The 69,607-nt window shown below is 35.0% G+C and overlaps 6 protein-coding genes across 10 annotated transcripts; 5 read left to right on the top strand and 1 right to left on the bottom strand.

The window, feature by feature from the left end:
• Window positions 1-3,808: 3,808 nt before the first annotated feature.
• Window positions 3,809-8,517, bottom strand: LOC137027888 (zinc finger protein 721-like). Its single transcript, XM_067396485.1, has 3 exons — window positions 8,426-8,517; window positions 5,739-5,847; window positions 3,809-5,681 (listed from the first exon to the last, which is right to left on the bottom strand). Exons 1-3 carry the CDS (start codon window positions 8,478-8,480, stop codon window positions 3,809-3,811), a joined length of 2,037 nt encoding a protein of 678 aa, XP_067252586.1. The 5' UTR covers window positions 8,481-8,517.
• Window positions 8,518-15,760: 7,243 nt separating this feature from the next.
• Window positions 15,761-16,828, top strand: LOC137028166 (SLAM family member 5-like). The gene is made up of 3 exons (XM_067396936.1): window positions 15,761-16,085; window positions 16,250-16,546; window positions 16,671-16,828. Exons 1-3 carry the CDS (start codon window positions 15,800-15,802, stop codon window positions 16,826-16,828), a joined length of 741 nt encoding a protein of 246 aa, XP_067253037.1. The 5' UTR covers window positions 15,761-15,799.
• Window positions 16,829-30,605: 13,777 nt separating this feature from the next.
• Window positions 30,606-35,792, top strand: LOC137027897 (natural killer cell receptor 2B4-like). The gene is made up of 6 exons (XM_067396504.1): window positions 30,606-30,788; window positions 32,512-32,850; window positions 33,009-33,302; window positions 33,786-33,905; window positions 34,028-34,095; window positions 34,313-35,792. Exons 1-6 carry the CDS (start codon window positions 30,743-30,745, stop codon window positions 34,361-34,363), a joined length of 918 nt encoding a protein of 305 aa, XP_067252605.1. The 5' UTR covers window positions 30,606-30,742; the 3' UTR covers window positions 34,364-35,792.
• Window positions 35,793-38,000: 2,208 nt separating this feature from the next.
• Window positions 38,001-41,186, top strand: LOC137027899 (CD48 antigen-like). Of its 2 annotated transcripts, none has more exons than XM_067396507.1 (6): window positions 38,001-38,078; window positions 38,749-38,885; window positions 39,050-39,379; window positions 39,807-40,085; window positions 40,192-40,314; window positions 40,491-41,186. In XM_067396507.1, the coding sequence occupies exons 2-6, from the start codon at window positions 38,843-38,845 to the stop codon at window positions 40,541-40,543; spliced, it is 828 nt and encodes a 275-aa protein (XP_067252608.1). In that variant the 5' UTR covers window positions 38,001-38,078; window positions 38,749-38,842; the 3' UTR covers window positions 40,544-41,186. The 2 variants fall into 2 exon arrangements, with proteins under 2 accessions (XP_067252608.1, XP_067252610.1); XM_067396509.1 differs by having other exon boundaries at window positions 38,060-38,078; window positions 38,811-38,885.
• A 4,451-nt stretch (window positions 41,187-45,637) lies between these two features.
• Window positions 45,638-49,206, top strand: LOC137027898 (CD48 antigen-like). Of its 2 annotated transcripts, none has more exons than XM_067396506.1 (5): window positions 45,638-45,857; window positions 46,018-46,347; window positions 47,598-47,906; window positions 48,101-48,126; window positions 48,367-49,206. In XM_067396506.1, exons 1-5 carry the CDS (start codon window positions 45,815-45,817, stop codon window positions 48,460-48,462), a joined length of 804 nt encoding a protein of 267 aa, XP_067252607.1. In that variant the 5' UTR covers window positions 45,638-45,814; the 3' UTR covers window positions 48,463-49,206. The 2 variants fall into 2 exon arrangements, with proteins under 2 accessions (XP_067252607.1, XP_067252606.1); XM_067396505.1 differs by having other exon boundaries at window positions 48,007-48,126.
• A 5,468-nt stretch (window positions 49,207-54,674) lies between these two features.
• On the top strand, window positions 54,675-67,845 carry LOC137027894 (CD48 antigen). 3 transcript variants are annotated; one of them, XM_067396500.1, is made up of 7 exons: window positions 54,675-54,956; window positions 55,062-55,112; window positions 63,145-63,483; window positions 63,686-63,982; window positions 64,361-64,474; window positions 64,565-64,632; window positions 65,955-67,845. In XM_067396500.1, exons 1-7 carry the CDS (start codon window positions 54,920-54,922, stop codon window positions 66,003-66,005), a joined length of 957 nt encoding a protein of 318 aa, XP_067252601.1. In that variant the 5' UTR covers window positions 54,675-54,919; the 3' UTR covers window positions 66,006-67,845. The 3 variants fall into 3 exon arrangements, 2 of the variants coding, with proteins under 2 accessions (XP_067252601.1, XP_067252602.1); XR_010896097.1 differs by lacking the exon at window positions 65,955-67,845 and having other exon boundaries at window positions 64,251-64,474; window positions 64,565-64,591; XM_067396501.1 differs by lacking the exon at window positions 55,062-55,112.
• The last annotated feature ends 1,762 nt before the right edge of the window (window positions 67,846-69,607 follow it).

The following is a 69,607-nucleotide window of genomic DNA, read 5'->3' as shown; positions in this document are numbered from 1 at the left end:
ACTGTGATTCTATTGCAGAAGATCAGCCTTTACAACATAATCTGAGGGAAAGTTGTTCTGAAAAAGAACAAAAAAAAATTTTCTTTTAGTGTGACATCAAGAATCAGCCTGTGAATCTCAACTACGGTGAAAAGCAACATATTCTGTTCAACAGATCAACTCTGAACAAAAAAGTCACAGAAAAACAGCAAAAAATAAAATAGTGAGAATAAAGGAAAATACTGAGACAATTAAGAAATGTATTATTCATGCAGCAATGCATGATGGGAGCCATCGATGAATTTTAATTGGTGGCACCCAAAATGCACTGCAACATACTTCTTGATGGCCACCACTGTTGAGATTCACAGGATGATTCTTGATGTCTGTGTCTAAATAAGATTCTTTTTTTTTTACCAGAACACCTTTTGAAAAATCCCTCAGATTATCTTGATAAAGCTGGTCTTCAGATGTAGAATCACAGTGATGCTGTAATTAATAATGTAAATCTAAAACAGAGATTGGGCTCTAAATTAATTCAGGTCAAATTATAATTATGTAAAAACATAACCAACAACTGATCATCACTTCGCTTTGCTTGTCTGGCTGTTATAACTCAGCTAACAGCTGAAACAAATGTAATATTAAGAGTCAAGGGTCAAGAGCTCAACTAAAGCAAACACTCATCTCCACGATGGTGTCTTAAAAATTGTGATTTTCTCCTTTGGTGATTCTGCTTGTTATCATCAGATGTCTTCAATAATGCTCAATCATCACTCAATTTTAAGTCCATTGCATTCCAAACAACATAAATGATGCTTTCGTAGAGCATGGAAAATACAGACAGGCGAGACCGCGCACAGCAACATCAAACAAAGTGCACGTCTCTCAGATCATCCTGTGCAGTGAAGCCCGCGAATGTCTCTAATTCGCTCCAACCTTTCCGAACTGAATGAAAGATTATTTTACAGAAGGCTCGAGTGGTGTATGTGTGTGGAAGCAAACAGAATACGGGTGTTTCTTAAGCACACTCGGCGTCATCTCACATGTGAATAAAAACTAGGCACAGAATCGATTCTGAAAAATCGTGATGCATCAATTTTTTTCTCCCACCCCTACTGTCTATGGCAGTGGTTCTTAACTCCAGTCCTCGGGACCCACTGCTCTGCACATTTTGTATGTCTCTCTTATCTGACACACTCAATTCAGATTTACATTATTGTTTACAACAGCACAAGATCAGCTTTTACAATACAAAAGATTTTTTTTGAAAGTTGCCCTTTAAAACAAGGTCTTTTAGCCACACACAGACATCAAGTATCAGCCTGTGAATCTCAACGACGGTGACAAGCAACATATTCTGATCAACAGATCAACTCTGAACATTAGAAAACAAGCTACTAAAAAGTCACAGAAAAACAGCAAAATTTTAATAGTGAGAAGAAAGGAAATTACTAAGACAATTAAGCTCATAATTTATTCATGCAGCAATGCATGATGGGAGTCATGGATGAATTTTGATTGGTGGCACCCAGAATGCACTGCAACATGCTTTATTATTCTCACCACTGTTGAGATTCACAGGATGATTCTTGATGTCTGTGTCTCTAAATTAAGTTTTTTTTTTAAATCAGAACTAAAAAAAAAAAAAAAAAATGTATTGTAAAAGCTGATCTTCTGCTGTAGAATCACTGTGCTGCTGTAATCAATAATTAGGGATCGGCGATACCTCTTATTTTGTTTTCGATACGATACCAATACTTTCAAGGCCAAAATCACCAATACGATACCTCTAATCTGAATTTAAGTTATTAAATTATTGAATTACTTTGAGTAAAATGGGTAATGGTACCCACTTAACATTATATTTGAAAGGCCTTAATTGTAGTTTATTAGATTATATTTTTATTTACACATGGTTAAAATGTTTATTTGTAGTGGTAACCATGGAAATCTACAAATACTATAGGCTTAGCTGAACTATGGTCACTGTAGTAATGGTTCGGTTTCATAAGGGACTGCCAGTGACAGGCTGTAGCACCCATAAAATGCAAACTTTGTATTCTGACAGTGTAGTTACAGAACATCAATACGAACTTTTAATGTTCAATTTAAATAAATGTAATTGCAAAAACTATGTAAGCTACTATTTCATTTTGTTTTTTGTGAAATTAAAACATATTATGTTGTTCTGTTAAGCATTGTTCAGGGCTGCGTTTCCCAAAAGCATCAATGGTTTCTTACAATATTAAACGCATTCAGCTGTTTGAATGTGTCGGCGCTCTCTGTGATTGATTGGTTCTGACTTGCAGCGTTTGCATGTTCAGATGAGCAGGAAAATACTTCAACTACACAATTATTCGCTAACATAGGTTATTTGTCCAATTAAATGCATATTGTATGCGTTAAATTTATTGTTAATTAAACAAAATCACTGGTAAAAAAAACAACAAAAAAACACACACCTTAGTATCAATATTTTTATTTGAGTATCGATACTTTCAATACTCAACGTCAGTATCGATATATCGATATGCCCATCCAGGTGTCTTCATTAATGCTCAATCATCACTCAATTAATCACTTATTTATCTCATTAATGCTTCAGTGGGTGGAATAAAAATATGGCAGGACTTTTACTTTCTGACCCCTGGACTTTCCACCTCTGGTAAAGTGAATAACTGAATGTCAGAACTCTTCTTTGTGTGATTATCATTGGCATTTCTATTGCTTTTAAACAGTTACAAAATCTTGTATTGGCCTGGAGTGCGTTTCCCAAAGCTTACTATGGTCGCAAGTTCCGTCGTTACCAATAGAGTTCAATGGGACTTACGACCATGGTTCACCAACGATGCTTTCGGGAAATGCACCCCTGTTTGGATATGTGAAATTGACATATGACATGCAGTAGCCACTCACAGAAAAAGTATTATGATGTAAATCAAAAATTACAATATCAAGGGAATTAAGCGACAATTATAATTTGTCCTAAATGTGTAGCCCTAGCATAGATGTCAGAAACGTGTTACGTTATCAGTGCTCATCAAACCACAATACAAGATTAGCCTACTTCTCAAAATCAACTCGATACATTAATTTGAGTTGCATTTCTATGGTCTAGACCACCACTGCTTTTCAGTGTGTATAACTATAAGGTTTTCTCATGCAATTTTAGTTAAAAGACTCTAGGAAACTCAGAAGCAAAGATTCTTTATTGAGAATGTGCTGTTTGACACTGCAGTCATAAAATCCAGCTAAGGCACTGACACACTGTATGTTATAGGCATTCAGATGTTAACCTTACACACAGCCTCAGAAATGACCACTCAATAAAAGCATCTATAGGCAATACTGGAAATTACCCCAACTGCAAGCTCCAACAAACTTAGTAGATAATCTTAAAAATAATAGATAATACTAAAGATAGCAGTATCCCAAATGGTTTATTTGGGATAGCACCTATGAGAACTAAAGACATGTAAACATTCACACGGTTTCACACAGGAAGATCAGAGAGAAAAAAAACAAGGCTTCACCTTTGTACAAACGTTTTCACATGGTTCTTCAGGGATAATACCCAAAAAACTTTTCTGTTTTGATCACAGTTAAATGGATTTTGTCCACAATGAGAATGCAGATGTAACTTAAGAGTGCTTACATGAGTACATCATGTGGTCTGTCTCTACTGTGGATTTTCCAGTGAATCTTAAGGTATCCTTTTTATGTGAAACTCTTCCCACATTGATCAAGTGTGTGGCTTCCCTCCAGTGTAGATCCTCTCATGTGTTTTCAGAGATCTTGACTGATCAAATCTCTTGTCGTAGTGTGATTACTTGGAAGCTTTTTCTCCAGTGTGAATTTTCTGGTGTACTTTCAGTGCAGCATCTGTAACAAAGGTCTTCCCACAATCAAAGCACATGTGATTCTTCACACCACTGTGTCTTTGCTGATGTACTTTTAAACCTCCCAGCTGACTAAAACTCTTTCCACACAAAGAACACGTGTAAGGCTTCTCCTTTGTGTGAACTTTCATGTGGACCTTTAGGTTTGATGTTGTAAAACAAGCTTTCCCGCACTGGTCACAGTTATATGGTCTTTCTCCAGAATGAAAACGCAGATGTAATTTAAGAGTGTTTGCATGTGTAAAACTCTTCCCACATTGATCACATGTGTGCGGCTTCACTCCAGAGTGGATTTTCATGTGTTCATTGAGGGCTGATTTTTGTGTGAAACTCTTCCCACATTGATCACATGTGTGCGGCTTCACTCCAGAGTGGATTTTCATGTGTTCATTGAGGGCTGATTTTTGTGTGAAACTCTTCCCACATTGATCACATGTGTATGGCCTCTCTCCAGTGTGGATTTTCATGTGTTCCGTAAGGCCTGCTTTTTGTGCAAAACTCTTCCCACAGTGATCACATGTGTACGGCTTCTCTCCAGTGTGGATTTTCATGTGAACTTTGAGGGTACTTTTTTGTGTGAAACTCTTCCCACACTGATCACATGTGTGCGGTTTCTCTCCAGTGTGGATCCTCTCATGAGTTTTAAGAGATCCTGGCCGATAAAATCTCTTGTCACAGTGTGAACACTTGTAAGGATTTTCTCCAGTGTGAGTTCTCCGGTGCCATTTCAATTCAGCATAAATAACAAAGGTCTTCCCACAATCAAAGCACATATGATTCTTTACTCGACTGTGTCTTTTCTGGTGTATTTTTAAGCCACTCAGTAGACTAAAACACTTTCCACACAAAGAACACATGTGAGGCTTTTCTTTTGAATGAACTTTCAGGTGGACCCTTAGGGATGATGCAGAACAATAAGTTTTCCCACACTGATCACAGTAAAACTGTGTTTTTTCTCCCGAGTGAGAACGCAGATGTAATTTAAGACTCTTTGCATGTGTGAAACTCTTCCCGCACTGATCACATGTGTACGGCTTCTCTCCAGTGTGGATTTTCATGTGTGACTTAACTTGTCCTTTTTGTGCAAAACTCTTCCCACATTGATCACATGTGTACGGCTTCTCTCCAGTGTGGATCCTCATGTGTCCCTTAAGGTGTCCTTTTTGTGCAAAACTCTTCCAGCACTGATCACATGTGTACGGCTTCTCTCCAGTGTGGGTTTTCATGTGTATCTTAAGGTGTTCTTTATGTCCATAACTCCTCCCACACTGATCACATGGGTATGGTTTCTCTCCGGTGTGGATCCTCATGTGTTCTTTGAGGGTTTGTTTTTGAGTGAAACTCTTCCCGCACTGATCACATGTGTGCGGTTTCTCTCCTGTGTGGATTACCATGTGTTTCTTAAGGTTATATTTTTGTGCAAATCTTTTACCACACTTATCACATGTGTGCGGCTTTTCTCCAGTGTGCATTTTCATATGTCCATTGAGGACTGATTTGTGTGCAAAACTCATCCCACATTGATCACATGTGTACGGCCTCTCTCCAGTGTGGATTATCATGTGTCTCTTCAGGGTTCCTTTTTGTGCGAAACTCTTCCCACATTGATCACATGTAAAAGGCTTCTCTCCTGTGTGGATTTTTAAGTGATTCTTAAGGTTTCCTTCTTGTATGTAACTCTTTCCACACTGATCACATTTGTATGGCCTCTCTCCAGTGTGGATTTTCATGTGTGTCCTAAGATTGCTTTTTAGTCTGCAACTCTTCCCACACTGATCACACGTGTGTGGCTTCTCTCTACTATGAACGGTCAGGTGAAGTTTAGGACTTTTTTTGTGTCTGAATTTGTTTCCAAACTGTGGGAAAGAATTTTTGTCCCTCCTCAAAGATTTTTCTCCAGTTTTAACATGATGATTCTCATCTCCTTTGCTCGGTTTTTCACTCTCCTCATTCTGTTCCATTAAGTCTGAAATAAAAATAAAATAAAAAAGTTATATTTTTATTCATCTATTCTGCAAACCACTTGTCCTATGTAGTGTCATGAAGGAGTCTTCTGTATATCATTATAAAAATTAAAGGAAAATGACATAGTGAACACTAATGTAACACCAGAAGAACACAGACAACTGTAATACAATTTTACTGTAATACAAAGTGAGACTCTTATCGGGCGATAAAAAAAAAAAAATAGCGCCGTTAATCTATTCTCAAAGTTGGGTTGGGAGCTGGGTCTAAACTACGCAAGCTATGATGACTTTCACCTTGATATTTTAGCGTGGATGTATAGCCAACCCGTCGCAAAGACCCGCCCCCCTTAGTTACTGTTGCTTTGTCCAACAAGCTATGGTGCTGTCAAGCCACAGTGATAAATGCATCACGGAGCAAAGAGGACACTGACAACACATCGACAGACAAGACAGAGCAGGTTACTTATGATATTAAACAAAGTCCCAGCTTTAAAACTGTAGTTTTTTTAAGAAATTCAAACAATAAAAACCGTTTTGTGGCTCTTTAATGTGTCGGGACCATGGTCGTGACAGATTGCTGTAGCGCCTCAGCTGAAGAGGCTCATAAACTGATCATCTCTTACTACGAGTCCATTTATAGCATCAAATAAACATGAATGAACATGAGAATCAATGTTGTTTCAAACGCGGAAAAATTGTCAATATACAACATTTTTCAAGTTTAACTCCACCAAGGTTAATCTTCTAACTCCTGACTGCTTTGGTCGGACAAAATGGCGGATTACTTTTAGTCATTATTTGGGTAGCACACATATTCTGAATGTCTTCGGCAGAATTCAAATGAGCAATTTCAATCTAGATTAATCTAGATTAATTCCAAGATTACAGTGAGATTAATCTAGATTAAAAAAATTAATCTATGCCCACCACTAATATATATATATATATATAAATTAATTATATGTCCCTGGAACTTTTCCTGAATTGGTCACATCCAGTTGTTGATTTTTTTTTTTTTTTTTCAATATAGGCACAAATTCAGTGTTTCTGGTACAATCTCTCAGGTGCTGATGGAGTATTTTATCCATCCAATAGAAAATAATTGTAGAATTTGTTTGCTTACTATAAAAGCTAGAAGTGTTTTGAGGCCTCTTGGCCTTTGTAACTGTAAGGGTCAAACAAGTTTACTTGAGCATATTTTGTTGGTAATTTTCCACCAGACAACAGGTGGCTGTGAAATGAACAAGACCATCAGTAAAGGGTGTCACGTGAAGGCCTCTTGCCTCCGGGGAGTGTTGACTGTTTTGATACAATGTTTCATTTGGCCAATGGGAAAAGAGTTGACCATCAATTGGCAGAAGGCCATGAGAAATGAAGTCAAAAGATGTACAGTAGCTGGAAGCTGGTCACCCTTACTAAGAAAATTCTCTTACATAAGCAACACCTGCAATTATATTAGTGAAGTGTCTATGGCAGAAAGGTCAGGGAGTACATGGGAAGGAGGTGTGGGAGAAGAGCCCCCGTAGATGATATCATGGAAAATAACTGTTAGGGAGAATATTACCAGCCAATGATATTACTTTGGTGTATTTTAAGAGATAAGAAAAAGCCAATGATATTAATTTGGTGTGTTTTTAAGAGATAATAAAAACTGTGCCCTGGCTAAGGGAGCCTCAGATGCGGAGCTGGCATCTCACTTTGTTGCTTGACAATAAAGTTAAATACTTCTGAGACCTGGAACTTCGACCCTGCAAGTTTTTCTTCGAGACCAGATCTGTTATATGTTATATGTTATATGGTAGGGGGCGCTATAACATCTTCTGTTCTGAGTACTGAATCTCCAGGTCAAAACACAGGCAAAGATGACACCGAAATAATTAATCTCATATGTAATCATATGCATATGTAAAATAATGTGATCATCAATATTAAACAGCATATAAATCAATTGAAGGACTCAATCCACTCCATTTATGTTTTGCTTGTTGTTATGATTATGATCCAGATGTGTTTTTTGACAAAAACTAGATTTTCTCAGCTTATATAAATGCTCATATAAGCTAATATAAAACATTTTGTTTTGTTTAAAAGCAGAGGTTCTGTTCTTTATTTTGACATATTGCATGTTCAGATAATTCATACAACAAAAATATTCTGGGGGCCATGAAAATTTTGTGAAAATGATCAAAAATGCTGGTGGTGGCAAGCACATTTAAAAAAAAAAAATGCTGTCGGGGATAGAGTTAACGATAAAACTATTGAAGTTAACTATAAATCAGGTTTTCCTTAATTTATGACCTTCAAAATTTAAGTAACAGTTGAAAACAATTGTAAACCAGGTGTAAAAAAAAGTAAATAAAACTGCTCAGATAATATCTGAAATTCTTTCATTTACCAGTTGATGAGAAAAGATTTCAGTTTCAGGCTCCAGTTTGTATCCAGTTCATAGAAAGTGTGCTGTATTTTATTAGATACTTAAACTATGTTATTCCACAGATCTTGTGGCCTATTTAACTACAAGAATTATGAATTTAATATTCATTAATCATTAATGAGGAATCAAGAATAAACACCAACCTCTTTGTTCTTCAGTATCTTCATGCTCCATTGTGCAGGACTCTGGATCACTCATGTTCTCACTGTTCAGCTCTGTCTTCTTCACTTGTAGACTGATGGGAATCTTCCAGCATTTATTGGTGAGCTGCTGTGGGAGGAGCTTCAAGTTCTGTGGTAGGAACAGCAGATCTGCTAAAATAAAAAATAATCAGTTACTCAACTGTTTTCATTATTGCACAGTGTTTTGTGTTTACATTTTCATAGAGGAATAGATAGTTACAAATTCACATTCTGTGTATTTCTGTTTTGTGTGTGGGTTTATCTAATATAAACTACTCTTGCCATATGAACAAATGGACAAAAAATAAGTAAAGTATAAATAAATAGCACAATTAAAAAAATTCATTTTTAAATATAAACATGTATAAAAAATAAAACAGAAGATTTATAGCCTATATTGTGTAGATTTCAAAAGTGGTAATGGTGTAGTTTGTTTTAGCCTGTTGACACCAATAAAGTGAGTGGCAGTTTACAGGTGATTGAAGACATCAGCATAATGAATGAGGTGAAAACTAGAACTATTGATAGAAGCATTTCAGCAGCTCTGTTAATAGCGACACTTCTACAGCAACAATCTACAGGATCATCAGCACAGATCTGACTTTATTCGAAATGTTTGTGTTAGAAACACATACGTTTGAGTCTGAAATATAAAACTCTTCTAGAATAGTATTATTTCTTACAATTTGAGATTAATAATGTATTCTGAAAATACTTATACTGCTTATTACATTCATTTACTTGTTGCGATTTTGAATTAGCAATGATAAAACCCATTTAAAATGTTTGGCATGGTGGATTTTACCCAAGTAGTCAGTCTTTGATTTTCCGTTCCTCACATGCTCGATTCCTTGGCTTGATTGTCTTCTATACAGCCTGTTCAGCCAGCAAACACCAGAAACGAAAACGAAATAGCACTGTGTCCGATGGACAACACAGAAATGACCCTCTGAAAATGTTTTTTTAAAACTATAAAGTGTATTTTATAGTAAACACGAAACTCACTGCTCTGCTGTTCAAATCACCTCAGAAAACTCGCGAGCGGGCTGGCGTCGATGGCGTCATCACGTCGAGGCAAAATCAACTTTTTTTTTTCTTTTATTGAATCAGTAGGGGAATACAAAGACATTTGAATATATAAAACGATTAAATCAAAATGCTGTATCTTATATCACAAATCAATCATATTTCCATTATATTAAGTATCCTTTTCAACAGTTTAGATGTCTTAACAGCTTTTCAATTGTTCTGCATTGATGTTAGAGAGTCATAAAAAATCTTCAAATCAGTGGAAAATAGTCTACCATTTGGTACAGTCGATATACATTTTGCTTTATGTATATGATATTTCCCTAATAGAATAATACGTTTATTTATATTATCCATTTCCAATAAAACAGTATCACAATCCATAAAAAAGACCATTACAAAACTTGTAAAACAAGTCAAAAAGAAACAGAGAAACTTGGGACCAAAATAATTTTACAACTGAAGAATTAGTGTACAATTGTTTCTGTTTCTTCTTTACAAAAACTACATAATGGTGAAAACCCTTCTTTACATTTACTAATAAAATTGTTTCATGGATAGTATCTGTTTATTATTTTAAAGTGAGCTTCTTTTACTTTATTAGGAATTACAAATTTATTTATATCTGAACACAAATTCTGAAAAACAAGGAAGTGATAATCCTGTTTCCACTTCACTATTGCCTTAGGTGAGACACTTTTTTCAAGGCAAAATCAACTGCAACCCAACCGACAAAAACAACAACAACAACAAAAACAACTTTTATGTAATCACACCGAGACGATTTTTTGGCAGTTGATGAAGACAGTGTAAAAACTGCATGCTTTTCTGACTAGATATTTACTGAGAACCAATTAAATTACATGTAAATTGGGTTTTTAGACAAAAAGTAATCTCATTCAATCTCAGTCATGTGTATCACATCCACAACCTAACTGAGCCTCACATTAGTCTCTCTACAACTTCTATTTGTTTGTTTGTTAGTTTGTTTGTTTATTGATTTTTCACATTCCCTGATATTTGACTGCTCAAATCTCATTAAATAATTATTGTTATGTTGTTTTATTATTCATTCTTACATTTTTCTTTTTACCAATTTATCTGCTATTTATATATTTAATGATTACCTGGTTTCAATTTCACTGCAAGTTGTATTCTGTAGGTGACTAATACATCTTAGATCTTAAATCTAACTTTCACTAGCATAGGTCAGTGTCCTTTTAATAGGGGCCATTAGTCTTCAATTGTCTTATAGGCCTACATTCAGAATTGTTCAGAGCTGAATGCAAGTTTGTTTTTTCCCCTACTATGTAGAGTTTTTATCCAGAATATCGTGATCTTGTAGATTACGAAGTTTCTATCAGAATGATTTCCTTTCATCCTCTGTTTCTTTTCATGCTCTGTGCTGAGTTTGGGTACAGCTCCCTAGTTCAGCAGTCTGGGCACTGATCAGGGAATCTGCCATTTTAAGGGCTGTTTAAATCATAAAAAACCCTAACAGTGCATTGAAACATTAGCTTTCTAAAAAGTACCACAATGCACTCGTTGCTCGCTATGGGTGATTCTCAAAAGGAAGTCTGCAGATCTCAGCTGCCAAGACATTAAGCGCTGCTGAAGGCTGTATTATTTTGAAGGATCATTGGAAGGCCTTCACTTTGTGTCCTTCATTCAGCTCATTCCGAAGGATATCAGGTGTATCCTTAAATCAACCACAATCCTTAACACACATTCCAATTGGTGAAAAAGAACAGATAGAAAACGAGTGAGCACTCAGCTTATCTGAATTCATTATGAAATATAAGACAAAAATAATGTTTGGCATACATGTTACCTTTTGTTTTGATGTAAATGAATCACTTATCATGTAATCCACTGGTACACCACATACAGTGGTGGGTTCAAATGTACTATAAGTGGTATCTAAATACATTTTTTAAATACAGAGATAGTATATTAAAGGCAAATTTAAGTTCATATTTCATACTGTCTCAAAATAGCACAGTTGAGTACACTTAGATGTTCTTGAGATTATCTTAAGAAGTACTAAAGTAGAATTTTAGTATTATATTAGGTACAAAATTAGTGCGCAAAAATAGAGTGTGTTGGGGAATAACAGTTTTAGGACCCTTGACCAGATATGTCAAATGAAAGACTGGGAGTCAGAGATGCAATCAATTGAAGAAATTTTACTGAAGAATAGTTTGCAGTTTCATCAGCAGAAGCCAGCTTCAGGTCTCACAAGGAGTTCGTTGGCCGCTCTCGTACATTCACATTTCCACAACAATTATACTCTAACAGAGTCAACTAACTACGTCATTACTAAGGTAAAAATGATTCTGATTGGCTAAGAGAAGATAGACAAGATTAGAAATCTTCCACACATGGACAGATAGTCAGAAGCGTATCTCCATGCATCAGGATGCTGATGAGGGGACCCTGGATTTAGGGACTGGATGTCCCTTTGGGGTCATGAGGTGGCGTCTCTCAGTCTCCAGCCGAACTGCCAATTGTCAGGACCTGCACAGAATATTAGCACACATACACAGCTTCTTCAAGGTTGAAGTCAGCCCAGGCTCCATCTATAATCAGGAAATTTTCTCAAAACATAAGATAACATATTCTAGTTCTGTGGAGAATTATGTATAATATTCATCTTTATTCTTTAAAGAAGTACATAGAGACAGGATAACACTGTGAAATCAGAAAGAGTCACGTATTCCAGCTACTTGGGTGACCTTTGTGACCTAGCTGTCCAGGGTGTTAGAGAAACATGGATCTATGGCTGGACACATGGTGAGAGTGTCTCCAAATGGACAGACAAAGTCACAGATTTCAGCAGATCTTCTGAAAAGGACATTCTATGGTTGTATATGAAATAAATCACTCAAATCGTTTAATAAAAAGAGGTTACATATTGATTATTGATTATCACTCTTATTATAATCACTCATGTTAATCATTCAAAAAGAATATATATATATATAGTTGGGCCAACTGTGGCACATATGGCTCAGTTCTGGCAGTGAGAAAGGTCATAGGGGCCGTATCTGACCCACGCACATCAAGCTGGTTTTAGTGTGAGTTGTGGCTTGCTGTGTGTGGCCCAGATGTGGCTCATGTGACCTTTGCCACTGCCAGAACTGAGCCATATGTGCTATAGTTGGATCAGATGAGACCAGGCACACTCAGGTTGAGTTATCGCCATCATTCAATGCGGTATGTGGGCCAGAAGAATGCGGGAGATGTGGGCCACAACTGTTATTTGCTATATGGGTTGCAATAGTAATAGTGCACAAATAGTAATATAACTGAGACATAAAACCTTTCATTGTTATTTTTGAAAGTTGCTCAGAACAAGAAGTGGTTATAGAAGTTTCAGTTGCAGTGTGTGTGTGATGATAACCTGAGATTAAACCTTTAGTCTGATACTCTGCAAGTCAGCGACTGTTGAGGACCCAATGGTTCTGATCTTGTGGTCATTTTCAGTGGAAACATTCTCATAACAGTAAGAAGCTTATCAGATATATATTTTTGTCTTTCAAAAATGTTCCTGTGGAGCTTGTTGACTTATTTCATATGTGTTCATGGTAAGTGTACATTTTTATTATTATTATTAGTTGTTCTGCTTCTAATAAATGTGTTTTCCACTTCCTTTTTAAAACATTTTTAAAACACTCTCAAACCACAATTGTATTTACACTGTTTATATAAATATATATTTCAGATGTTGAAGCAGATGGAATAAAGATAATATCGGTGATGGAGGGAGATTTTGTCACTCTACACAGTGATGTTACTTACATTCAGAGAAATGATCACATAACGTGGAAGTATGAACCTGATAATTACCATACTGCTGAAGTGTCTAAACCCAGCATTTATATGTATGGTGGAGCTTCTGATGGGAGATTCAGAGACCGTCTGAAGCTGCATCCGACTGGATCTCTGACCATCACAAACATCAGATTCAGTGACTCTGGATATTATACAGTGACAATCGGCAGCTCCAGAAGAACCTCGCAGGAGATGTTCATGGTTATTGTCTATGGTGAGTTAAATATCACTGTCACATTGTCTTTTTAACCTTTATTTCTCTAAATTTCATACATGAATTTTGTAAGGTTTCTTTAATTTGTTTTAAAGCACACAGTAAAATCCACAGAGTTAAATCAACTCTGCTCAGATAACATTTGGTCCCTCTCTGAATAGTGTTAAAATAACACTGAAGCAGAGTTAAAGTTAATGGGATAATTAAGCTATTAATTAACGGATGATTGAACATTAATGATGAACACCTGCTGTTAACAAGCAGAATAACTGAAGAAAAGAGTAACACAAGAACTATGAGTGACTTCAGCCAAAACCATTTAATTGAAATCAACTGAAGGTAAAAGACATTAAATCTCTCAAGATCTGATTAAAAGATCTGATTTACTTATTACTAACCATATTGACTTTATTTCTGTCACATGTCTAAATAATTTCTTATTGAGAATTAACATAGGTTTAAATGTTGGTGTTTTATTGGTCAATAAATTTTGCCACCATCGTGGTGGTCAGGGTTTGTTTTAGTTGGGGTCCTGACCTTTTTTATGTTTTTAAAATAATTTGTGTTTGAGCAATTGCAATAGTGTTTCACAGCAAACACTTGTGCTTTGCCGAATCAAAAGACTAAAGGAGCAGATCCACATAAGTTTGCAGCTTGAAAGCCATTTCAAATAAGCATCCCCAAGAAGTCTCGTTCTCTTTGATTTCTTGACAGATTCAGTTATCAAAAAATTACAACAGAAACAAAAAAATTCTATTAAACAAACGCCACCGTAATACTTAAGTGCTAAAAATGAGCAGCTATTACAGCTCAAGCTTATACAAGAAAATATAGCATACAGTCCTCAACAGTGGTGACAATAATTATTCATACTGCAGTGCATGATGGGAGTTTTGTCATATGGTGATACCCAGCATGCATTGTAGCATGAAGCATCTTATTTTTATCACCATTGTTGAGATTCATATGCTGATTCTTGATGTCTGTGTGTGTCTAAGTGAGGCAGTAGTTCAATTTTTTTTTATGCACTGCATGGTTTTAAAATTAAATATTATATCTGTTTGCTGCAGCACTTTCTTCTCATGCTGTAGTTTTACAGGGTTGCTAATGCAAAACCAAAATGTACAAATAACTAAACATATGATCAGTTGCTTTGGATACAATCAGGCCATCTCACAATGATTATATCAGCATATAAGCACTGACTTTACAACAACATATACGTTGTTGCAGAGAAAAACCTGACATAGAAAGGATCTGCTCGTTTAGTCTTTTGATTCGGCAATGCACAAGTGTTTGATGTGAAACACTATTGCAATTGCTCAAACACAAATTATTTTAAAAACATAAAAAGGTCAAGAGCCCAACTAAAACAAACCCTGACCACCATGATGGTGGCATAATTTATTGACCAATAAAACACCAACATTTAAACCTATGTTAATTCTCAATAAGAAATTATTTAGACATGTGACAGAAATAAAGTCAATATGGTTAGTAATAAGTAAATCAGATCTTTTAATCAGATCTTGAGAGATTTAATGTCTTTTACCTTCAGTTGATTTCAATTAAATGGTTTTGGCTGAAGTCACTCATAGTTCTTGTGTTACTCTTTTCTTCAGTTATTCTGCTTGTTAACAGCAGGTGTTCATCATTAATGTTCAATCATCCGTTAATTAATAGCTTAATTATCCCATTAACTTTAACTCTGCTTCAGTGTTATTTTAACACTATTCAGAGAGGGACCAAATGTTATCTGAGCAGAGTTGATTTAACTCTGTGGATTTTACTGTGCACCTGTTCCAACACCAATCATCACTACAATCGCAGAAATGGAAGTGAGTCAAACTCCAAGTGATCAAGGTGAGTCCCATTAAAGTCTTAATTTAATTTGTGTGTGTGCTGTATATAGAGATATGTGTGTGGTAGTAATTCTTGTGCTGCAAATTTCTGGATATGCTTTATTAAAGCAAATATTTATTAAATACTTTTTGGAGTCTGGAAATGTTATAAATAAATGAAAACTGAAATAATTAATGTATGTTCACATGTATTTACTGTATGTATAAGCAAATTGATCTACATAACAAAATTAAGCTATGCAATACAATGGTCTCGAGCGACACATATTGTTCCCACTTCTCCTAAAATGCAGTAATATAATCTGCATTCTCTTGAGTAACTGTCTATGTGCTGAACGCCTTTTTATGTGTTCTTCAGGTGTGTTGGGCACTGATACGTATGAAGTGAAGTCAGTGATGGAGGGAGATTCAGTCTCTCTAAACACTGATCTTACTGAAGTACTGAAAAATGATCAGATACTGTGGATGTTTGGACCTCGTGAGACTCAGATAGCTGAAATCTATAAGCAGAAAATCTGTATGTTTAAGAGTAATGAGACATTTGGAGACAGACTCCAGATAGACAATCAAACTGCATCTCTGACCATCAGAAACATCAGATCTGAACACTCTGGACTTTATGAAGTACAGGTCTGGAGATACAGAGGGATCTTCCCCAAGAGATTCAATGTTACTGTCTATGGTGAGTAAATCTAATCAGAACCATTCATTTTCCAATTAATATCCACACATTATCTTAATATCTTGTTACATTTATTATGGAAAATATTGATGTGTTTAAAATTATGTATCATGTCTTTTATTAATAATTGGTGGTCCTAAAATATTTTTTTTCATGTTTTCCAGCTCATCTTCCCCTTCCTGTCATCACTAGTAACTCTTCGATCTGTTCATCATCATCATCATCATCATCAGTGTCCACATGTTCACTGGTGTGTTCAGCTGTGAATGTGAGTCATGTGACTCTCTCCTGGTACAAAGGAAACAGTTTATTGTCCAGCATCAGTGTGTCTGATCTCAGCATCAGTCTCTCTCTACCTCTGGAGGTGGAATATCAGGATAAAAACACCTACAGCTGTGTGCTGAACAATCCCATCAGCAACCAGACTCAACATCTGGACATCACTCAACTCTGTCAACCCTGTTTGGTTATGTCAAAGCATGGTAATTTCCAGGATCATTTAGGATTTCGCATCATTTAGGAAAAAATAACTTTTATAAGGTTGAGCTCACTAATGATTTAGTGTTTTTATTTTTCTTCTCTCAGACTCTGTCCACTGTTGTAGTTTTAATGAAGCTGTGATCCGATTGGTCCTCTCTGCTCTGGTGGGCGTGGCTATTGTTGCTGTATTGGTTGATCACTTCAGATCAATGAAAGTTGAACAGAAGATGAGGAAACAGACCTCACCATCGGTTCCTCATTGATTAATCATATATTCTCCCATGTGGTCACTAGGTGGCGAAGTTAAACAACTCTTCCAAATGATGCACCGATTACAAGAGTTTTTCTCTATGCTTTGCTTTGCATATCAATTTACATATCAAAATATCAACAGCCTATAAATAGTTAAAAAACACTTCTATATATTTTGAAGTATTGGTTGTTTTTTTTATGCTGTTTGGATAAATGTATATTGTAGGAACCCTTTATTAAAGCATATCTTCCTCCTCATTGTGGTTTCTGTCTAGTCTGGAAATGTTATAAATAAACAAATGAAAATTGAAACACTAAAGTATCAGAAAGATTAAATGCATCTATTTAAGAGTAAATTATATTTAAAGGGATAGTTGGTCTGTGATGATCTAGTGATCTGAATTAGTAAGACGACAGATTCAATCAATCAATCAATCAATCAATCAATCAATCAATCAATCAATCAGTTATTCTCTTAAAGGGTTATTTCACCCAAAAATGAAAATTGTGTTTTGAAATCGTCCATCACTAGATATTGTTGAAAAGTTGTTATTTAGTTTTTTTTGGTGCACAAAAAGTATTCTCGTTGCTTTAAAATACTAAGGCAGCACACGCAATAGAGGAGAGGCAATTCATAAGAGAGCACCGTATATTTGAGAGTGCGCGTCCAGTTTTGTGTGAGAGCAAAGGAAATCCGCGCGTGAGGGAAGAGATTTGCATTTGCGCATTACATGTGCTCTCACGTCACAATAATGTGTTCTCGACATTTGTCAGTAAAATAACTCCATAGATATATTTCACCTCCAGAGGTAGAGAGAGACTGATGCTGAGATCAGACACACTGATGCTGGACAATAAACTGTTTCCTTTGTACCAGGAGAGAGTCACATGACTCACATTCACAGCTGAACACAACAATGAACATCTGGATGATGAGGATGATGATGATGATGAACAGTCTGAGGAGTCTCTGGTAATGACAGGAACAGGCAGAAGAGCTGGAAAGATAAACAGGGATGGAAAATGACTACTAGTAGCAAATGCACTTTACAAAATGTATGTAAACTACAGATAATATTATTTTGCAGTTTCATTTTATTTCCAGACAATTAGTGTATTCTGAAAGTGTACCACAGTGCTTCAATCTAGTGAAAGCGTCATACAAAAAACCTCCGTCACACTCAAATGAACACAAACTCCAGCAGAGGAAGAGCGAAAAAACCTGTTGCATGATGGCTAAAATAATTAGTTTCATAATCAGTGCTGAAATGCATTTATCACATTTAAAAAAAACACATTGTTAATTCTATTTACCTACTTTACAATGAAATCTTTAGCAAGATTTAGATGGTCATTCCCTATTGGATGACCTTTGACCTGTTATACAGTTTCATGGGTGATATAAAATCTGCAGCACGTATTAAACGCTCTCAGCATCAAAGTCTATAATAATAAAACTAATCATTAAAACCATGTTTAGAAGGAGAAGATCAAACCAAAATAACATGTAGTAAATCATGAGTGTTTGTTTCTGTAAATTGGTCATTAAAAATGTATTAGAAAAAGACATTAAATGGTGAAACGGAGTATTAATGATCTAAAGTCTGTTTGCATGTTGATCAGGTGCTTCAGTGCTGAGAGTATTTATAGTGCTGTGAGTTTAACACTTCATTACTAACACACAACAATCTTCATCAACATGAACTTCATCATCATCTTCATCTGGACTCTGGCAGTGTTTGCTCAAGGTTGGTGAAGTACAAGTTTGAGATGAATTCATAGTATATTGTCAAAGTTTTGAGGTGATTTTCTTCTTGTTGTGTGTTTCAGAGAGCAGAGGACAGATCAGGATCACTCAGAGTCCCTCAATGACAGCAGCTCAACCAGGACAAACAGTGAAAATCAACTGTAAAACCAGCAGAGGTGTATACAGTTGGAGCGGGAAGTACTATTTAGCCTGGTAATTACAGAAACCCGGAGAAGCTCCTAAACTCCTGGTTTTTGATGCAGATGTCCACCAGTCAGGAACTCCACCTAGATTCAGAGGCAGTGGATCCAGCAGTGATTTCACTCTGACCATCAGTGGAGTCCAGACTGAAGATGCTGGACATTATTACTGTCATAGTGCACACCATGGTCCAACGTTTACTCAGTGATAAAGAGTCCTACAAAAACCTCTGTCAGTCAGAGCCACAGTGACTGAACTGATACTGCAGCTGCTCAAACACTATCACACACTACTGCCACACAGAGGCCAAACACAGGAACTACACATGTGCTCAAAACTAAGTTTAAAGGGATAGTTCACCCAAAAATGAAAATATGAATTTTATCTGCTTACCCCCAGAGCATCCAAGATGTAGGTGACTTTGTTTCTTCAGTAGAACACAAATGATGATTTTTAACTCCAACCGCTGCCGTCTGTCAGTTGTATAATGCGTGTCAATGGGAACTTCGTCTATAAGAGTAAAAAAAAAAACATGCAGAGACAAATCCAAATTAAACCCTGCGGATCGTGACGACACACTGATGTCCTAAGACACGAAACGATCAGTTTGTGCGAGAAACCGAACAGTATTTATATCATTTTTTACCTCTAATACACCACTATGTCCAACTGCCATGCGCATCTGGTTGGTAAGGTCTGAAAACGTGCTGTGATGGAGTTAAAAATCATCATTTGTGTTCTACTGAGGAAACAAAGTCACCTTCATCTTGGATGCCCTGGGGGTAAGCAGATAAAATTCATATTTTCATTTTTGGGTGAACTGTCCCTTTTAAGTTATGCATGAAATCAGCTCTATTAGATTGTGAACTGTCCTGTTACAGATTGTTTGACTCAACTATGATTAGAATCAGAGAAAACAGAGCGTAATTTGATATGAAATCAAACAAACAATTATGGCGTCATATGTTGTTTTGTTTTGTACATTAAGCTACACTGTAAAGTCATAAAGTCTGTCCTTCAACTCATCTAAACAATGATTAATAAAGTAAAAACAGCGATTAATAATAAAAAAAAAAAAAACAATGCACTGAATCAACTGGTGTTGGTGTTTATAGATCAGGGGCCGTATTCACAAAACATCTTAAGGCTAAAAGTAGCTCCTAAATTGCTGATTTAGGAGAAACTCTTAAAAATAATGGGCGTGTCAGTCCTAATTTTAGGAGTCCTAAATTTTTGCTCTAAGAGTATTTCACAAAGCATTTTAGCGCTAAAACTAGCTCCTAAATCTGTGAAACGTTAGAAGTAGTCAAGAGGACTCCTAAGTCACTAAGACCAAATCACAAACAGTCCTAATCCACACAAAGACACTGAAAACCATTGAGGGAATAGAGGATAGAGCCTTAGGTGCTGAACATTTTCTTCATAAATGCAATAAAATGCAATGCAATAAAAAAAAATGTAATTTATAGATTTGAATCAATGCCAAAAATTAATCTTTAACAAATAAATAAATAAATAAATATTGTCTGATTACCTGTGGCAGTGGTTTACATGGGTTCACACTTACAAATAATTGAATAGAGTAAAAAAAAAATATATATATATAATATATATATATAATCTCATCTGTGTATTTATTCCTCTTCTCGTGCTGATTAGAAAGACCGTTTGAATGTGTTTCTCCCAAACTTTGTTTATAAAACATAATTTGTCAGTTGAATTCTGCATTCTCTTGAGATAAAAACATCTAAGAAGTGGACAATTAACTGGATAGTTTAATTAGTGACACTTAGCCTACATTTTAAAACCTTTATGGCAAAAATATGTCAACATTTTATTTTGACTGTGGGAACATTTTTATTAAAAAAAACAAAACATTTATTTGAATAGGGCAACATTTGTATTTTTAAACCTTTATTTTAATATGGAAACATGACGCCTCATTCTACAATGTTTCTATGATTAAATCGCTGACTCCTCCCCCATCAGCCAATCACTGTGTGTTTACTCCATAGCAACGAGGTCAACCCCGCCCTTACTCTTAGCTTAAGACTTCAGTCTATTCCTTAGTAAAAGTTGGTCTCAGCAGCTTTGTGAATAGGTTTTAAGAGAAAACTCTTAGCTAAGAACTTTTAGGAGAACTCTTAGTGGTAAGATAAAATGTTTTGTGAATACAGCCCCAGGGGCCGTATTCACAAAACATTTTATCTTACCACTAAGAGTTCTCCTAAATAGCAGTAAAAGTTCTTAGCTAAGAGTTTAAGAGTTTGGAGCAGAACTTAGTAACTTTTTTTACCTTCATAAATAGTTTTCTAAGTCCTTACGATGGTTAATTGACTTGTAGTGGTGTGTTTGAGGCGAGCACTAACCCCCTCTGGCACGTCTACGCCAGAAAACTGCACTTGCAAGTTGAGCTTCACCGACCTGAAACAATCTCGCCTCATGTTCACGTTCACGCGAGAGTGACAAAATGCTTTACGGTAATTCAAAAACAATGTATATATTATGACTTTATAAGACAATTTCGAAAATTACCCACCTCCATCGAGATTTCTTGTACTGAATTTTCAAAACTACTGCGCTGGTGAGAGTTGTAGTCGCTGTAGTCCAGAGCTGCGCTTGGAGTATTTATGACAGTGTGATTCACTGAAGGAACCTGTAGGGGGAGCTTCGCAAATCTTACTGAGTTCCACTTTAAAGTACTTATGAAGGTAAAAAAAAAAGTTACTTACTGCTTTAAAACCTATTCACAAAGCTGCTGAGACCAACTTTTACTAAGGAATCGACTGAAGTCTTAAGGTAAGCGTAAGGGCGGGGTTGACCTCGAGTAAACACATTGATTGGCTGAAGGGGAAGGAGTCAGCAGTTTAATCATAGAAATATTGTAGAATGAGGTGTCATGTTTCCATATTTAATTAAAGGTTTTGAAATACAAATGTTGCCCTATTCAAATAAATATTTTTTAATAAAAAAGTTGCCATAGTCAAAATAAAATGTTGCTATTGTTGCCATAAAGGCTATAAGTGTCATTAATTAAACTAGTATATAGGCCTATAGTTAATTGTCCACCTCTTGGATGTCTGCATCTCAAGAGAATGCAGAATTCAAGTGACAAATTATGTTTCATAAACAATGTTTGGGAGAAACACATTCAAAAGGTCTTTCTAATCATCTCGAGAGGAGGAATATATATAGACAGACGTGAGCCGGCTCATCATAGTTACTTCGACAGTTTTCTATATCCCTCCGCCACCCCACTCTTCACTCTCGGCTGGATACGGAGATAACTTTGGGTTTGGGCTAAATTTTAAGCTCGGAGCCCTCAATCCCCTTGGACAGCACACCAAATACGCTTATCATATATATATATATATATATATATATATATATATATATATATATATATATATATATATATATATATATATTTACTCTATTCAATCATTTGTAAGTGTGAAATGAAAACCTTTGCTACAGGTAATCAGACAATATTTATTTATTTGTTAAAAATTATTTTTGGCGTCTCATCGTAGATTCAAATCTATAAATCAAATTGTATTGCATTTATAAAGAAAAAGCTCAGCACCCAAGGCTCTATCGCTATTGCCTCAATGGTGTTCAGTGTCTTTGGGTGGATTAGGACTGTTTGTGATTTGGTCTTAGTGATTTAGGAGTCCTCTTGACTACTCATAACTTTTCACAGACTTACGAGCTAGTTTTAGCACTAAAATGCTTTGTGAAATACTCTGAGCAAAAATTTAGGACTCCTAAAATTAGGTCTGACACGCCCATTATTTTTAAGAGTTTCTCCTAAATCGGCAAGTTAGGAGCTACTTTTAGCCTTAAGATGTTTCGTGAATACGGCCCCTGAAGAGCCTGTCAGAGAACAACACACAGATAATCTACGGTCTTCAGATGAGAGATCTGCTGGAGGTCACTGATCATCACGCCTCATTCACAAATTTGACCTCAAAATCATGAGCATTGATGGCTTTCTTTTCATCTACTTCAGTGGTGTCCAGACCTGTTCCTGGAGGGCCACTGACCTGCAAGTTCAGCTCCAACCTTAGTTATAAACACAACAGCTAACTTCCAGGCAAGTGTGTTGGAGCTGAACGTTGTCTGATCTACGTTCCTCTCAGCTCATTTTAGAGAGAGATTAAGAGGATTTCTGTGTAAAAAGCACAATTTTAGCTCTTAAATGTGTTTTTAGATTGATGAATTTGTGATATTAGCTATTAATAGTGTTCTTTCTGTCTGTAACAGAAATCACTTCAGGATTTGAACAGAACTGTGATGGTCTTAACATATGAAAAAGAAAAAAGTGTCAAATGTTTTTTTAGATGTTAAACTGGTTGAACGAATTCATATATGGATGAATCAAGTTACAGTTTGACATTTCATAAATGTTTATGTCGTTGCTCAACTGACCTGCGGTGTGTTTTCTAAAGATGTTCAGGTGAAATGCCTTGGTGGAAAATGTCGAGCTGTTATTGAGGTCAGTAAATCAGGGGTCTTTGTTCAAAGCGTGTGGTTTATTCTGCTGGTAAATGAACAAAGCATAAGATGGTGTGTGTGATAAATAGCCAGTTTTGTCATTATGAGTACAGCAGTGTGTGAACGATCAGCGTGAAGCTCAGATAAGTTCATGTGATTTTCTAATGAGGTTTCCAGCATGATGAACTTCTCTCATCTTTGTCTGAGTGAATTTTTTTTTTTTTGCTATAAAATGTTATGCATTAAGTGGTGAAATGGGTAATTTGAGTTGTATTTTACATTTTAAATGTTTTACAATAACATTATGTTTTATATTGATATATATCTGTTTAAAATAATATTGTGTGAGGGGATAAAACATTTTAAAACAACATCAATGATCTCTGTCAGATATTTTCAGCTATGTCAACATTAATGTTAGTGCTCTTTACACAACTGAAAGAGTTAAAGTGTGTTCTTCTTCTTTCCTTGGACTCTGTCCAGTGTTGTGGTTTCACTGAAGCTGTGATCTGATTGGTTGTGTCTGCTCTTGTGGGTGTGGCTGCTGAGAGGTGGGTTGTTTATGACATCTGGGGCCATATTCACAAAACATCTTAAGGCTAAAAGTAGCTCCTAACTTGCCGATTTAGGAGAAACTCTTAAAAATAATGGGCGTGTCAGTCCTAATTTTAGGAGTCCTAAATTTTTGCTCTAAGAGTATTTCACAAAGCATTTTAGCGCTAAAACTAGCTCCTAAGTCTGTGAAAAGTTAGCAGTAGTCAAGAGGACTCCTAAGTCTCTAAGACCAAATCACAAACAGTCCTAATCCACCCAAAGACACTGAACACCATTGAGGCAATAGCGATAGAGCCTTAGGTGCTGAGCTTTTTCTTTATAAATGCAATACATTTTGATTTATAGATTTGAATCTACAATGAGACGCCCAAAAAAAATCTTTAACAAATAAATAAATATTGTCTGATTACCTGTGGCAGTGGTTTTACAATTAAGTGTATATACTAGTTTAATTAGTGACACTTTATGGCAAAAAAACCTTTATGGCAACAATGGCAACATTTTATTTTGACTTTTTTATTAAAAAATATTTATTTGAATAGGGCAACATTTGTATTTTAAAACCTTTATTTTTCATTCTACAATATTTCTATGATTAAATCGCTGACTCCTCCCCATCAGCCAATCACTGTGTGTTTACTCCATAGCAACGAGGTCAACCCCGCCCTTACTCTTAGCTTAAGACTTCAGTCTATTCCTTAGTAAAAGTTGGTCTCAGGTTTTAAGAGAAAACTCTTAGCTAAGAACTTTTACTGCTATTTAGGAGAAATGTTTTGTGAATACGGCCCCAGATCTTCTGAAGTTTAGTGAGACAGGACATAAATGGACACCAGGGGGTGATGTTTTCAACATGTTTTTATGATGCTGTTTCTGTGTACGCCTCGCTTACAACCCCACTTAACAAATGCAAAAAATTCTCGACAGATTTGCACATTTCAAAATATGCGAAATGTGTTATGACAACAAACCAATGATAGATGACTTTCCATGGAGTTCGAAACTATTGTTTGAAAGGAGCATGATCATATAATCCTGCTAATCACAATACAAGATTAAACATATAAACATGTATGCTCTGTGATCATGCGACATGACGTAATGATGCAAAGACGAACAGCAGCATGCTCGAATTTCCTGCCGAAACCACCAGTAGGCCTATTGCTTTTAGAAAACATTATTACAAGTTTACTGTTGTGAATCAGGCTATAGTATGGACATAGTTTTGAACACCGGCTGGTTATGTACTTGCTGATCAAAAACTTTAACAAAATTTTGGATTATTTTTAACTAAGAAAGGTTACAGACTGTACTTTTAATGTGTTTCCCCCTTATCTTAAGGAATATATTCACTTTTAAACTCATTCAGTAAAATTATGAACAGTGGGATCTGGTTATTCTTTTTAATAATTAATAAACAACTGAAAATCTTAAATGTTGAGTTCATTTTTGTTAATTTGTATATAATGCCCATTTAAAAGGTCAATGTGAATTATGTCAATAAAGCTTAGACGCCTACTTCTATATTTTGTATATTGAAAAGAGTTTGTTATGACACACAATAAATTATATGAGTGAATACACAACATTGCCTTTGTCATTGTGAATAAAATAATCAAACGAGTCACAGATATGTCCTCTCTACCTTCACTTTTATTTTCCTTCTTCACTTTGGTCGACTGAGTCAGCTTTATGAGATCAACAGAGCCTCTTCTGTCCCTCATAGATTTGTTTTAATTTGATTAAATTTAAATATGGTTTTCTCCCTAACTGAGGTCTGTAAAACTTTCCTTTGGGCATCTATCTGACATTCACACAAAAAGACTTTGCGCATGAAGTTCATTTGATCTGTAATTTTAGATGCTCCACAGTTTTGGTACCCTTCCCCCACAGACCATCTGTCAGTAATGTATACAGACGGCAGGTGGGCCATACTGTGATGTCTTTTGTTGTTTTGTTTAATAACTGAGTTCAAAAAGTGGTGTCTGGAAAATAGGCAAATAGTTTTATTATTATTATTATTATTTTAATATCGGGAAAACATCAACAGGATTCAGTCAAGTACTCATGGAAAAGATGAGTCTGGGTTGGGAAGATACTAATGGGGCACAGTAAATGGCTCTGTCCGAAATCGCATACTTTACTAAAAAAAAAATCAGTATGTGACAAAAGAAGTATGTCCGAATTCACAGTACTCATATTCTGAAGTGTGCATACGATGGACACTTTACTATCCCTCGAGGCCACAGGAGAGGATTTGTGAATGGCAGTGAAGCAATGTAACTGACGCTGGTAGGTCACATGATGATAACGACAAGGCTCCGATAACTCCCCAACTACACCCTTTCACCATTTGCAATTCAAATTTTTTTTTCATGACTGGCGTGGGGACCTGGAGGACAAAACATCCATAGAACTGATATCACCTGATAGAAAGTAAAACAAAGACACTTGTGATCTATATTCATCACCTGCTGCAGTATTTCAATCATCAAAAACAACGGGACATTCCAAAAAAAGTACCTAATGTATTAAACAGTGTCATTAAAAGATCATATTCACACCTTATTGATGATGCATACTATATTCAGGCAAGCAGATGAGCCCAGAGTATGAACACAGTGCACCAAATGTTGTTTTCTTAATCATGTTTTTCTATGGAAATCATTTAACGAGTATGTGTTGCATTTATATTCTGGTTTCATCTGCTCATCTGTACATAGTGTGCATCATTAATAAGGTGTATAGCCTACTGAATTTGGTTTTTTAATATCACTGTCTTACTACATTAGTACTAAATACAAACCTGGTAAAAATTACTGGTGGGCAATGGAGGACAGCTGAACTTAAGTCATTCATATTACTTTTTTTTGACCCAGATATGTGATTAGATTATGTTGTTATTTTTTTATTTGTTTATTGTTGTTTTTTGGTTGACATGACATGACATGACCAGAGTTGTAAGAATGGTTTCACAGGATGTGTGTGTATAAACAAGTGAAAGGGGCGATGCAAACATTCACACAACCCACAGACATGGGTTTTCCATCCTCATAAAGTAACTCAATGCTAATCCACTTAGAATCAGCTATCATATCATTTAGATGTCTTTATTATTTTATGCACTCCCTAGCCCAAAAAAGTATCTGTTTACATTTAAACAGGCAAATACTTAAAGGGGGGGTATTAATGCTATTTCATGTATTCTGACTTATTTAAAATGAAGGGAGAATATCTCGTGTAACTGTGTGTGATACCCCCTTTTAGTCTATGACTGGATCATTATTGCTGTAATTATTATGTTTCTAGCATGTTTATACATTTGGCAAAAGTTCTTTTAACCCCAATTGATGGAGTGTGTAGCTTTTAATTTCTTAAACGACCATGTAGGAAGACATGTCATGGCCATATTCCAGGATGACAATGTCAAGATTCACCAGACTCATATTGTGAAGGAATGGTTGGGAGGGAGCATGAAGAACACTCTAAAAAATTACTGTAAAAAAAAAAAAAAAACGAAACTAATTTACGCAGTAAAATACCGTTTTCCATTGAAACAGCAATATAACATTAAAACAATGCAACAATTTTCGAGAAATTAGCCTATAGGTTATAGGTAGAGTATAATTTCTCGAAAACGACTAATAATATTACCCAGAATGCATTGTTTATGATATATTACTGTTTCGATGGAAACAGTATTTTACTGTGTAAATTTGTTTTGTTTTGTTACAATTATTTTTTAGAGTGAATCATTTTCACACATGAATTGGCACCAGACCTTAAATTCATTGCAAGTCTTTGGGATGTGCTGAAGGAAACTTTACGGAGTGCTTGACTCTTGCATTACATACTCTTGCATACAAGATCTTGGCCAAAAATGTATGGAAATAAATGTTGTGATGTTATTTCCATGAAGAGGTGCATCAGTTTTTGGTTAAGATCTTGTATTGACAATGCAAGAGGGGAGCACTCTGTAAAGTCTCCTCCAGCACATCCCAAAGACTTTCAGTGAATTTAAGGTCTGGACTCATGTTCATGTGTGAAAATGATTGGATGTCAGAATCAAAATGCAAAATGAAATTGTTTGCTCCCCTGTGGTTGGTTGCTTAGGTGGTAAACTCGAAGGGGGTATAGCGAAAATGACTCAACTGACTTAGAGTCAGTTGAGTCATTTTCGCTATGCCCATTTTTGCTGTACCAAATGCAATAAATAGAATCAGTTGAGTAATTTTCGCTATGCCCATTGTGGTAGTGCATTGACAGCTAATGTTGCAGGCACCTCCTCGGCATGGCAGAGTGGGTATTTGTTCCCCATAGCGTCATCTCAGATGTAGTGTAGTTCCCATTCAAAAGGGAACGTCTCATGTTACGAATGTAACCATGGTTCCCTGAGAAGGGAAATGAGATACTGCGTCTCGTTGTTATGACTCAGGCCTTCTTGCTCGTCTCCTTCAGACAAAGAAGTTGATGAAGTACATTGCTGGCACCCTTTTATACTCATGGGTGTGCAGTTAGTGAAAATCATGGACTGTCATCGGACAAAGAAATCATCATTTTTAGATGCCTGCTCATATTCTTTAATCTAAATAATATCTCCTACCTCTTGCAGTGACATCTCTTCTCTGATGACGTGTTTACTGGCACAGGACGGGACAACCTGTCACTCATATGAGATTGACCAAAACCCAATCATCCAATCAAATCCCCCTGGACAAAATCAAGTCCCGTCCTACATTTTTTCTTGTTTGAGATGCCATTTCACTCGGATATACGTCACAATAGAGGAGAAAAGACTATCAGTACTTCTGTTTCATGTCAACCTTAACTTCAACATACTATGCAGGAAATATGTTATTCCAGATCATAAGAGTATGTTGTCTTTTTTTGATCAGATGCAGGAACTCGTGATAGAAGACTGTCATGGCTGATAGATGATCTTATGATGCTTTGTCAAAGATTGTGTCAGCAGAATTAAACCTGTATATAATAAACCCATGGTGTTAGCTGAAGCTGAGGAACCAGCCTACACATTGATGATTCAGGAATTCAAATTTTACTGTAAACAGTTTGTATTTGTAGTGATGTGGACAAAATGTTATCTGTTTATACCAGTATGGAGCCATTTCCTGATAATAAGATGCTTTTCTCTGACATTAATTCAGCAATAACGTGTTAAACATTTTAATAATTGCTGTAGACTTATGTATTCAATGACAGCAGTGCGAGTAATAACAATTAAAACTAAGTATCATTTTTGATATTTAACTTATAAAATAAAATTTAGTAACTATTTATTCTTACTGGTATTCAGTTTTTTCTCATTAGTTAGTAAACTGCTACAGATGTGAAGGTTTTCCACAACAATCTCTTGCTAAATTTTAAAGTTCATGCTGATGTGATCTCTCACCTGCATGGCTGCGACAAATAAGAACAAGCATGTTTTCAACAGACATCACAAATCTACATGCAAATCCAAAGCGCTAACTGCTAGTGCTCATCTCATCTATGCAAAGTATGTCGCTGGGCATTTTTTATTTCATTGGATTTGCTGTTGCATTTGTGCAATTCTTCACATAACCTCAGTTTTGTTTTTGTTGTTGTTTTTTAGTTTTGCAAAGAAGAAAGAAGTTCTTCATGCACCTTGACATACTTTCCGGCTGGGTTTCTGAGTCAAAGCGAGATGTGCTGAGGTCTATGCAGCTATTGACTGAAGGCTATTTATTGCATGTGGTAGGTGTTCTGTAAGCACTTACGTGTGTGGGGGGGCTATTGGGTTTAGCTGAAGGTGCAACTTGTCCATCAACTTTGACAGAGTAAACAGCCTTGCAGGCTTAAAACTAATGTTTTGAGTTAAAATAGCCAAATGTTTTGCAGGTCAAGATGATCAACCTTGATGCAGAATTAACTGAAATGGTTATCAAAATACTAGGATCTGTTTAAATGAACCTGAAAAAAAAGTAGTACAGAAAGAGTTCTTTCAACAAAAATACAAGCTATAAACTTTGCTTTTAAAATCTTTTAAGAAGATACAGCACACAAAATCTTACATTTATAAATCAATATCAATAAATGTCATCTGGACCCTTGCTTCCCACACACTTGTTTATTTAGCGAAATACCCACAATACTTAGCCTACATATTTAGCAGTGACATTGTTAGGCTTTTCTATTTACAACGAAGTAAGCTGATTCCCAGCAAAAAAATACGATAGCATCACAATATAAAAATGTAATATGTAACAATAAAGTTTATAATGGCTTCATAAATTAATTAAAAACATAAAAAAGAAACATACAACTAATGCACATTCTTTGCTCTACATTTTCTAGAAGCAGAAGTGTTGTTATTTTGTGTAATTAATTTAGAGAAGACACACCACCATCATTCTCCGACGAAAGTGACTTGAACGCACCTACCGTCGAACACACGACTTCCCACCTCGTAAATACGAACTTCCCAGGAGGACTTGAACGAATCATAAAACCTCAGACAGAAATAAGGCAAGCTACTCGTTTTAACGGCGTTCGCGTTTACGTGATGATGTTTCAGAACGCTGCTTTCCACATAAACCCTTAAATAAAACGTAGAACTCCATATGCAAATGGTGTTTTTCTGGACTTCATTTAAACGTATAAATGACTAATTAAATAACTAAAAAGCGGTGGCAGAACAGTATGCGGGTAAAATTATTCAATAAATTGTATCCTAATTCAGTAGAATAGTTTAATGTAATTTCTTTGGTGTTTAGCACTGCTTTTTTGGAGAGGAGGAGGAGGTTCAATCAACGAACGGTCAGCTGAAGTAACAAACCCACAATCATGGAGGTGCTTTAGTAAGACACGCTTTTCTGTGTAGTTTACCGAACTTTTTGTTTTCAGATATGTTGGGTTTTTTGCTTCCAGGCTGTTTGGGATATTAACAAATATGGCGGTTCATGCTTTTTTCTGTTTTTGTCTATGGCTTTTGGGTGGTAAGTTATGTTTTTTATTATTATTCTTGTAGGCTATATTTCTACAGCCAGTCAGTCAATTAAAAGTAGCTATGCCTCGATCATCTTCACTGTTTACTGAATTTCTGCGTATAGGACTTTGACCCTGAAATGTTACGGACCAGTTCACTCAGAACTAAATAAGGGCTTTAACGACACTATTATCAAGTGCAATTTATAGCCTAATATATATATATATATATATATATATATATATATATATATATATATATATATATATATATATATATATATATATATTTGTTTTTTTTTTTTTTTTTTTGTTTTTTTAAATAAAACAATATTTACCAAAATATATAAAACTTAATGTACATGCGATATTTGCTCACTTTAAAAGAATAGTTTCACCCAACAAGGCACATTATAATAATTTGGTCGGTTCCAAACCTTTTGTAGTGGAACACAAAAGAAGGATTTTGTAGTTTTCTGCATTTTTACATTCAACAAAAGTGATTCATACAGTAGCATCAAAGAAAATGAACCCATATTTAACAACGACAGTGTAATCGTGACAGAATATACTTTTTTGGGTCAACAACAGGGGATCTGACTGATTATTAATGTAACATCAAATGGTTATTATTATATTTCAGTTGATCTGATAAAATGTTTATTGAATGCAAAGTTGCTTTGGGTAAAAACAAATGAATTTGACAAATGAATAAATGTAAATGTTTAAACAAACATTTCAAGTTCATTTAAACTGAAAAAAAAAAAAAACTGTTTCTGTGGTTAATATTGGGCTATTTATAATGATTAATACTGATGTTTTTTTCATCAGTTTTATTCAAGCTTTTGCAGATTTAATACTGACACTCCCTACACTGACAATCCCTACTTGCACTGTAAAAAAGAATTTGGTTTAACTTAAAGTAAGTTACCTGGTTGCCTTAAAATTTTGAGTTTATTCAAATTAAAAATGAGTTAATACAATGAAGGTGACTGGTTTAATCAACAGAAACTCAAATATTATGTTAGCTGAACTACATTGATTATCTAAGTTGATTTGACAAAAGAACAAATGTTATGATAACACCTTATGAAAAAAAAATTGTACAGTGTGAAAGAGATTAAGCTCACCAACAGTAAATGGTAAAAGGCTGATTTACATATAGGGAAGTAATACTGCATCAAAATTGTCATAATTTCTTCACCCTCATGATTGTTCATGTATGACGTTCTTCTGCGGAAAACAAAAGAAGAACATTAAGATCCAAACAACATTGACTTTCACTATATTGACAAGGAAAACACAGAATAACAACTTTTGTGCTCCACATATGAAAGTCAGTCATACGGGTTTGGAACGACATGAGGGTGAATGAATGATGACAGTATTTTTATTTTTGGATGAACTGTCCCTTTAAGTGATCTTATTTTAGTATTGTTAGACCGGTAATGTCAGGATAAAGCTTTGTACTTTTGCTAGAGGCTTTCTACACTGCATGAGACAAAGCGATCAATGCTTATCTATTTGTCCCTGTGTCAGAAATAGAACTGGGCATCAGTGTACTGTCAGAGCTTTGTTATGTTGTGCAGCATCCAGTGTAGAAAAAACACTTCAGGGTTCTATTGGCTTTTGTCGCATTAAATCGCCCAGCTTGCATCCGGTGTAGATACATTGTTAGGTTTAAGAAATTATAAAGGAGTTTTATTTGGTTTTGTGCCGACTCTTTTCTTCCAGGTGTGTCTGGAGTTTATACAGATGAAATCAATGAGATGATATCAGTGATGGAGGGAGATTCTGTCACTCTAAACACTGATGTTACTGAAATACAGAGAAATCATCTGATAGTGTGGACATTTAAACTGAACAGTTCAGAGACTCGTTTAGCTCAAATCTCTGAACAGATCATCTCTATATATGATAGTGAGAATGAGAGATTCAGAGACAGACTACAGATAGATAAGCAGACAGGATCTCTGACCATCACAAACATCAACAGATTACACTCTGGACTGTATAAACTACAGATCATGAATAAAGACGTCAAACGCAAGAGTTTCAATATTTCTGTCTATGGTGAGTAAATTGAATCATGTTAAAAGGTTTTCATTTTAAATCATATTCAAATCTGACCATGTGAATTTGTATTTACTGATCTATGATGATTGAGGATCTTTACACATTATCAGTTAATTATTGTTTTTGAATTATGTTTTTCTTTCATGTTTTTTAAGGTATTCTGACTGTTCCTGTCGTAATCAGAGACTCTTTACAAAATTCTTCATCATCAGGATCATCCAGATGTTCACTGCTGTGTTCAGCTGTGAATGTGAGTCATGTGACTCTCTCCTGGTACAAAGGAAACAGTTTATTGTCCAGCATCAGTGTGTCTGATCTCAGCATCAGTCTCTCTCTACCTCTGGAGGTGGAATATCAGGATAAAAACACCTACAGCTGTGTGCTGAGAAATCCCATCAGCAACCAGACCAAACATCTGGACAACAGTGAACTTTGTCAGCCAAATTCAGGTATGTCTGTATTAGGGGGTTTTCACACTGGGGACATTAACTGAAAGTCGCTTTCAGTTTCACCTGAATTGTGCCACACTTCCACTGCAATCAAACTCAGGCCACCTCCTATATTCCCAGGTTCGTTATCACAGTGCACTCTTTTCATGCTGATTCAAACTAAGCTGCCAATCTGAAAGTTCCCTTAGAGTCCATAATTGATCTTATTAATAATAATGTCCTGCTGGTTTATCTCTCAAATGTTTTTTTGTTTTTTTTTGTTTTTTTTGTTTTATTATCATTATTATTAAATGAAGTAGTTAAAATCAAAGTTGAAATAAACATTCAAAGATTGAAAAATTGTGAGTAAAAATAAGATTAGGTGAGTGCTAGCATTAGAATCTTTTAAATAATGTTCTATTAACAACAAGAAAACAGGACATTTAACTATTCAGTGTTTGAACATTTATAACATTTTGACTGTTTGTGTTTTATCCTCCACAGAGTCCAGCCAAACTTCATCTCTCATTGTTGTATCTCTGTTGTTACTGCTGCTGTTGCTCACAGTTGTAGTTGTGTGTATCTTCTGTCACCGCAGGAAATACACACAAGCAAAACAAAAGGGCAAGTATTATGTACAACATGGAAAATTAATATTTTATTACAAAAGTAGTTGTTACAAATGTCAACAAATCCTGTAACCTCAATTTCAGTTTCATATTTTTATTATAATTATTATTAAACAGCTCAGACTAATGAAGAAGAGGTTGATTATACTGATGCGACATTTATTAAACACAGAGCTCAGGATACGGTAAGATATTCCTTTTATTCTCGGCACTAAATCTCTTAAATGAAAGCTTGCTAAAGCTAGTAAAATACTAGTGTCTGCTTGTTTTTTATATACATGATATTGTATAATTAAAAACTCACACATTATACACTATTTAATTGTTCTTAATGTGCTGATGCTTGTTTTCTTTTGTGAAATGAGTAATGAAATCATCCCTATACAGTTCATTTCATTACAGGAGGCTGATGGACGAGATCAGACGGTGTATTCAGAAGTCGCTTTGAGATGATGCATATTCAGGCTTTTTTATCATTTATCATACAGATCAGTTTATTACAGGACAGATCATGTTGAGTTTTATGTCCGTATGTAGCAAAGTTATACCTCAAACTTAAAGTACAAATGCACTGATTGAAGCTCTATTTGCTACTGATGATTGAATTTAATTTTTAAGCTTTTGCTGAAAGAACTGAATCTTAAGAAACTGATAAAAACAGATGCTTCTTTTTCAGGGATTTTCAGGGTCTCATACACATGTAATATGAGGCTAAATATGTTCAGTACTGTATGTGTGTTAATGGCTCCCTCTGCCGACTGTATGAGAGACTTACAGGAATGTTTTTTGTTTGTTTGTTTGTTTGTTTGTTTGTTTTTTAACAGGAATCAATGTTATAATGGGTTTGGCTGGTTAGCATGGTCATGTTAGCCTCTGCTAGTAGATAAACATAACCACAAAGCATCTTTCAAAAGTGTGAATAATTTGACTGAATGATTTCATAAGCCCTGCTCTATACTACAGACAAGATCATTAATACAGGTCATTTTTAATTTATTGCTGTGCCAGTATTTGTAAATATCAGTTCAAGATGGTAATCTCAGATTCTTTAGATTACTAATGACATTTAGTGGTGTAAACTGTGTAGGAGTTTACACATTTAACATTGTAATGTAATATAATTGACAAGAAAGAAGTTTGCATTCAGAAGTGAACTCTTCAGTCCAGGTACTTAGCCAACATGTGATGTTATTGATGAATGTGACGCATTTATTTTCAAAGGTGTTGTAATGTAAAACCTGGTAAATAGTGCACTATTTAAAAAAGTTTTTGCAATGTCCATCAGTATTATTTATGTCTGTATAATGTGGTTAATTTATGGACACCAGATGAAAATATGATAAACATCAGTAACATCTGAATGAGTATCTCCTGACAAACCCAGTTCAAGTGATTTAATATGACTGATGATTTTAGTTTTAGCTTTATTCAGATTGTTTGAGTATAGTCATTTTACTGATGTGCTGACGCCTAATGGCTGCTTGTCACTTTATTATTATTTTTATTTTTTAAGCCTGTTTGTTTTTTTGTGATATTTTAGGCAAGAAGATGCTATTTACTGAACATACATTATTAAACATTCTCTCTGCACTGATAATGTCGTCTCTATGTCACAGTGAAGCCCAGATGTAGAGGCTGATCAGGAAACAGCATCAGTATCTCTATAAAATGATATAGCTATACTGCTGTCCTACGAATTCTAATCTTATTTAAATGTATGTATCATCTTTTATGTCAATTTCTGAAATGTAATCAGTAAATTCAGTTAGAATCACAAGACAAGCTGTTATAACCAACCAAATGAGAATAGTATCATCAAAACTCATGCTTGTAAAACATTGTTATAATGAAGTTTTTGGTGAATCAACTAAATCCTCTTTTATACGAATGAAGTAAATTGACTGTAAATAAAGTCTTATTCTAAAACATTGTCTCTGTACTGATTACATTTATTATTATGATTTTTCCCACCTTATGCTACACTAACAACCAGATGGAGGGAAGAGTAATTATCAGAGAATATTATTAGCTCCTGTTGAAATGGTCACATCCACATGTAATAACTCATTCTCACCAGCAGAGGTCAGTGTCACAACAGTAATGACCATCAATCTTCAACTGTCTTTGGACGTTCAGAGTCAGACTTGTGGTGCATTCCAAACGGGATATATCGCCCTCTGAAGGGCACTTCGGAGTGAAAACAATCATGGCCGCCATATTGAGGGGTCGTTCCAAACCGAAGTGCTCAAAACTGGCGACTTCAAAGGGCCCTTCGGAATGAAGGATTTCGAAGGGTATAACTGATGGACACTTCGGGCTCCCATGATCCTTTGCACAGGGAAGATGTTTGACGTCACAGAATGGGAACAAGAGGCTCAGAGTTTGATATTAACTATATTGTATTTTTACATACTACTGTAATATTTATACAAGTTAGATTTGGTACATTATTATGGTCAAAACGACATTGTACTTCAACAAAAATATTTTACAGCTCCCTTTATCAGTCCATTCAAATGTTTCAAATACATAGACACAATATACATGGTGCGATAAACCTAAAATAAATAAATAAATAAACTAACATTAAACAAAGGGTGCAGCTTGCACAATCTACTCCTCTTTGATCGTCTCCTAAGATGATGCTGAAGTGCGTTACGAAAAAAGAGTTTTTTTACCCCTACACCCTTCATCCCTTCGAAGCTCTCACTCCGGAGGGTAAACCCTCTGAAGGGATTAGGCCATAGGGATGAGCCTTTCCGAATGGAACGCAGGGTTGTGCTCTGAGTTCAATGTACGTGTTTTCATGTGTAGATGTGGGTTAGACACGATTGTGTGTATCTGTAAGTGTAAAATGTGTGGGTTTTTTTCTCAAACACATAAACCTCATAATGAGACCATCAGTGTGTGAAAGATCAGCTCACAGTTTAAATGTGCTTTCATAGCAGTCTTATGTTGAAGTTGAGTAACGTGTCAATCAGAATGACTTCCTCTCATCTGTTCCTCTTCCTGTGTGGTGAGTAAATAGGAAATCACTTTCATAGTTTGTTCACTTTTTATTAGTATATGTGGAGTGTTTACTGACACAGAGTTTGTTTAATAGATCATCTCTGTATAAATAACATAATTTTGTGTCTTGTAAACTTTTATATCATCTCTTTAGGTGTCAGTGATGGAGGGAGATTCTGTCACTCTAAACACTGATGTTACTGAAATACAGAGAGATGATCTTATAGTGTGGATGTTTGGACCTCAAGCCTCGAATAGCTGAAATTCACAGACAGAACATCTAGATGCCACTGGTACATTTGAGAAAATACTCCGGATAGACAGTCAAACTGGATCTCTGACTATCAGAAACATCAGAGGCTCCTCACACTCTTCATCATCATCATCATATTGTTCATTGCTGTGTTCAGCTGTGAATGTGGGTCATGTGACTCTCTCCTGGTACAAAGGAAACAGTTTATTGTCCAGCATCAGTGTGTCTGATCTCAGCATCAGTCTCTCTCTACCTCTGGAGGTGGAATATCAGGATAAAAACACCTAAAGCAGTGTGCTGAACAATCCCATCAGAAACCAGACCAAACATCTGGACAACAGTGGACTCTGTCACACATGTGCAGGTACTACAGCAGCAACATTTTCAACATTTTCTTTCTAAATGTGCAGTTCATATTGTCTGGATGGAGTCCGACCGTCTATTTTCTCTTTTTATTACAGAAATGACAGATAATTCATTTAATTTCATATTCATTATAACAGTAGTTTGTGTGCTGCCGCTGCTCATTTCTGCATGTGTTTTACTGTTGCTGGAAGAAAAACAGCCGGAAAAAAACAGAGGGCAAGTATTACTACACCTGATAGAACATTAAAATGACTCTTTATATGCAAACATTGTTTTAAAATTAAGAGCCAAAATTGAATTTGTAACAATTTTAATGATTTAGAAATAAAAATGCTTACTATAATCTAAAATATAATATCAGTGTGAAATGTCAGAAAGCAACACCTGATGATAAAAACACTGAAAATCTCCATGTGTTTGTGTTTGTAGATCAGAAAAGGCTGTCAGAATACACAGAGGTCATCTACCGTCTTCAGATCTGACACACTGATCATCTCCTCATTCAACACTGACTTCACCAAAAACATAATAGGTTTTTAGGTTAGAAAATGTATACATTATTATAAAAGTGTAAAATGCATTTGATATAATGAAATTAAATGTGTTCATCATGTAATTTGGTGCCATTAGATGAATCTGCCTACTAAAATTGTACTAAAACTGTGTCACAGACATAAAATTAAATCAACCTTTGATTTCTCATCTGTGTGTTTTATGGTGTTTTAATTGAAAGTTATTTAAAGTTCAGCCTATATTTTCTCATTTTGAAGATTAACCTGTTTTATTCCAATCATTTTTGCGTAAAAACATTTGAAAGAGACTCATCATCATTATATTGCATGTGTTTCAGCATGTTTATGAGATGTTTCGTCATAAGATGCAGCATCTGAACTGAACGCATGTGGTTTAATGTTCTGTCCGGATGTTCAGCTGATGTTAGACGATGTGTGTGTGTGTTCATGAGAGTGTGAGATGTGCCGTTTATTCTCACAAACACAAAGAAACCTTCTGAGAACCTCTTAGAGAAATAACCTGAAATAAGAGTTTTCTAAAGAAGAGCCATTCAGAATGATGTTGTGAAAGTAACATTTTTATGTCTGAGATGTGCAGTGAGTTTCTGAAATATTAAGAGGAAGATAAAGAATACAGTGAACTTAGTCAAAAGAGAAACAGAAAACAGACAACTAAAACCAGTTTGCTTTTGGTTTAGTAATATAGACTTGAGAAATAGCTGAACTTTCTAATCAGGAAGTTACTCTTCTGTGTCTGAAGCGACTCTCGTCTGGACGTTTGTTTCTGTCACAATGTCCTCTCATCTGTGCGCTCTGATCCTGTTTGTCTTGAGCGGTGAGAAACTCTTCATACTTTTAATCAGCAAATGTGGAGCATTTATTTGAACACAAATTCATTTCCACAAGAGATAAAAATGCATGTTTTACCTTTTATACATGATTAAACTCCAGGAAATGAGATTATATAAAGTCTTTGTCTGAAAATATTATATTTTTCAGGTGTGTTTGGTGACACAGATGAAGTGAAGTCAGTGTCAGTGATGGAGGGAGATTCTGTCACTCTAAACACTGATGTTACTGAAGTACAGAGTAATGATCAGATACTGTGGATGTTTGGACCTCGAGACACTCGTATTGCTCAAATCTTTAAGCAGATCATTGATATGTATAACAGTAATGAGATATTTGGACACAGACTCCAGATAGACAGTCAAACTGGATCTCTGACCATCAGAAACATCAGATCTGAACACTCTGGACTTTATAAACTACAGATCATCAGTGACATCAGAGGAACTTCATACAAGAGATTCAGTGTTACTGTCTATGGTGAGTAAAGTGAATAAATTGTACTTTTTCTCTTTTGTGTTTAGTGTTCGGCAGAGACACAAAAATGTCACTGAAGATCATTTTTATTTACTGGTTTTATGTCATATTTTAAATGTTTAATTAAGAAATAATATAATTATTTTAATGTACTGATTTATAAAAAAATATAAATCAGGAAACTCTTGTGTTACTATTGAATTTTCTTATATTCAGAAACATCCATCAAACTTTACAAATATTTGTAACTTCAGATATCAATTATAACTTTCAAAGTAACTGTGTCTGATTATCTTGTTTAGTATCTTGGAGTTGTTCTGTGCATATTTTTTTCCATTTATTAACTTAAAATTATTAAAAGTCGTCAGATACTTCATCAATAATATATATAATATATATACTGATAAATCTGTTCTTTGGTGTTTTGCAGCTCATTTGCCCATTCCTTTCATTACCAGAAACTCTTCATGTTCATCATCATCATGTTCATTGTTGTGTTCAGCTGTGAATGTGGGTCATGTGACTCTCTCCTGGTACAAAGGAAACAGTTTATTGTCCAGCATCAGTGTGTCTGATCTCAGCATCAGTCTTTCTATACATCTGGAGGTGGAATATCAGGATAAAAACACCTACAGCTGTGTGCTGAACAATCCCATCAGCAACCAGACTCAACATCTGGATATCTCTGAACTCTGTTGGTATTGTTCAAGTATGTCAGCAGCAACATTCTCGACTTATTTGCTTTTTAAATGTGCAGTACTCTCAAGATGAAGTCTGACTGAAAGGATCAATTATTTTCTCTTTGTTTATTACAGATATAAGCACACCTTCATATTTTATACTCATTATAACAATAGTTGGTGTGCTGCTGCTGCTGCTCATTTCTGCATGTGTGTTTTACTGTTGCTGCAGGAAATACAGCCAGGAAAAACAAGAAGGCAAGTATTATTATTATTAATAATTACTAATAATACTTTTTTATGCAATTGAATTTTAAACATTTATTTAATAGTTCTAAAATGAAAAGTATGCTTATTATAGGATATAAAATATATCATTATGAAATGACAGAAATCAGGACCTGATGAAAATCTCCATGTGTTTGTGTTTGTAGATCAGAAAAACCTGTCAGAATACACAGAGATCATCTACCGTCTTCAGATCTGACACACTGATCATCACTCATCATTAATATTCATAACAGTAAACAGACTCAAACTAAATTTAAAGATTTTTAAGATATTTACTAAATTAAAAGAGATGACATGAATGCGAAAATACAAAACAAGTACTGTTATTTTATTATGCATTTAATCTCCTCTTTTTATGTCATTTAGTATGCTTATAATTTTTTATTTCCATTATCATTTATATAATGTTTGGATGCCTAGATTATTGCATTATGCTTCAACTAGTTTCTGATTCATATCATGTTTATGTATCACCCTTGCTTTAATTATTTTCTTGTTTTGTGCAAGTGTAAAAGTATTTCCAGACAATTGAAACAGAGCAAAGGTCCTTGTGTAACCACAATAATAAAAAACTTCACACTGACCTTCTTCCGAAAGGAAGCATGCAGATGCTAAACATAGAATGACATTACACTTGTATTTCACTTTCCTCTTGAGAATCTCATCTGTGTTATTTTTGTATTTGCTTCACCAATCAGTCACTAATTAAAATAATTCCTTCATCACCAAATATCAATGTCCAACTTGTATTGTCTGCTGATTTCACTTTCATCAACAATCTAACAAAACACAGTTGTGTATCACTACATGATAAAGTGACCTGTGAGTGTTACAGCTCAAGAACTTGACATCTAAAGCAGTGATTTTCAGCCTCTTTGACTCAAGACTGCCCATTATCCACAGTCCCCCCGATTTTCAGTCATCTTGAGAACCCTTGAAAGTTTGCTGAAATGCCCTGGTTGCAAATCACTGCATCTAAAAGTTTATTTACAATTTTGTCATAATCAAAATGTGCTGACAGTCCCTTAAAGTATCATAAAACATTTCAAATATTCACAATATTTCCCAAAGCATTTTTATATAACCTATTTGACTATATTAGTTATTTTAAAACTTAAATGTGAAATGCATGGAAAACCACTTGTCCTCTTTCACCTACTTTCATCTACACCATAACATTTACTATTATGTATTTCTACTCATTTTCCAAATTGTTTAATGTTAGTTTAAATTACTTTAAATGTATAATTTATTTGTAAAGTCAATTTTATTGATTTATTTGTAAAGTCAATTTTGTTGAGAATGACTCAATTGTTTTTTCTTATTTCTTTTTTTTGTAGCAATTTCACAAGAGTTTCACAGGATGTGGCTTGAAAGCGAGAGATTGAGGAAATGTAAACTGTCACACAACACAGAATTGTTTTTTCATTCTTTGAAAGGGATAGTTCACTCAAAAATGACCATTATGTTATTGCTACCCCTCATGATCTTATAAACCTGTATGAATTTCTTTCTACTGTGAAACATAAAGAATATATTTTGATAAATGTCTCAGTGTTATTGTCCATATGTAAGTCAAAGTGGGCCAATGTTGTTTTGAAAGATAATGTGCTGTGGTCTTCTCTAAGAATATTGATTGTATGGGGTATGCATGTGTGTGGTTTGGAGGACTTAGGTGAAGAACAGCTTGTCAACTTTAACATCAGAGTAAACAGTTTTACTGCAAAACTATGTTTTTTCTTGAGTTGAATAGGAAAGGTGGTCTGGTCGAAGTTATTTGCTTCATAATTTGTTAAATATGGATATTTCTGCACAAATGCATCTCTTCACTTCAGAAGGACTTTATTAACCCTCCCAGAACCGTGTGGAGTAGGTTTATGATGGATATGGATGGATTCCCACTCACTGCTAAAGCTCAGATGTGTCTGGATATTTAGTAATATAACTCATATTGTGTTCATCAGAAAGAAGAAAGTCATATATACCTAGGATGACTTGAGTGTGAGTAAAGCTTGGGCTCATTTTTTTTTTTTAAAGTGAACTAATCCTTTAAAAAAAGTTTTCAGCAGATTATTAGGGGCTTTAGCTGCTAAAAACATTTGGGCATAAGCCTCGGAGTCGGAAGCCCAACCCTTGCGCCCCCAACCACGATCGAGTTGACTGAAGTGTGCTGTTAGTCAACATCTTTTGCTTTTCCATCAGAAGTGGTTTGCAAGTTTTATGCTTCTAAATCTGAGCTGTTAAAGAAGATGCTTTACACATTTTTCTTTTTTTGCTTGTGGCTTTTAGGTGGTAAGTTATACCTTTATGTTTGTCTTCAGTGTTTGTAGTCATATTTCATATTTCACTTGTTTATATTATTAAAAATATATATATATATATATATTCATTTATAGTATAACTATTATATTATGTCATTTTTGACAGTTTATTTAAACGGTTTAAATCTTTTGCAGATTTGAAGTTGACACAGCAGCAGCTTCAGACAAATAAGCCGTATTTGAGCAGCTCACCAACAGTAAACAGTAAGTGTGAGATCTTGACAAAGAGTGACAAAATCCTTAAATAAAAGATAAACCAATAAAGCCAAAACGTACGACAGTTGAGGTAGATCCACAGGTGGTGTATTTGTGAGTTAGATGGTAGCAAAAACCAAGTAGGCCTAATCACAGTCTGATATTGATCTAAATAAATATAGATTAGATATAATTTTAGGTGGTTAGTGGTTCTCATCTATGACTTTAATATTTCACAAATACATTTTTGGAATTAAATGTAGTAAGAAATAAAACCTTTTTTTTTTTTTTTTTACGATGTGAACATGCATTGTTGATGCCTGAATGTTTTGATAAAGCATTTGATTTGCTGTAGCCACATTATAATAGACATCCAGTTTAATAATAGTAGTCTGTCTACAGACCTACATTACACCGCTTTGTGAAGAGCAGCATCAAGGTTCACTTCTGAATGGTTGGTGCCAGATTTGATAATGATGTGGCATTTTCTCTAAGGCAAGTTTACAATGTGGGTAATACCTGATTGGTAAGTGTTAATTCGGTGGCACACATCTAGTTCGTACCACTTTAATTAGAACATTTTTAGAAAAAGTGCAAATGTAAAGTGTAAGCAACGGCTCCACAATAACAACACAGTGAAACATTTAATATTTACTTTTACAAATAATTGGAATTTCAATATTCTTGATATGAAAATTTGAAGATTTTTCTAGGAATCTTTTAGTCTGCATTTACATTGCTCAATGCGTATCTATTTTGACACGTCATATTTTTGTCCAGTCCATACGGTTATCACTATGTCTGACAATCATTGCTATTTCGAGAATGAATCCCTTAAACTTTGCAGTGTGTAACTAGCCAGTGGTCCTCTTAGCAGCATAAAAAACAAACTATAATTAAAATTCTGAATGAATTATACAGCCTAAAAAGCATGCAAAGACCCATTGTAATCAGTAAAAAGCTGTCACTCATTGCGGTCTCACAAAGATCTGTTATAATCAATAATGTTGTCTACACTGCACAATGAATCTCTTACTTACATCATGTCATGATAGGATTTGCGAGTGTGCACAACTCAGCACTGCCAAAATAACTCTGTTTTTTGACAGGTCAGTGTATTCTGACTATATTAGACACCCCTGATTGCCTGTTGATCAACAAACGTGTCTGTGATTGTCTACATTGTTCACCGCTGCAAAAACATGTAATTAGAAACATGTGATGTTCTCCAGAGCGCAAACACAAATACACACTGGAGTGTTTTTGCCAAATCTGTTTTGTCAATAAGATATTATTACAGTAACAACTGAGCAAAGTTATTTGTTTTTCAGCAACAATATTTTACATAATTTTATAATAAATACACAGCACCAGTCATTAGCCCCTTTCCCAAATACAGTCCTTACTGGTAAATTATCAGTAGCTCATTCTTATTTATATTAATTTTGTTTTGAAAGTTTATGATGAAACTCATCAAACATGTCTAGATTTTTTAATTGTGCTGATCTCAGCATCAGTCTCTCTCTACCTCTGGAGATTCAGTGTCTGGATGATTCCAACGTGATGATTCATACCGCTGTGTCGTGTCTTATTCATTCACCAACCGGACTAAACACCTCAACATCACTGATCACTGTCGGACATGTTCAGGTACATCAACACATCAACAGCACCACTTTTAACATATTTTTGTATTTCTAAATGTGCAGTTCATACTTTCTAGATGAAGTCTGACTAAAAGGATCAATCATTTTCTCTTTGTTGATTACAGAAATGACCAAGAGTTCATATTCCATGCTCATTATAACAGTAGTTTGTGTGCCGCTGCTGCTAATTTCTGCATGTGTGTTTTACTGTTGCTGGAAGAAATACAGTCAAGAAAAACCAGAGGGCAAGTATTACTGCAACTGACAGGACAAATACATACTCTTTATATGCAAATTAGTTTTACAACAAAAATCCAAAATTGAATTTTTAACATTTTCAACAAGTTTTAAAATAAAAGTATGCGTATAATAATTAATAATATGAGATCAGTGTGAAATGCAGAAAGCAGCACCTGATGTTAAAAACACTGAAAATCTCCATGTGTTTGTGTTTGTAGATCAGAAAAGGCTGTCAGAATACACAGAGATCATCTACCGTCTTCAGATCTGACACACTGATCATCTCCTCATTCAACACTGACTTCACCAAAAACATCATGCAGTTTAACAAGGGTTTTAGGTTAGAAGATTTATGCATTAACATAAAAGTGTAAAATGCATTTGATAATGATATGTGTTCAACATGTAACTTACAGCCAGTAGATGAATCTGCCTACAAAAAATATGAATTGTACTAAAACAGACAATTAAATCAATAAACCTTTGATTTATCATATGGGTTTTTTATGATGCCTTGATTGTTATTTAATGTTCAGCCAATCAGTATTTCAATCATTTAATCAAAACATTTGAAAGAGTGTGTGTGTTCCAGCACATGTTGGCAGCATGTTTTGTCGTCAGATCTTGTGTTATTGAGGTCAGTAAATGCAGCATCTGAACTGAACGCATGTGGTTTAATGTTCTGTCCGGATGTTCAGCTGATGTTAGACGATGTGTGTGTGTGTTCATGAGAGTGTGAGATGTGCCGTTTAATCTAACAAAAACAACCAAACCTTCTGAGAACCTCTTATAGACTCAGAAATAACCTGAAATAAGAATTTGTAAAGAAGAGCAATTCAGAATGATGTTATGAAAGAAACATTGTTTTGTCTGAGTTTCTGAAATATTAAGAGGAAGATAAAGAATACAGTGAACTTAGTCAAAAGAGAAACAGAAAACAGACAACTAAAACCAGTTTGCTTTTGGTTTAGTAATATAGACTTGAGAAATAGCTGAACTTTCTAATCAGGAAGTTACTCTTCTGTGTCTGAAGCGACTCTCGTCTGGACGTTTGTTTCTGTCACAATGTCCTCTCATCTGTGCGCTCTGATCCTGTTTGTCTTGAGTGGTGAGAAACTCTTCATACTTTTAATCAGCAAATCTGGAGCATTTATTTAAACATAAATTAATTTCCACAAGAGATAAAAACGTTTTACCTTTTATACATGAATAAACTCCAGGAAATGAGATTATATCAAGTATTTTTCTGAAAATAATATATTTTTCAGGTGTGTTTGGTGATTCAGATGGACTGAAGTCAGTGTCAGTGATGGAGGGAGATTCTGTCACTCTAAACACTGATGTTACTGAAGTACAGAGTAATGATCAGATACTGTGGATGTTTGGACCTCGAGAAACTCGTATAGCTGAACTCTATAAGCAGAACATTGATATGTTTAAGAGTAATGAGATATTTGGAGACAGACTCCAGATAGACAGTCAAACTGGATCTCTGACCATCAGAAACATCAGATCTGAACACACTGGACTTTATAAAATACAGATCCTCAGTGACATCAGAGGAGTTTCATACCAGAGATTCAGTGTTACTGTCTATGGTGAGTAAACTGAATGAAATTGTACTTTTTCTCTGATGTATGAGTTTGGTGTTCGGCAGAGACAGTAAAATATGTTTTATGATAATTTTTATTTATTGGTTACAGGGAACTACAAAATTAATATTATTTTATAATATTATTTCTTATTTTATATCATATTTTAATATCATATTTTAATTGTTTAATTAAAAAAAATGAACTATTTTAATGTGGTTCTGTTTTGTTTTTATAAATGTTTATAGAACCCCCCCCCCCCCATTTATTAAAAAAAATAATAATTATTATTATTATGATAAAAACAATAACAATCATAATACTAATATTAAATAAACAAATAGAATTATCCACACATATAACCACACACTCATGATCAGATTCAAGCCACGATCATAATGACATTAACACACAAGGAGCACTGACATATTCAGAAAAAAAAATAATGAAGGGATCCTAAATCACAGAAAATATACCAGTGTTGCCCTTAAACGTATACCTGATTTTTTCCAAGTGAATGAAGCTCATAACATCTTTCAGCCAGTCATCAAAAGATGGAGGGAGTTTTTGTTTCCACAGCAGGAGAATGCGCCGTCTAGCTAATAATGTTAAGAAAGCAAAAGCCTTTGCAGTATTTCAGGCAAACCAGTGACCTTTGGAGGAAGTCCAAAAAATGCAACCAAAGGACAAGGCTCAATCTGTTTCTTTGTCACTAAAGAAAAACAATTGAAAATTGATAGCCAAAAAGAAGTTATGGACGGACATAACCAAAACATATGCATTAAATCTGCAGGGGCCTGATGGCAACGATCACATAGAGGATCAATACCAGGCTTGATTTTTGACAACCTCACTTTTGTCCAATAAATAGTAAGGAAAGAATCTAAAAGAAAATGCATCAAGAAACTCGCCTTCTTGTGTTACTCTTGGATTTTTCTTGCAGTCAGAAACATCCATCAAACTTTACAAATGATTAGAACTTTAGAAACCAATTATAACTTTGAAAATAATTGCTTCAGTTTCTCTTCTTTAGTATCTTAAAGTTATTGTGACACATCTGTGCATATTTTTATATTTATTGATCTGCAATTATTAAAAATCCTCAGATGCTTTATAAATAATAAATCTAAGAAATTATACAGGATTTATAATCTAGTGTCTACACTGTAAAAATATGTTTAGGTTGAAGTAAAACATTTACCCAGTCTATTTGAATTTTGGAATCCCTTCATACTTTTTACATTTATATTTTCCAGCTCCTCTTCCCATACCTGTTGTCACAAGTAACTCTTCAAACTGTTCTTCATCATCATCACCATCAAGATCATCAGTGTCCAGATGTTCACTGGTGTGTTCAGCTGTGAATGTGAGTCATGTGACTCTCTCCTGGTACAAAGGAAACAGTTTATTGTCCAGCATCAGTGTGTCTGATCTCAGCATCAGTCTCTCTATACCTCTGGAGGTGGAATATCAGGATAAAAACACCTACAGCTGTGTGCTGAACAATCCCATCAGCAACCAGACTCAACATCTGGACATCAGTCAGCTCTGTCACACATGTGCAGGTACGTCAGCAGCAACATTTTCAACATATTTTCTTTCTAAATGTGCAGTTTATACTGTATATGAAAACCGACTGAATTTACAATTTTCTCTTTATTACAGGAATGTATAGCCAGCCTTTATATTTTATACTCATTATAACAGTAGTTTGTGTGATGCTGCTCATTTCTGCATGTGTGTTTTACTGTTGCTGCAGGAAATACAGCCGAGAAAAAACAGAGGGCAAGTATTACTATTATTGCTAACTGACAAAAAACAAAACAAAACAAAACAAAACACTTTTTTATGCAAGTTAGTTTTACAACTAAGAGCCTAAATTGAATTTTAAACATTTTTAATAGTTCTTCTAAAATTAAATGTATAATATAGGACTAATATAAAATATATTATATCAGTTTGGAATATCAGAAACAACACCTGATGTTAAAAACACTGAAAATCTCCATGTGTTTGTGTTTGTAGATCAGAAAAACCTGTCAGAATACACAGAGATCATCTACCGTCTTCAGATCTGACACCGCTGATTATCACTCATTAATATTCAAAACAGTAATGTGAAATTCAAAAACAGACTCCAGATGGACAGTCAAACTGGATCTCTGACCTTCAGAAACATCAGATCTGAACACTCTGGACTTTAAACTACTGATCTTCAGCGACATTAGAGGAACTTCATGTGATTACAATATGACTTTAAGATTTTTAAGCTATTACCAAATTAAAGTTGAGATGAATGAGAAAATACAATAGAAGTATTGTTATTTTATTATGCATTTAATACCTTCTTTTTATATAATTTAGTGTGCTTATACTTTTTCATTTCCATTATCATTTCTTTCATGTTTGATTGTCTATTGATTATTGCAGTTATTTTTCAGCTAGTGTCCGCTTCATATCAGATGTATCACTCTTGGTTTATTTTCTTGTTTTGTGCAAGTGTAAAAGTATTTCTAGACAACTTAAAAGAGGGCGAAAGGCCTTGTGTAACCACAATAATAAAAAAATTTACACTGACCTTCTTCCGAGTAAGACCCATATCTATATTTAACTTGTTTTTTACCTTGCAAGGGCTCGCTACATCAATTATGACTTAAGCACTTGTACTTCACTTCTCTCCTGAGATCTCATCTGTATGCTTTTTGTATTTGCTTCAGCAATAAATCATTGATTCAAATTGTTCCATTATCCACAAATGTCATTGTCCAGTTGGACTGTCTACTGATTCAACTTGATTTAACGAGCCTATACTTATATGTAGCCTATACTTTTGTTATAATCTCATTCGACTGAAGAAAGAAAGACAAAATTCTTTGATGACATTGGGTGAGTATAAGGAAATTACTTTTAATTTTAATTCTGAAGTGAACTAATCCTGTAAAACAGATCTATTTAATGCGTCTGTGGTTAGATGTGAAAACAGCGCCCACTAGTGGTGTCTCTGTATAGTCTACCCGTCTTACTAAATGACCTCTAAAATTGGCGTTTCAAAACACTATTTGCTTCGAAACGTTTGCGATTTCATTTGTTTTGAACCAATGGTGCGGAGCGTGTATCAAATAAACTGCAAAAGTCACATGATTTCAGTAAACGAGGTTTTGTTAGGCTATCTTGTGTCAAAACGTGTTGAAATTTCAGTAGTTATGCCTATAAAACCTTTTATACAGACATTTAATATTATTAGGTGATTTGTAAATTACACTGAATAGATTACATTTTCAATAAAACATTTGCAATGTGTTTGTAAAAGGTGTTTTTATTTATTTATGGTCTGAGTTTTTGTTGCATGTTCACTGTTCTGACCAGCAGGGGTCACTAGCGTGTCACGTTCGAACGCTTCGAAACTGAATCATTTTCCGAAGCAATTAATTCAAAGTTTCGAAAAGCTTCGTTTATCTGGTAAAGTTTCAGTAAGACAGCACAGAGCTAAAAAAAAAAAAAAAAAAAAAAAAAAATCTGATGGGAAAATCTGTTTTTGAGAGAGTTTATCAGAAGGATGACCTGTAAACATAAACATAACAAAACTTTTTGATATAGATTTGGCTATTTAAAAAATATAAATTCTCCATATGTACAACAATGTAATATTAGGACAACAAAAAGTCAGACCTATGACCCAATCTTGCACTTCGGTAAAGTTGGTTTTATATTCACACATTCGGACATCCGTATTCAATAGTCTTGTTAATCACACTACATTGGACATTCAGTGGACATTCACAAGTAAATATGCCATTAAAACAATACTTGCCTATTTTGATCGACTGTGAAAAATGTTGTAAGTTGACAATCGTTGGTTGTCAATATCATGTCGCTGCTTAAAATTCGCAAACATTAATTTATTGCACATTTATTGGAAAGTCTGAATTTATCAGAAGGCCGAATGTGCGAATATAAAACCAATTTTACCCAAGTGTCCTGAAATAAATAAGTGTGTTCAACATCGGCTGCGGCTGGATAACGTACTAGGGTTGATTTCTTGTACCCCTTTCCTTTTTTCTTTTGTCTCTTCCTATCACGTGATCATAAGCGGTTAGTTTTATTTCCTGTTTGTTTGTTTTGCAGTCAGCGGGTGAGAAACTAACGCTTATATTCTGTTGACATTATAAATTATATGACTATAAACTGTTACGAGATCACATCAGACCGACAGTTAGTGAAAATAAGGACCTACTTTATTGCAGCAGATGGTAAAACAGTAGCCCAGGTAATAAAGTTTGTGAAGATAACAGGATGGGAATAGTTTACAGTTTTTGCCGTTTGATGGTGGAGATCATGGATGAGGAGAGAGATGACATGAGGATACACACACCTCGACTTGATGGCGGTGATGTAATCTTATTTTATAATAGGCTACATACAGGGAGACGCTGGAGATTATGTGACACTGAAGCTTCAAAGTGTGTATTGTTTTCAGAGAAACACGTGATCAACGATCAACTTTCCAGTCACGTGAATGCTTCACCCAGACCACTACTCTACAGGTTTATAGAAGTTCAAGTCCATTCACTAACATACACTACAATAACATATATTCTGTCATATAAGCAGTATAAAGAATATAGAATAAGATCATCATTTACTTATTAAATTGAATTTATTGCAACATGTTAATATGTGAATTGTGTTATCAGAAAATGCAACATTTTTTCTGAAACAACTATAGATAAGAGGCTTCATTTCTCACTCCCTAGCTGGAACCATGAAGGCGTAGCAGCACACAAGGAAAAAAAGCTAGAAAAAACGTTAGATCCTTGAGACCAGGCAGTGAGGGTAGGCGAGGTGTGTGCTTATATGTGTTTAGATGAGATGAAGATTGGTGCAGGAGTGGATGATGGCTGAATGAGTGCAGGTGAGAACCAGGAGGGATGCTGGGAAATGTAGTCCAGAGTGTGAGTGAGGGAGCATAGCCGTGAAAGAGGACCAGTGCACTTGTGACAACTACATTGCCTTTGTCATTATAAACAAAACATTCACAAAATTCATTATCATTGTTACTGTCTACAACAAATGTCAAGGTAAAAGTTTAGTTACTGTGTAAAATCATGGTTAGTTTCCTGAATGGCTGTTTTTGTCTTGTAGGTCGATGTGTCTTGTACGTTTAGATTTTATGACTTGAATGGAATTTTGTTTTCTTTTAATTTTTCATGTGGTTGTTTTGCACAAACGTTGCATAACTGATTTGCATACAATTTTAAATTGTAGTCAAACACGAACATTTTATTCAAATCATAAGTTATTTGCATAAACAGTTGTTTAATTTGCATAAACAGTCGAAGGGTTAACCTTGTGTGACTGTCACTCCAACTAACTGCAATAACTGCTGATAAACATGTTTTTTGCACATTTGTACAGTATATAAACATTTTCATTTATGTTGATCAATTCTCATGGTGTCTTTTCAGTATTTGACCTAAAGTTTAGTTTATATTGTTGCGTGTTACTTTTGTTACTCAAAATATATTAAAACATATTTCTGAAGGCATTATTATATAATCTAACTTGTTATTAATATGAAATGGTTTATATTATTTATTATTTCAGTATTTTAATGTTAAATGCATGAAAAACCAGATGTTCTTTCTTCTACAATATGAAATTGACTAAGTATTTTACTTATTGTTTTCATTTTGTTTAATGTTCGCTTAAATGGTATTAGTAAAGAAAAATAAATGAATAAAGGTATAATGTTTTGTTGTACATAATATGTATAATATATTTTTTGAGAATGTGATAGGATTATGCTTTTTCTTGGGGTTTTTTTTCTTGGTAACATGACTTAACAAGAGTTTCAAAGGATGTGGTTTGTGTAAGTGAGAGATGGAGGAAATGTCAGTCACACAACACAGGCATTTTTTTCCATTCTCTTACAGGTGTTCACCCAAAAATAAACTGTTATAAACTTGTATGACTTTCTTTCTAAGAAGATATTTTTATACATCTGTGTTTTTGTCCGTACAATTAAAGTCAAAGGGGGTCAAAGTAGTTTTGGATCCCATTGACTTTCTTAGTATGAAACGGTTGTACATCACAAGTGTAAATTACAAATAAAGTGGAATAAATGTGAGAAAATTCAAATTGTAAATGTAAATACACTGCAATGCATAATTTCTCAGTTTTCTCAATATTTTGTGTTGCACATTTCTTGAAGATACAGTGTATTTTTTGTTTGTTTACAGCAATCAAATAAACATACTTTTCATGCACTAAGTAACTAAGTACCTGAGTCAGAGTGAGATGTTCTGTGGTTTTAAGGCTGTTGAGAGTATAGGGTCCTTGCATATGTGTGTGTGGGTGGGTTGGTGGTTTTCGGTGCAGGGCGGACTGTCCCTCAACTTTATCATCAGAGTAAACAGCTTTACTGCAAACTAATGTTGAAAATATAAATTCAACAATGTTTATGGTATGGAGCCAAATCGGCTTTGCAGGTCATGATCTTCATCCTTCATGTGGAATATGACTTGTACGTTTTTTCATTCCACTCCATCGCTGTAAAAAAAAACAAAAAAAAAACAAAAAAAATATATATATATATATATATATATATATATATATATATATATATATATATTAGTCAAATCACCTTAGGTTTTTAGTGTGGTTCAGATAACATAATATTTAGAGTTTCTGTTAATAAAACCAATTTCCTTCATGTATTAACTCAAATTTTTAATTTCAATGAATATAAGACAACAGGTAACTACATTAAGTTAAACCAACAATTTTTACAGTGGACTGCATGTTGTGTTCATTGAGCTCACTTGCATTTCATAAACGCTAAAGGCCCGTTCACATCAAGGACTATAACGATACAGATAAAGATGTAGTTTTTTTTTTTTGATGTAGTCTCATGCTTTCAAAGCTAGCGTGCTATTGCTAGCTGCTCCGAAATGGCCTACCCTACCTTTAAGAATCACAAATATTTGGTTAATTTACAATCCATTTCTAATTATTTCTAGTTATCTTAACTAAAAAAAAGCCCAAAGTCTTGTTTAATATGTGGACTTGGCTATTCTGAAAGTCAAACAGTTGCTGACGAGGGTGTTTCCAGGATTTCCAGCCCAAAAGCTTATCAAAACCCGAACACACCAAGAAAAACCCACCCCAAAAAAAACAAAAAACCCTGCATTATTCAATGTGTTGTCATAATTTCAATTAAAACAGGAAGACAGGGTGGGACATATCAGACAGCTCCTCCCCTTTTTTAAGCCAATGTCCCAATACTCCAAATAGCAATTAAACATATAAAAGTATTTTTATTTTTAAGTTTTCTTTCCCTTGTCCATTAAAATTGCCATTTTCTCTGCTCACTTCTTGATGATGCTTACATGTGGAAGGGTTAATGGTAATCAAACAATTGTGGTACCCATATTCCTATAGATATGGGTTTTGGCATGTACCAAATTTGGTGTTATTATCGTTTTAGAGAATGTGAAAATAACAACAACTCTTTTGAAAATGTGCTCACTGTGACTCGTTTTGTCAGCACAGACACATATTTATACTCATAGCAAAAATGTTCCATTTTGATTTCAAAGAAACTTTAACTGATGTGAATTTTATGCATGTCAATCAAGTTTTGTACATACCATTTTTATATTCTTAAAAAAAAATATGAAGAGAGAAAAAAAAATAAATCCGTTTCCTAGGAAAAACAGGGGCAAAATAGGCCTACTTAAAGAGAATTAGCAAACATTACCAAAATGTCCAGGCCAGCGTTTCCCAAAAGCATCGTAAGTTGATCGTAGCTTGATCAAGAAATTAACCGATTAGCCTACTTTAACCCTCGGAAAAAAACATCATCATCAAGCATCATTTCAGTGTCAACAGCATACTCTTTAAGTGCAAAAAAGTGACTAATATAATCGGAATAAGCAACGTAATTTAAAACACGTCCATTCCAGCCAAAAATGTGGCATACATTGATACATAATGTAGCCTACGATAATCCGACAACAACGACAATAATGCATTTACCTTTGTGGTGTGCTTTAACTTCTTTAATTTTTACATCTTGTAGAACATAATGCAGAACTTTCACAACTGATCAAGCCCGGCATCTGGAGGAAAAATACATTGTTGTCTGCACTACACATTTTCATGTGATACTTTTTTTGTGCGTATTAAAAACCCACCAGTTATTAAAAAAAAAAAAAAAAACCTATCTACCCGTCGAATGCATTTTTCTCTGGTCCAACCGATCAAAATTTGGGGGCGGAACCTGCCCAATCTGCCAACACTGCAAGCAGGGGCGCCACGACCGGCCACATTTTTCGGAGAAACCTTGGATGAAGCATAATAACTCAGACCTAACGGTTCATAAGAGATGCCTGTAAAGAAAGTGTTTTTAAATTAAATGAGCACTCTTTGCAACGAAATAAATAACCGTTTCAGCGGAATTTCATTTCTGCCACCCCAAACACAAGTGATTCGCGACATATAGGCCTATCGCTAGAATATTTTTGCACAATGTTGCGTTTTATGCTTAGACTATAAGCTGTTTGAGCTGTTGAAGAAGATGCTTTACACATCTGCTTGCTTATGGCTTTTAGGAGGTAAGTTATGCGTTTTTGTTATTTAGTTATTGTAGTTTTGCATGGTCTTGTATCATAATTCACGGTTTATTTCTCAATTTCATTAATTTGTTAAATGTTTTGTAGTTTTAAAGTTGACACAGCAGCAGCCTCAGTCACTCAGCTCAACAGTAAATGGTAAAATGATTTACTAAGATCTTATTCATTAGAGTCCAGCATTGTGTACTGTATAAGTCAGGATGAAGCTCAATGCACCGATATAAAGTTGGTTTGACGTTGGATATTAGATATTCGATAGATATTCGGTCACGAAAATTTTCAATAGATTCTTTGTGAATAATTATAAATGTAAAAAAAGTGCCTTATTTGAAAGGTATTATAACATAGAACTAAGCACACATCGCAGTTTGTGAGTTTTAATCCTCTTTAATGTGTAGCAACATATTTTATCTCTAGCAGTGATGCGCTAGCGCTTAGGCCAGATAGGGACCGTCTACAAAGTACATGTGGAAGAAAAAACGATCTTATTATTTTTTTTTTTTTTCACTTAAAAGCAATTTAGTGAACACACACAACGCTCACTCACAGAATAAACAATTTCAAAGACCTTATGTAGCTCCGCCCCTTTTCAGCGCTGCGCTCGCTCGTTATATTAAATATTCTTGTAAAGTAAATATTCTTTGACAGTGATGCCATTGAAATGTAGATCTACCGCAAAATGTAATTTCAAAGACAATTTTATAAAGATGGCGGTGCGCTTGTATACTGTACACAAAATATGTAATTGGTTATGTTATTAGTGCTACCAATACAATCTTTTCATAATTCCCACTAAGCAAAGTTATGTCCAGAAGACGTCTCTTCACAAAAGTCGTACATTGAATAGATATCCACTGAGGAGCCAGAATAAAAGTTTTTATGACGTCTTCTTAACGTCCAATATAGACGTTCGTTGAAACTCTGTACAAGGTTAAAAAATGAGCATAGACAGTAAAACACATGTTCACACCTTTAGACAACTTGGCATCTGTAATTCACACATCTTTGGATTATCAAGTCAAGTCACCTTTATTTATATATCCCTTTTTACAATGCAGATTGTGTCAAAGCAGCTTTACATTGATAACTGGTATATAATTTTGAATATACAGCAGCTCTTAAATAATGGTGTTAAAGCAGGCAGATCAAAGCACTGTTGAATATCAAATGTCAAGTGTCCCCAACTAAGCAAGCCAAAGGCGACAGAGGCAAGGAACCCAAACTCCAACAGGTGACATCAGGTGTTAAAATGGAGAAAAAAAACCTTGGGAGAAACCAGGCTTAGTCGGGGTACAGTTCTCATCTGGCGAACAGTCCTTTGTTACGACTCGGGTTGCTATCATAAGTCGGATATGATCGCAACATTCAAAGTATTTATTTCAGTTCCATCCAGTTGAGGATCGTATTCATCACGCCGGTATGGACGGTTGTGGAGGAACTGTGCTACTGGCTGTCGTGTCGATGAGGCCTTCACAATGGATGATCTAGTTGACTCGATCTCTGCTGATACTTCAGGGGTGCGTTGTGGTCGTGTCAATGTGCAGGTCCTCAATCTCACCTGGATATGGCCTGAATCCGGCTGACTACGATAAGCCTCGGGATAAACAGAAAGACTAATATTAGCGTAGATGCCATTCTTCTTCTGATGTAACGAGTACATCTGGTGAAGTGTTCCCGGTTCGGGCTGACCTAATTTATGCAGCCTAATAATCCTTTAACGGATTTGAAAATATAAATTCGAGAGAAACCAGATCTGAAGAAAGACTTTCTAGCTCAGCTGGGATTCGATAGAGGAACCTTCTTGTTGTGAGGAGACAGTGTTTTCCACTGAGCCGCTTGTGCTTCCCTTATGCATAGACATACATACAAACATACATATATCATACTATTTTTCATGTTTATATGTAAAATAAAATAAAATTAAAAACATTTACAGGAACAAAACTCTGTGTAGATATAAACACAGATCAGTGTTCACTGAGGATTTTACTGTGAATGTTGTACATTTCAGCATCTATCCAAACAATGTTAAATGAAACACTGAGACAATGTTTTTGAAGAAGTTAATGAGATAATTAAAGGGATAGTTTACCCAAAAATGAAAATTCTATCATCATTTACTCACCCTCAAGTTGTTCAAAATCTGTATAATTTTCTTTGTTCTGCTGAACACAAAAGAAGATATTTTGAAGAATGTGTTAAACTGAACAGTTTTGGGGCACCATTGACTTCCATAGTAGTTTTTTTCCTACTATGGAAGTCAATGGTGCCCCAAAGTGGCCTGGTAACAAACTTTCTTCAAAATATCTTCCTTGGTGTTCAACAGAACAAAGAAAATTATACAGATTTTGAACAACTTGAGGGTGAGTAAATGATGATAGAATTTTCATTTTTGGGTGAACTATCCCTTTAAGTGATCAAATAATAGATGATTGAACATTTGCTAAAATCAAGCAGAGGAGGATTAAACAAACAGCATTACCATCTTTACTTATTACTAACCAGACTGACTTTATTTCTGTCACACATCTACAGAGGTTATTATTGAGAATTAACAGAAGTTTAGATGTTGATGTTTGTTTCATTTGAAGTCACCATCAAGGTGGAGAGTGTTGCTAGTTGGGATCTTGGTCCTCATTCTTCTTCTGTTAGCTTTTATTTGGCTGTTATAACTGTGTTTGTAAAACACATTTGTTGTGGCAAAAAAAAAAAAAAAAGCCTAGATGAAGCAGGATAAATTGTTATCAACTCCTTGTTATAGAAAAATGGTAAAATGAGCATCTAATGGTATGTTTTTAATTAAACTGATCTGAAGGTGGGTAAAAAGCATGCACAAGATTTGATTGAGTATATTATGAAGTCACACACATAGACATCATTATTTTGGATATGATTCACAATAATGGTGACAATCAAAACTAAAAAACTCATCCTTGTTTTGATTGTCACCATTGTTGTGAATCACATGCAAAATCTTGATGTCTGTGTGTGACGACATGATTACTCCCGCTCAAATGTCTTGTGCACATGCTTTTTATCTAGCTTCAGGATAACTGATAATTTAATGCTATTGGTGCAATAATGCAGTTTCACAAGGTTGGTGGACGTAAACGCCAAATATAAACAGAAAATTAAAAACCGAAAAGTAGATTTTTACTCTGTGATGATTTTGTTATCAACAAGAAGTTGATTTGGCTTTATCTGGACTTTCTTCGCCAAAACAAATGTGTATTGTCACAAGACATTGTGACAAATGTGTCCCACAGCTACAGCAGCCAATGAAAAGTTAGCAGATGAAGTACAAGGACCAAGATCCCAACTAAAGCAAACACTCTCCACCACGATGGTGACTTCAAATGAAACAAACACCAACAAATAAATCTGTTAATTCTCAATAATTTCTGTATACGTGTGACAGTAATAAAGTCAGTCTGGTTACTAATAAGTGAAGCTGGTAATGCTGTTTGTGGAGTTTAATCAGATTTTGAGAGGTTCAGCGTCAGTTATTTGATCAGTTAATTATCTCATAAACTTCAACATTGTTTCAGTGTTTCTTTTAACATTGTGTAGATTGGACTTATATAAACACAGATCAGTGTTCACTGAGGATTTCACTGTGTATGTTGTACATTTGAGCATCTATCCAAACAGAGTTTTGTACCTGTAAATGTTTTTTATTTTATTTTATATACAAACATGAAAAAAGTCTGAAATATATATAGTTTAAATATATATAGTATAATTTTTAAGTAATTATTCTATAAGTATGTGAATTTTATGAATGTGTCTAAGGGCAGAACAAGTGTCTCAGTGGAAAACACTGTCTCCTCACAACAAGAAGGTTCCTGTGGTTCGAGTCCCAACTGATCCAAAGATGAAAGATGAAAAATCTCGCAAAGCCTCCTAAAGACTGAGCGGTATTACTGCCCCCTAGAGGAGCATGATGAAGTTGTTCTGAATGAGTTTGACATTCAAAATTTAAATAAATTAATGTAAATTCATACAGTGTTCAATCTCTGCTTCACAGGGTGTGTCCTTTTACCTGGACCTAAAAGAACATTTCCATGCAGGTTTTTCTCTCATTTGTAAATCAGGGTAAATGCTATTGAATTAAATTCAAATCTGATAATAAATTCATTTAAAATACATACAGTTTTCTATGTCAACTTCAAATGTTGTGTGTTGTTGCTGGCTCCTAGAAGAACATTTTTATGTTGCTTTTAGTCACAGAACTGTAGCACAAGGCGAGCTATTGATATTCAAAGAAAGACATGAGCTCAGTGAAAATAAATAAGTGTTCTAACTCAACTTTTAATGCTGTGTGTCGTTATTGGTTTCTAGAAGAACATTTTAAGGTTGGTTTCATCCAGGAAACAATAGCATAACATGTGTTATTGAAAGCAACAATTGAGAAAAATCCCGCAAAGCCTCCTAAAGACTGAGCGTTATTACTGCCCCCTAGAGGAACATGAGGCAATTGTTCTAACTGAGTTTGACATTCAAAATTTAAATAAATTCATTTAAATTCATACAGTGTTCAATCTCTGCTTCACATGTTGTGTCTCGTTACTTGGACCTAAAATAACATTTTCATTCATATATTTATGTCATTTGTAATTCAGGATAAATGGTATTGAATTAAATTCAAGCCTGTTGAGAAATTAATTTAAAATACAGTTTTCCATCTAAATTCCAAAGGGTGTGTGTTGTTGCTGGCTCAAAAAAAAAAAAAAAAGAAGAAAAAGAAAAAGAAAAGGTTTTAGTCACAGAATTATAGCAGAAAACTTTTTTGTTTATTTGTTTTTTAAAAAAACAATGTTATTATCCAATTAAATAATCGCATATTTCCCCACATGCAATGTTCACACACAAACACACATAACTCACACAGCAAAAAAATAATGTGTTTACATCTTATGTGGTTACATCTAAAATTAATTTATTGTACTGAAGTAAAAGTGTTATTTAACATTTAGAAAGCATTAAGTTACACCAACAAAATTAAACCTACGCTTGGGATGAGGTAAACAGCTCTTTCACCGGTTGCGGTATGGGTGACCACCTGGTTATTGCTCTGTCACAGGGCATAGATGTGAGTTGTAAGAGATATATTTTTACTACTGTTATACCATGTAAATATTGATTTAAATTATTTGTAAAGCATGTTTGCTTTGTTGGATTAAAACGTGTTTTAAATCGCTAATAAGCTTTGTTAATTTTAGTTAAAATGAATTAAACAGGCTTGAATTTAATTCAATAGTATTTAACCTGAATTACAAATGACATAAATATATGATTAGAAATGTTGTTATGGGTCTAAGTAACAAGACACAACCTGTGAAGCAGAGATTGAACACTGTATGATCTTGAAATAAATTTATTAATCGTTTGAATATCAAACTCAGTCAGAGCAACTTCATCATGCTCCTCTAGGGGGCAGTAATACCGCTCAGTCTTTAGGAGGCTTTGTGAGATTTTTCGCAATTATTGTGTTTCAATAGCATGCCTTCAGCATCACTTTTGACAGTAAAACCAACATCAAATTATTCTTCTAGGAACCAGAGACTAGACACGCCCTTTGAAGTTGAAACAGAGCATTGTATTTATTTTTAATTCATTTATGTATTATCTTTATTTTCAATAACATGTTTTCTGCTGCAGTTCCGTGGATAAAACCAAAACCAAAATGTTCTTTTAGGTCCAGGTAACAGGACACACCCTGGGAAGCAGAGATTAAACACTGTATGAACTTAAATGAATTTATTTAAATTTTGAATGTCAAACTCAGTTAGAACAATTGCCTCATGTTCCTCTAGGGGGCAGTAATAACGCTCAGTCTTTAGGAGGCTTTGCGGGATTTTTCTCAATTGTTGCTTTCAATAACACATGTTATGCTATTGTTTCCTGGATGAAACCAACCTTAAAATGTTCTTCTAGAAACCAATAACGACACACAGCATTAAAAGTTGAGTTAGAACACTTTATTTATTTTCATTGAGCTCATGTCTTTCTTTGAATATCAATAGCTCGCCTTGTGCTACAGTTCTGTGAATGAAACCACCCTTAAAATGTTCTTCTAGGAGCCAGCAACAACACACAACATTTGAAGTTGACATAGAAAACTGTATGTATTTTAAGTGAATTTATTATAAGATTTGAATTTAATTCAATAGCATTTACCCTGATTTACAAATGAGAGAAAAACCTGCATGGAAATGTTCTTTTAGGTCCAGGTAAAAGGACACACCCTGTGAAGTTGAGATTGAACACTGTATGAATTTAAATGAATTTATTTAAATTTTGAATGTCAAACTCAGTTAGAACAATTGCCTCATGTTCCTCTAGGGGGCAGTAATAACGCTCAGTCTTTAGGAGGCTTTGCGAGATTTTTCTCAATTGTTGCTTTCAATAACACGTTATGCTATTGTTTCCTGGATGAAACCAACCTTAAAATGTTCTTCTAGGAACCAATAACGACACACAGCATTTGAATGCGAGTTAGAACACTTTATTTATTTTCACTGAGCTCATGTCTTTCTTTGAATATCAATAGCTCGCCTTGTGCTACAGTTCTGTGACTAAAAGCAACATAAAAATGTTCTTCTAGGAGCCAGCAACAACACACAACATTTGAAGCTGACATAGAAAACTGTATGTATTTTAAATGAATTTATTATCAGATTTGAATTTAATTCAATAGCATTTACCCTGATTTACAAATGAGAGAAAAACCTGCATGGAAATGTTCTTTTAGGTCCAGGTAACAGGACACACCCTGTGAAGCAGAGATTGAACACTGTATGATCTTGAAATAAATTTATTAATCGTTTGAATATCAAACTCAGTCAGAGCAACTTCATCATGCTCCTCTAGGGGGCAGTAATACCGCTCAGTCTTTAGGAGGCTTTGTGAGATTTTTCGCAATTATTGTGTTTCAATAGCATGCCTTCAGCATCACTTTTGACAGTAAAACCAACATCAAATTATTCTTCTAGGAACCAGAGACTAGACACGCCCTTTGAAGTTGAAACAGAGCATTGTATTTATTTTTAATTCATTTATGTATTATCTTTATTTTCAATAACATGCTTTCTGCTGCAGTTCCGTGGATAAAACCAAAACCAAAATGTTCTTCTTGGATCCAGTAACAGGACACACCCTGTGAAGTTGAGATTGAACACTGTATGAATTTAAATGAATTTATTTACATTTTGAATGTCAAACTCAGTTAGAACAATTGCCTCATGTTCCTCTAGGGGGCAGTAATAACGCTCAGTCTTTAGGAGGCTTTGCGGGATTTTTCTCAATTGTTGCTTTCAATAACACATGTTATGCTATTGTTTCCTGGATGAAACCAACCTTAAAATGTTCTTCTAGGATCCAGCAACAACACACAACATCTATATTTGAAAAATTAGTCTATATGTATTTTATACAAATGTATTATCACATCTGAATCTCAATAGCATTGCTTTTGCATCACTTATGATAGTAAAACCAACTGAAAGCAGTTCTTTTAGGACATAGTAATAGATCACACTATTTGAATTTGGGATTGAATATTATGGTTTTTCCTCAAAATGTAAAACTTTTTTCTTAATAACATTGCTATTACCACTACTTTTATTATTTCCAATATGTAACATTTACAGTCTTTTACCAGGTGAGACTGAGTGTGTGTATGTTTCAAAGTTTTGTGTACACAGTTTGATCGCCTTTTTCCCAAGAGTAAAGTATATGGATGGAAAAATTGAGCGTATTCCCTCTTCGTTTTGTACTTTGTAGACGGTCCCTATCTGCTATTTTACATTACAAAATGAATAGGTTTCTCATACAGCAAAGCAGATTAAACACATAAACTACATTGTGTGTCCTCTTCTACTTTTTCAAACAATTCGAACACAACTTGTTTTTTGTTCTTATACTGAATCGTTATTGATCTATTGAAGTATTTTCGAAGTTGAATCTCTGACGAATGTCAAACGTCCAATGTCAAACCAACTTTATATCGGTGCTCAATGCTTTTATGTTGTATAGCTTTATGTGCTTTGTTTAAACTCTTAGATTTAAGAAATTATAGTGGTGTTTTGTTCTGTCGTTTTCCAAATAAACTGTGAAAGATATCTGAGGTGTTAATCTGTGACTGTGTTGTGTTGTCTCTTTTCTTCAGGTGTGTCTGGAGTTTATACAGATGAAACAGAGATGATATCAGTGATGGAGGGAGATTCTGTCACTCTAAACACTGATGTTACTGAAATACAGACACATCGTCAGATACTGTGGACATTTAGACTCAACAGTTCAGAGACTGTTATAGCTGAAATCTATAAACAGACCATCTCTGTATATGATAGTGGTGTGAATGAGAGATTCAGAGACAGACTACAGATAGATAAGCAGACAGGATCTCTGACCATCACAAACATCAACAGATTACACTCTGGACTTTATAAAGTGCAGGTCATGAATGAACATGTCAAACAAAAGAGTTTCAATATTGGTGTCTATGGTGAGTCAGGAATTATTCTCCAAAAATAATTTTTGCTGTGAATTCTTTTTATTATTGTGTATTTCAAAAACTTCAAGTTGTCAAGTTGCCATTGTTTATGCCTCATTAATTTTAGAGCATCAGAAGATGTTACTATTTTTATATTGAGCATCTTTACAAACATAATGTCTGACTTAAAAAGATATTTTTCTTCAATTTTTAGCTCCTCTAACTGTTCCTGTCATCAGTGATTCACTAAAATACCATTCAGTATCAGAAAGATCATCAAAGCAGAATTGTTCACTGGTGTGTTCAGCTGTGAATGTGGGTCATGTGACTCTCTCCTGGTACAAAGGAAACAGTTTATTGTCCAGCATCAGTGTGTCTGATCTCAGCATCAGTCTCTCTCTACCTCTGGAGATTCAGTGTCTGGATGATTTCTACAGATGTGTGGTGTCTTATTCATTCACCAACCGGACTAAACCCCTCAACATCACTGATCTCTGTCGGAAATGTCCAGGTGTGTCAACATTCAACAAACTCTGAATCTTGTACTTGAACTCACATGCAGTGTACACATTCAAGCATCATACTAATCACACCCTATTCAGTGCATGTGTTATTTAATGCATTTGAGAGGCATTTACACCCATTACATAATATACATTTGATATATTCTTATTGTCAACAAGTTTTATCATTTCTGTTTTGAGATTTTGAAGTTTTTCTATTTCTGTTATTTCTTAGTTTGGGTTTCCTGAGTTTATTATGCTGATTTGTTTTCATAGGTACTCATTGTTTTCACCTGTGTCCAGTTAAGTTGCTCGATCCCTTTGTATATTTATACTCATCATTTTTATACTGATAGTAATGGCTGTTGTTGTCTTGTGCATTGCAGGAGCCAGTCGACATTTCACAGAGCTGATCATTGTTGCAACGCTGGTACTGGTCACAGCGGGGGTTGTGTTGATGTATTGTTACTGTAAAAACTACAAACGAGTGAAACAAGAAGGCAAGTATTAGCGACTGTTTGCAACTGTTTTTTTTTTTTGTAGACGTAGTGCCAACAAATGTCTAAATGTCTAAATTGATTGTTAAACAGCTCCACCTACTGAGGATCAGGTCAGTTATACTGATGTGACATTTACCACACACCAAGCTTCAGATACGGTAAGATACAAGTGTTAATGACAAATCTTTTGTCTGCTGGTAGAAAAACAAGAAGTCAGTGTTGTTTGTTTGAGTATCTGCTTGTGGCTGCTTTTAAATGCATGATGTTGCATAATTTAACACTCAGACGTCATGAATAATTGTTCTTATTGTGCTGATGCTTGTGGTCTAAGTAATAAAAAATTCATTATGCCATGTTTAAAATGATGAGTTCTCACATCCTCCTCATGATAAGCTGTGGGTTTTAAGTAGGTGTGACTCGGCTTGAGTTCTTCTGTGGATTCTGTGCATGTTCTTACATGATAATGAAGCTCTCATTTGACAGGATTTAGGATTATATTGATAGTGATACATTAAAGGTCCCGTTTTTCGTGGTTTTTTGAAGCTTTGTGTTTATAGTGTGCAACATGTGTTCATGTTTCGCGTGTAAAAAAACAGTATTTTTCACATAATTTACTTATCTGTATACCGCTGTTTCCACTGTCATAAAAACGGGCTGATGACTTCCTTGTTCTATGAAGTCCCTTCTTCAGAAATACGTAACGAGTTCTGATTGTGCCAGCGGTTCCTGTGTTGTGATTCGACAGCAGCTTAGCTTACCGGTTGTGGTCCATAAACAACGCCTTCTCCAGACAAAGAGGGAACTGCTCCATCTTTCAAGAATAATCTTTGTGCGAATCCGGCATTAAACTGATTGAGATTGAGGAAGCTGTCCTCAGCAAAATGTTCTGCACATAGTTTTACATGTGGATTATAATTTTCGGGAACCGAGTTAAACATAAATTGTAACCATTGATCTCTAAGTACAGCGTCCCTGGGAAGGCCAAACAAAGGTGATTGGACTGTGGGATGAAAATAACAGCGTTTCGACGGCATGGCGACAAACACACTCTACAAACGCAACTCTTGTGTATACCTGTGGGCGGAGGTTAGTCAAAAAACTGTTTTAGTGACGTCATTAAAGAAGGAGGTAGAGGGATGTAGTCCAAACTGGCTGTTCGATGTAGGCGACTTCTGTTAAATAAAATATCTCGCTTGGCATTGAACTTTGAGCTTTAAAATTTTACAGATTTTATTTATACTCTAACAACAACATTACACACTAACTAAAGTTTGAAACATGGGATCACGAAGAACGGGACCTTTAAATACTCAAATATATTTAATTCTCCATTTTAACAGTCTTCATGGAACATTTGTGCAACATTTTCTTTATAGCTGATATTATTTTGTGACTTTGTTCTTTCATCTTTCTCCTTTAAGCATGTGTAGTAGTATCAGTTCTGTTCTCTCATCTCTCTCTTGACTTTCTTTTCTTACAGGAGACTGTTGGACGGGATCAGACAGAGTATTCAAGAGTTGCTTTGAGATGATAATAACACAGTCTGTTATTGTAGAGTTAGTAATTAAAGAACAGACAGAGCATGTTGGTGCACATGTCAGAGTGTAACAAAGCTAAACCTCAAAAGCACTGCTGCCGCTGTTTACTACAAGTAAAGAATTTGAGCTTTACCGGCGTGATGAATACGATGAATACGATCCTCAACTGGATGGAACGGAAATAAATACTTTGATTGATGCGATCCTTTCAGACTTATGATAGCAACCTGATTCGTAACAAAGCACTGTTCGCCAGAGGAGAACTGGCCCCCCGACTAAGCCTGGTTTCTCCTAAGGTTTTTTTCTCCATTTTAACACCTATTTGCTACTTGTTTGCCACCTGATGTCACCTGATGGAGTTTGGGTTCCTTGCCGCCTTTGGCTTGCTTAGTTGGGGACACTTGACATTTGATATTCAACAGTATTCTTGACATTTATTCAACAGTGCTTTGATCTGCCTGCATTGACACTATTCTTTAAGAGCTGCTGTGCAGCCAAAATTATGTACCAGTTATCAATGTAAAGCTGCTTTGACACAATCTGCATGGTAAAAAGCGCTATATAAATAAAGGTGACTTGACTTGACTATTAAGAAAGAAAGACCAAAGAAACTTCAGACAATATGGGTGTCCTGCTATTGGAGGGGCTTGCCGCCAGGTGCATTAGATACCCCATTTACCTCAATCTTGTTTGCACCTGCCTAGGCTTCATAACAACTCTGTCATGTCTAGACCTGAGTAGAGCTGGTTTGTGTGCTTAGTATTAGTTCAGTCAGGACCACTTAAGGAAAAATATTACGAGACACAAACTTTTCAGTCAATTTTTTTATTAGCATATTTTGCTAAAGTTACATTTGGTGGTATGGCTCTGTTCTAAATTCCCAGTCCTTTTTATGAGCTCCATGAAAGTTAAGACTGGGAACAGCAGCAGCTTCTGGGGACAACCTCCCGTTTTTTAACTGGGAGAGCAGCACAAAATCCCCCTGTTGGGAACAGAGCATGCATCAATGACAACAGAATGACACTGATTAAGTTCAACTCAAGTTTAAGGAGGAGCTGGGGAGGAGGTGGGTCACAAGCAGTGTGCAGTGGAAGCAGCCAAGCAAGCAGAGAAACGGAAGCTGCGTTTAAGTATTGCACCGTATTTGAGAGTTGCCAATGGAGTCCATAGAAATCGGATCAGCTGATATGGGTAGGGTTGGAATTTGAGAATCAGCTGATAGTGGAGCTTGATTACAAAGCCTGCCTGAACTAATGCAGAATGCTTGATTTATTATACAGCCATCCACATGATACTATCCTATTCCAAATCACAGGACAGAAAGAGATAAAGAGTAAGAAGTAAACTCAGAAAAGTAGATGCCACCATCAATATTTCACAAAGGAAGAATGTGTAATGAGAGCAAAATACATTACTAGCCTATGTGTTGTAGCGAAGGGCTCCCTCTACTGACAGTGTGTGAGATTACGCACAAGATTTGGCTGCTTATCATGGTCAAGTTATTCTCTGCTGTTACTGTCTCTGTAACTGGACATCCTGAGGGGCAAAAGCATATTAATATAATGCATCATTGAAAGTAATGCATTGGTTGTTACTTGAAAAAAGTAATCAGATTTTGTAAGTAAACTTACTTGTAATGTGTTACCCCCAACAATGTCATATTGTGTGATGCACACTGTGTGTGAATTTAAACATGGTAATGTAATCATCACACAAGAAGATTCAGAGACATTCACTACTAAATACTTCAATCCAGGCGATTATTGCCATAAAGTTGCCATTAAGTGGCATTAAATACTGGACTCATGTAATGTCATGATAATGTGTTTTTACGAAGCTTTCAGTATTATTATAAATGTGTGTGTATATATGTCATTATTGTAAATGCTGTGTTTTGTGTATTTGCTGCAAAATAAACATTTCTGAACTTTCACTCTGTACTGACTGTGTTTGTCTCCACTAAACTTGTATGTAGTTGGATGCACTGGGAAGAGATGAGGTGGTAAAGAGGCCTTCATCTAATAATGTATGCAAGACTATTCATTAGCATTAATTCCATTGTTTATAATCCCAGAATCAGGCATTAGTTTTGGTTGTACTATGAATCTTGTTTCTGTTAACTTCACAGTGGGTCTGTTGATTTTATGGGAAGGGTTTTTTTATTATTCTTTTGAATACAAGAGTAGAAGTAACAGTTTGATACACAGATTGACAATGAAAAAAAATAAACATCCATGAGATTGCTTCTGTATGAAAATACGCTGTATATGTATTATTTTAAACCTCTAAAGTCAGAAAAAGTAGGCTATTGTCTTTTCAGTTTTTTTTTTATGTGAAGTTCATGCTGTCTGACGCCAACAGCTGCGGTAAAATCTCTGGTCTGTTTTTTAGGTCAGTAGCTATAATTACTCCACAGAACATTTTGTTTCTCAGATGTTTGCATGGTCAATGTGTTCTACTTTGTTCAGAATTTTACAATTCTGTTTGAGAGTTTTAGAAAGTGGGGCGTGTAGTTGGATTATTTTATTAATGTCTGTTGTTCATCGCACCGCAGCACCATGAGGAGTTTTTCGCTTTCAGAGCCATTTTGAATATGATGTCAAACGCTGCCTTCTTCTGTCTATGTGTGTGTGTCACAAATTGTAAGTGGATTTCATTTAATTTTAGGTATTTATGGAGTTCAACTATGTTCTATTACGTGTTTGACTTGTTCTTCTAAGTTAATCTGTTTTAATTAAAACTGCACTCTTTAGGTATTTTTGTTTTTGTTTGCTGTTTCAGGTGTGTTTTGTGTTGAGGATGAAGTGAAGTCAGTGTCAGTGACTGAGGGAGAATCTGTCTCTCTAAACACTGATGTTCAAGTACAGAGAGATCTTCTGATACTGTGGATGTTTGGACCTCAAAACACTCGAATAGCTGAAATCATTAAAAGGGACCAAATGAACTATATATTTGTCAGTAATGATGGGATATTCAGAGACAGACTCCAGATGGAGAATCACACTGGATCTCTGACCATCAGAAACACCAGATCTGAACACACTGGACTTTATGAACTGACCGTCACCAGCAGCAGAAAAACACTGAAGAGATTCAATGTTACTGTATATGGTGAGTAAAATATATAAATCATGTCACAAATGTTCTTAGCATTATATTGTACACATCCTGTGTTTCTTCTCAGCTTCACATTTACATGTCAGTGTTCTGCTTTGTTTTCCAAGAAAGCATACATTCAGACTTGACAAATATTTGTCAGATTAAGACAATGATCTGCCTCATTTTCATTTGAGATGATATTCATCATTTTTTTCTGTATTTTTTCCAGCTCCTCTACCCATTCCTGTCATTTCCAGTAACTCTTCAAACTGTTATTCATCATCATCATCATCATCATCTTCATCATCATCAAGATCATCAGTGTCCAGATGTTCACTGGTGTGTTCAGCTGTGAATGTGAGTCATGTGACTCTCTCCTGGTACAAAGGAAACAGTTTATTGTCCAGCATCAGTGTGTCTGATCTCAGCATCAGTCTCTCTCTACCTCTGGAGGTGGAATATCAGGATAAAAACACCTACAGCTGTGTGCTGAACA

The sequence above is a fragment of the Chanodichthys erythropterus genome, chromosome 10 (assembly GCF_024489055.1).
Source record: "Chanodichthys erythropterus isolate Z2021 chromosome 10, ASM2448905v1, whole genome shotgun sequence".
Classification (NCBI taxonomy): Eukaryota; Metazoa; Chordata; class Actinopteri; order Cypriniformes; family Xenocyprididae; genus Chanodichthys; species Chanodichthys erythropterus.
The sequence above is the reverse complement of the archived record's forward strand: the minus strand, read 5'-3'. Positions and strand labels throughout refer to the sequence as shown.

Excerpts from the sequence above, each read along its gene's own strand:
- LOC137027888 (XM_067396485.1), bottom strand. The coding sequence starts at position 8,480 with ATGAGTGATCCAGAGTCCTGCACAATGGAGCATGAAGATACTGAAGAA. Across the intron at positions 5,848-8,425 it reads AGATACTGAAGAACAAAGAG|ACTTAATGGAACAGAATGAG; the intron begins GTTGGTGTTTAT and ends TTTTTATTTCAG. Across the intron at positions 5,682-5,738 it reads GACAAAAATTCTTTCCCACA|TAGAGAGAAGCCACACACGT; the intron begins GTTTGGAAACAA and ends GACCGTTCATAG.
- LOC137028166 (XM_067396936.1), top strand. The coding sequence starts at position 15,800 with ATGGAGGGAGATTCAGTCTCTCTAAACACTGATCTTACTGAAGTACTG. Across the intron at positions 16,086-16,249 it reads ATTCAATGTTACTGTCTATG|CTCATCTTCCCCTTCCTGTC; the intron begins GTGAGTAAATCT and ends CATGTTTTCCAG. Across the intron at positions 16,547-16,670 it reads CACTCAACTCTGTCAACCCT|ACTCTGTCCACTGTTGTAGT; the intron begins GTTTGGTTATGT and ends TTCTTCTCTCAG.
- LOC137027897 (XM_067396504.1), top strand. The coding sequence starts at position 30,743 with ATGGCGGTTCATGCTTTTTTCTGTTTTTGTCTATGGCTTTTGGGTG. Across the intron at positions 30,789-32,511 it reads TTGTCTATGGCTTTTGGGTG|GTGTGTCTGGAGTTTATACA; the intron begins GTAAGTTATGTT and ends CTTTTCTTCCAG. Across the intron at positions 33,303-33,785 it reads ACTTTGTCAGCCAAATTCAG|AGTCCAGCCAAACTTCATCT; the intron begins GTATGTCTGTAT and ends TATCCTCCACAG.
- LOC137027899 (XM_067396507.1), top strand. The coding sequence starts at position 38,843 with ATGTCCTCTCATCTGTGCGCTCTGATCCTGTTTGTCTTGAGCG. Across the intron at positions 38,886-39,049 it reads GATCCTGTTTGTCTTGAGCG|GTGTGTTTGGTGACACAGAT; the intron begins GTGAGAAACTCT and ends TATATTTTTCAG. Across the intron at positions 39,380-39,806 it reads ATTCAGTGTTACTGTCTATG|CTCATTTGCCCATTCCTTTC; the intron begins GTGAGTAAAGTG and ends GGTGTTTTGCAG.
- LOC137027898 (XM_067396505.1), top strand. The coding sequence starts at position 45,815 with ATGTCCTCTCATCTGTGCGCTCTGATCCTGTTTGTCTTGAGTG. Across the intron at positions 47,907-48,006 it reads GCTCTGTCACACATGTGCAG|GAATGTATAGCCAGCCTTTA; the intron begins GTACGTCAGCAG and ends TCTTTATTACAG. Across the intron at positions 48,127-48,366 it reads CAGCCGAGAAAAAACAGAGG|ATCAGAAAAACCTGTCAGAA; the intron begins GCAAGTATTACT and ends TTGTGTTTGTAG.
- LOC137027894 (XM_067396500.1), top strand. The coding sequence starts at position 54,920 with ATGCTTTACACATCTGCTTGCTTATGGCTTTTAGGAG. Across the intron at positions 63,484-63,685 it reads TTTCAATATTGGTGTCTATG|CTCCTCTAACTGTTCCTGTC; the intron begins GTGAGTCAGGAA and ends TTCAATTTTTAG. Across the intron at positions 64,475-64,564 it reads CAAACGAGTGAAACAAGAAG|CTCCACCTACTGAGGATCAG; the intron begins GCAAGTATTAGC and ends ATTGTTAAACAG.